Raw genomic sequence first — 72,089 nt, forward strand, 5'->3', positions numbered from 1 at the left:
CTTCCATTGTGTAATCTTACTTTTGATCTTAATTAAACTATGGTGTTTACAAAATTAAAAATAAAAAAAAATAGAAGACCAATAATACTAAGTATTTTTCTAACGTCAAATATATATATATATATATCCTTATATTATATAAGAACGAGTTTAGGACTAGATTTCAACCGCAGAGTGAGGCTATTTTGGGAATGTGAGGGTGTTTGAAAAGTTATTGAAACATTGAGTACAAGTCATTATAACTTTAATTTCACTATAATTACTTATATAACCTTTCAGACATTTAAGGTTAGGGGCAGGTTTGATATGTTACAATGTTTGATACCAAGTTGAGTATCAAGTACAACTGAATAAAACTTGTATTTGATAGAATTACATAAAAGTCCTTTTAATCATTTGTTATACTAACATCCAAGCCTTCCAATTTCCTGAAACCTTTCTCATCCGTTAAGGAATTAATTGGATGTTTACATAATTGGATTTTAATTACAATTAATTAACTTAATTATTATCTGAACAATCAATTATCATATTTATGTCCCCATGTTTAGCCATACCCTTTCTTCTTTTTCGGTTTCACCTCTTTGATTTTATTATGGTTATTAAATATTTGGTGGAATACATAGCTTTTCCTTTAAATTGAGGTGAGTTCTTTGGGTTTGTCTTCTTCGATTGTAGTTTTTTTTTCTGATGATTGGTTTATTCAAGAACTCCATATAGTTTGCCTTTTGATACTTCTAATTCCAAAAACTGACTAATTGTATTGTTTTTCTTAGTAGATCCCAGAGATTCTGTCTCTGATCAAAGTACAATTTGAGATAATGTTGTCACTTTCTAAAATAATCAGAAAAGCAATTTTATCATCTTCTTCTCCTCAGGCAAGGTATTATCTCTTTATTTAAGTCAAATAACCTTATTTCTCATGAACTTTCTCCTATTATTCTTGACTCCAGGGATCTGTTGACTACATTCCAGCAATTATGGTTCAAGTAGTTATTTTTTCATGTAATATGATTTGGAATTCAGCTTGTGTTTATTTTAATTGGGAATTTTATGATTGTAAAATTTATTAACTTAGAATTTTGTACTTCATCGAAACTAAAAAAGAAAATTAATCATGCTACATAGTACTAAGATGTCATTTGCACTCTATTTGCTTTCCATGTTATGATTTCGTTCTTGTATTATACTGTTTATATAGTTTCAATTACAAAAAATTTGCTTTTTTGTGCTATCTAAAAGAATTTGTAGTGGAACTTGATGAATTTAAATGCTTTAGCTACAGCACCATTTTGATTGCATTGTATTAATTCATTTACTCATAATTGTATATTGTACAATGATAAATAATGTTTATTGATTTGATTGAAGCAACTATTATCCATAATTCAAACGAGTCAATTAAGTAGAGATGTTATATTGAATACTTATACAAGTAAACATTGGAAAATATCATTAAGCAGTCTCTACCTATAGTTTGCAATTCGAATTCATATAAGGAATTTCTTTTGATTTTAGTTACCATTTTCTACAATTTCAAATTTAGAAAATATTATTTGCACCAATTTTTTATAATCAAGATAGTTTCAATTCAGATCTTTAACAATTATGCAGATTTGAACTTATTTATGAGATTATAAAGAAATGCCCCTAGCAAAAAACACCAAATCTGAATAGTTTCTACAAAACTTTGAAAAAGACCACTTAAGTTTCTTATCTATCTATCATTTTTGGACATTATTATCTCTGTAAGAAACATGTGATTAAGTCGTATCATACCCACCAAATTATATAAATAGTTAGTCAAAAATAAAATTATTTTAGATTAGATTGGACGCAAAGTGATTGATGGATAAACTTGACTTGATAATTCAGGTTGAGCTTAAGTCGAGGAAGAAATCAGAAGCATTGCTTGAGGGATCTTTCACAAACATATATAGATTCGAGACATGAAAGGTCCAATTGATACTTTAAAATGTTTTATTATCTTGGATAAGTTTCTGAAGAGACCTTTGGATACTTTTCAATTGCACTTCAAACATTCTTACATTTTCAAACTACCTTTATCTTTGCAGTTGAAATTCAAACATAACCTTTGATCACAACGGATTCTTATATAGTATAACGATAAGGATGTCTCATTGCACATTATTTTTATTGACTCACTATGTAACTTATAATTTTTCTATTAAAATCACATGATAAAATCATCATACTTCAGTTCCTATACTACAAAATATTAAACAATAATTATTAATTATCTTGAATCACAAGCACCAAATTCCCGCGCGTCGCGTGGGCTGTCCCTCCCTAGTATATATATATATATATATATATATATATATATATATATATATATATATATACAGTATGATTGGTTTGTACGTCACTTGTATATCATGTGTCATAAGCAAGAATCATATAGGAATATTCTTGTACCATACGTACATTACTCACTGTTTCTTCTTTTACATCATTAAACACCAGTTGGATGACCATTTCATTTTTGAAGATACAGATAAAATCGTTGACTGGGTCTACATGAGGAATTTTTTTTTTAAGAAAAAAATTCCATTCTTGGCCCTTGTTGTCGACTTCTGTCTTGTAAAATGTCTATAAATAATTGTCTTGTGAAGATTTATAGCAGAGCAAACATTGATTCGTTTCGCGCACGATAGAAGATAGGATAGAATAGAAGTGTTTTAGTAGCTAGTAGGATACAAAGAACTAACCAGATCCTGATCTGTCGTAGGAACAGAAGTGTTCTTTAGCTAGCTAAGGAGAACTTCTCGAGAGGAAAGATTCATACCGATCCATTCCACTGATATATATATATGGCTTCTTTCATTGGCAGCTTCGTGCCAAAGAACTTGCTAAGGGTGCTCAGCCCCGCCGGTCCTCAGCGAGTTGGAAGAAGTATAATCATGTAAGGCTTTCTTTGTTTTCAGTTCGCCTGATTGGAAAAGTTCAGATTAATTAGATAATTTATTCATTCTATTTATTTTGTTGCAGTAACTGCATGCATGCATGCATTCATTCACACCTCATCCTTTGTTTCTCTTTGTTCTGCTACTGGTTATAGATGCATATGGACTCTATCTAGATTAGCCATGGATACCCATATGTTCTTTTACATAGTGGCTTGATTTACATACAATATCTACTATATGCTAACTCAGTATCATATTTGTTCTTATTTATCAGAAGGTGTGCCGGCAACAGTACTGCTCGAGATAATAAGCCACCAAGGCAAAAGATCAAGACCAAAGACCCACAGACAAATGCCGTCCCAACTGCAAAAAACAGGACAATTCAGACGGATAAGAGCAGTAAACAGGCAAGCAGCAAGTGATGAATCAGCTATATGAAGTTGAAAGAGTTGCTTTATCAAGATTGTAACTATAATAAGTAGAGTTGTTCTGGCTTGTTATGAATTAGTACGAAAGATAGCTATGTTTTTATTTGGGGGGGAGAGGGGGGGGGGGGGGGTACAATAAAGAAAAGAAAAGAGGAGACAGTTTGGATCGATGAAAGAAAGCTGTGAACTCTTTCCATTTTCTTGTTTTCATTTTCTTTTTTCTTTTTTCTTTTTTATATGGGTGAAGTTTTGTGTGAGATTTTGTAATGTTGGATCAAAAGCTCTTTCAATGCTATAAGTTTACTACCATGCAATTCGCAGAATTTATTTGCTTGGGGCAGTATGAATGGATTCGACCCTTGAAAGTGGAAATGTAACTGGTTTTAGATTACCCTTTCTATTGAATTGTAAATTCCAAAGCAAACAATTAGTTCCATGTTGCAGTAATTAATCTGCTAATTTGATTTAATAGAATGACAAATTGATAATTAAACGTATTGCTGTTAGTGATATTGGGAAGATCAGTGCCAACTCGATCTGAACTCATGCAATTAGTTTTGGTCTCTGAAGTTTTTTTTTTTTCTTCCCTTTCGTACTTTTTATTGCATTTTCTTATTCAATTCATCACTTTATTGACAGATTAAAAAAAAAAATTGAGAATCCAGATGTTCACAGAGTCAACGAACACATGCAATCTCGATAGTTTCATGCTACTGAAGATGAATTTCCATAGCTGCTGATTCTTTTTTCTCAGAAAACTATAAAGAGGCATATAGTTCTTAAGAAATAATTAAGCATAAATTCTATATGCTTGACTGAGGAATTTGATGAAGGATTTTTTTTTTTAGATGCTGGGGATGGTCATAGACCTTTACATTGGATTTTTTTGATGAAAGAATGTGACAAAGGATTCGAAATCCACTCAAATTACTTTACTAGTGTGAATTTTTTAAGAGGCATTCGAGTTTGTAATTCACAAATTATCAAAAAATATTCTCAAAATTAGAATAATTAGTGATTTATAAATTTAAATACCTTCTAAATAATCTAAACAATGAGAGGAATTTGATAAAAGATTCCAAATCCATTCAAAACAGTTTAACAGTACTTTGAATTGCTTAAGAAGCATATGAATTTGTAATTCACCTATTATACCAAAAAATAATTTAAATACTAGAATAATTAGTGATTTTTAAATTTAAATACATTTTAAGTAATCTAAACAACCAATTGGAGGGATTTAAAAGAATTTCAAATCTTTCGTGAAATCTCTCGACGCAACCAGAGATAATCTTCTACCTCATGTTAAATGTTATCCATTGCAACCCTACCAACGTGCAATTCTGCATCTGAACTACTCCGTTGGCTTTTGCTATTTGTTGTTTATGGCTTTTCGGTATCTGCGGGCTCCTTGAGGCCACCCCACTATTCAATGATGTGCTGGTGAAGTGAATGGCCAAAAATATGCTAGTCTCAGCATTTGATCTAGGGATAATTTCAGAAACCTCGCCTGAGGTTTCTAATAATTTCACTTGGCTCTCTTAAGGTTTCAAAAATTACACCTACCTTCCTTGTCTATTAAAAATGACAATACTAACGTTAATATTTCAATAAAACTCTCTTGTTGCCATGTTTATACAAAGAATGTATTTTATAATTTTTTCCCTTTTTCCTTCATATTCATTTCTTTAATATTTCATTAAAATTATCAATGGTATCCCTAATATCTATCTCGATTAAACGTTAAACGAGTAATTTTTTTGACAACTTTTAATATCATCTAATTTTTAGTAGCTCTTTTTTGTATCAAAATCAAGAATAATTAAAAATAAATGGCCCCGAATCACTACCAAACTATGGTAGTTCTATCGCAAAACTAGTTCATAAACTTTTATTAAAAAAAAATAGTCCATAAACTTCTATTTAAAAAAAAAAAGATAGCACTTTTTTCTTTATCTTAAAAAGAATCTATATCCCTAATAAAGCACTATAAACAATAGCCTATTATATCAAAAGATTTATTGTTATATTTGATTATCAATTAATAAATATTGGCATGAAAAACTTGAGACTCTTTTTCTTTTATAATTGTACCAAATTACTTTACAATTGTTTAGAAGAATAAATTAAACTTTATAAGATAAGGGTATTTTAGGGTTTGCACTTAAATTTTTGACTCTATTTTAACGTTTGGTTACCAAAGTGTCAAATCAAGGGAGGTAAGCGTAATTTTTAAAACTTCAAGGAAACTAAGTGAAATAGTCAAAATCCTCAGGCGAGGTTTCCGAAATTATCCCTTTGATCTATGCACTAATACACCTAATTCTCTTCATCATGTCTCTTAGCAATCCAAACCCATGCTATAGTTTTCGAATAATTGCACGTATACATACTACCAAACTTGCCTTTCTATATTTTTTATTACATAACCCCAAAAAAACAAAATAAACAACAGACAATTGGCTGTTACTAAAGTTGAAGAGCGAAAACTACAGAGAAAGAAGTTCCATCAGGCGTCAAAAACTGGTCTGTCGTCTTCATTGAATGATGATGTTCCTCGTCATTATTGATGGTGCAATTATTGTATGTATTTACATTCATTCATTATGATATAATATGCATCAAATCTTGATCGACTCCTCAAACACGTCAAGGTGTTCGTTTCAAGGCAGCAAGATAAGTTTGTTTATTCACTAATTGCTTGCTTTAAGATGTAAGAGTATCACAAAAAGAAGCGTCAAACTATATCCCATATTTACCATTTTCCTTCTCAACTGAAGAAAAAAAAAACAGAAGAAGAAGAAGATATGCAAAATAGATGATCAGGAATTAAAATAAACTTGAAAGCAAGAAGATGAAATTACCGACTTTCTTTAAAGTATACTTTAAAAAATCTTTTTGGGAAAGTTCAATTGAACTTGGTGTTGATTTTCTTGTGTTCACAAAGCCAAAAGCTAGTGCAATTTTTTGCTTGGCAAATGGAGCCAAAATTGTTGCCTTCTTCTGCCTTTCCTCTGAGTTTGGGTCTTCGGTCTTCTCTGGAATCTTGATCAAGTGTCTGTCCAAACCATTGAGGATGACCACGACTACTTATCAGTGGCTAGGGTTCCAGTCATGATACTGATGTTTAAGTCTTTCCGTGATCAAACTTTGCTCTTTAGTGCGCACGATTTTGTTGAACGCAAAAAAGACCTTCGTCGTGGTTCCTTGAGAGTTCATACTCCACGATTATCGAGGTGCCCTATATAGAAAAGGAGGAGCCAGAACCTGTTAGGATAAATTTTTAGATCCAATTTTGGTTCTTGACTTATATATTGGGACTCTTTCGAAGCGTTTCTCTCTGAGTTAACAACCTTTTTTTTAGAAAATTCTTCCTAATTTTTACCACAAAAGATAACAGCAATTGGAGTAAGTGCAGCCTTTGATAATCGATATATTCTCTTGGCTATTCTGATCATGGAAAGGGGTATGTTGCTGATCTTATAAAATTTCTCACTGCGTTAAATTTAATTGTTCACCATTGAAGTTGCCTCACTTTCACTTATGTACTTTTCTTTCAGCTTCAATACCTTATTTCAACTTGCATATATAATTGAGGTGAAATCACCCTCGCTGATTATGTAAGAGCAGATACGTATGGCATATGATGCAAGATACTTGACGTAATATATGACGTAGGATCTACCAATATGATTCTGAGAGATATTGGGAAAAATTTAGCAATAAAACTGGTATAAATTCAACCCAACCCAACCCAACATAGAGAAGTGAACACTTTTCTGGTTATGATATGGTAGAAAAATGGTTTTACCAAAATAGGACTAGTATCATTGTCAGGATTCAAACCTCTTCATCCACAATAAATGAATAAAATCCTAAAGATGTATAGTAGCACCCTTTTGATTTAGAAGTGAGAACCGCTCCATCTAATTCTCTTTGATTCCAGATATTGGTTTTTCTCCCAGATAGGTCACAATGGGAGTAAGAGTAGTATAGGAATTAATTAGAAAAAAAAAAAATCTGATTATGGGTCATTGGTTGCTGGTACAGCAGTGTAAATAGTCTAGTATCGTTGCTAAAAAAAATAAAAAAAGGAAGATAGACTCTTTTTTTTTTTTTTATCGATCAATCATATCTAGACACCCACAGGAATACGAAGCCGCTAGTAAAGTTCTTAGTATTGACCCAAATTAAAAAGTTTCTTACCGTTGAAAGTCAAGTACCACTTCATCTTTTCCCAATTTTAAACGAACTATTTATAAATTTATAATTAAATTTGTCGCCCCTTTTTTTTTTGGGACACGATAGATCTACACTTATTCTATACTAAGGGAAAAGAAGACTTGAAGAGATCCAAGGAGATGGGTGCGTACGACATTTTCAAGAAAGTTTGGATTTTTAAAATGTAGGTAAAGGGATTTTGATCCCTTAACTTACATGCAAATAGAGATTTAAAACTCTTTCGGTGACAGACTACTCTAGGAGTAGTTGGTTGAGAGCAAACACTTACTGAGGGAGGCAAATTTAGTAGTGTTGAAATATGATCAACGAGTAGCATATATCTTGAATAATTCATGACCATAACTAGGCCAATTCACCTATTTAATTACAAGCAAATCATAAGCCATTTTCTTTAATGCGTCGTATGATCACCATTTCAAGGGGAAGGAATAAGGTGCTACCATCGGAATTACATATATATTACTTGAAGAAAGACTTTTAGCTACTTAATTTGAATACATATTTACTCTTGAAGAGTGTTGAAGATACAATTAATCCACTTACAACAAATTCTAACTACTAATGTTGTTAGAATTTTGGCTTCGGAAATATCTTCAACAAATGTTTGGACTGATTAAAAAATTACTATCAACACTGTAACATAAGTGCCATCAATACCAAAGTGGGAGACCAAAACACAAAAGCAATTCTCTTTTGGACCTAATTGTAAATGATTACTTAACCGCGATTATTTCTACCATAATGGGGTTATTTTTAAGTCACGTAGGATCTTCAGTACCACTTTTCTAGTGACAAATCAGTGCCACTTATATATTTATACCAACCGTTCTGTTTATTTAATTTATCATGTGTTGTTTATTTAAGATTCTTCTACTTTCACGTGATAAGTAAAATTGACACTGAATTTAGCACCAATAATGATACAGAGGATTCCAACTATATATAAATCTATCATAATGGGTTTACTATTTAAGGCGCTACAATATATATACATGTCATAGAGGATAGTATGATACTATTTAAGGACCTTTCCGAGTATTGCTTCAACTGCATGCATGCATGCATTCACATTTCTGATTTTCTGTATGTTTGTTGATCCAGCTGCACTTGTCCTAAATTTTATTTTTTCGTTGTACGGTTGAGTAAATATTAATAGTCGGTTCAACCAAGAAGATTCATTTGTCCATAATGACCTGTCTCATGCTTGTATAAATATTCACGGTCGATTCATGATCACTTAGATAATCTGTTATCCAATCCCTTGTATCTTGAAGAAATATAAGCACAGAAAATACATGTTTCAGATTTTAATTCATTTTCCGGGCCAATTCACAATGATTTTTTTTTTCATTTCTGGTCTTTTTAAACTTCAGAAGATCCTACGCTGACGTAGTTGACAGGCCACCGATCGAAACCAACCCTCCACAAACTGAAAATATACCAGCTTCAAGCAACGATAGAACCAACAACAGGACAGAGGCCACCTGTTTGAGCACAAGTGGAGACAACAGGGTTCGAGGAAATAAGAATGTTCTCGCAAGAGAAATCAAGCAGACAATGGCTAACTTGTTCTGAAGTTGAAGGAGAACTTTGTCCACAGTTCATCAGGAATGATTATATTATATGTGTGGCACTTAAAAGCTCTGAGAAGTAGTGGTGTGGCTTGATTATGAATAAGGTTACTCAAATAATAAGGTTACCTATGTTATACTATTACTAGCTTGGATCTGGCCGTGCTACGCACTGGCCTATCCACTGATAATTTTCGCTGTTTATTTAGTCCTCCATTTTTGTCCTATGTAAAATCCAGATAATTTTGTGGATGTTGATAATATATCTGTGGATTTGATATGCTAATTGTGTTTAAAAGACAGAGAGGTAAATAACATTTAAAACAGTGGCAAAGATTATATAAACAAAATCATTCACTTTTGACAGCACATGTGCTTTAAGACTGGATCTTCATACATATTAGCACTTGCAATTAAGTTTCATGATCTATGCAGGTGCAAGATAACAAACTAAACTATTAATAGCTATCTCATGATCCCTTGTTTGTCAAGGACTGAAGCAGTTTCAAAGAAAGTATCAAAGCAATGGACCTAATCATTTAGCTAGCTAACAAAAGATTTAATAAAAGTAACATAATTAAAGCAGTTTAGGCCTACTTGCCCTTAAGCTTCTTTGCTGGACTTATCTTCAATATTCTCAGGCGGATTGCTATCTTCTGGACCTTCTTTGGTACACTGCTCAGAAATATTGGATGGCTCTTTGGATAGTGTTTCTACTAGTGTAGCTTCATTTTCAGGTAGCCCTTTTGGAAAATCAAGGCTCCTATTTACGCCACTGCTCCCATATGCATCATTTTTCGTGGAAAAATTGCCTCCAGCAATTTCTTCAAGCACCAACTTAGTGGTTGGTGTGAACTTTTCTTCCTTTGTTTGTTGTTGTTTTTCTTTTGATATCTTGGTGAGGAAGTGCCCACTGCAGAAGAAACTTCGGTGCGATCTGGAAATGTTACAGTAACAGATCATCTGCAGTATAAGCTTTGGACACAATAGTTTTAATTTGTCCATGGTCTTAAAAGTGAGTCTCATAAGCCTTGAAAAAGTAGACAATTATATATTTCTTCAAGGAACCATTAAGTTCATTGTCTACTTCAAAGTGCTGCAGCAAAAATTATTTTTTGAGTTGTAGTCAGCTGTTGTTATCTTTTTTGTTATGCATGGATATAAAATAGAAAGTTATCACTTACATTTTCTTGTGCCAGTTTATGCTGAAGTGAAGTGAATAGAATCATTTTTTCTGCACCTTCTCTAGATATGGTGCAATTGATTGTTCCCGAATCATCAGTTAAAATGATGGGAATTCGAGCCCTCAAATTCAACAACAGAAATTAACATCAATTTAAATGCAGAAAGAGGATTAAATTGTAATTAAAGAGCATGAATTGGTAACTTTACCTCATATCAACTTCACTTTGTTGTTTGCAAGAAGGACAACAGATAATCCAATTAATGTTTGCATTCACTATTCCTGTATTTAGCGTATCCAAAGGCAAGTTTCCCAGTTGCTTGAAGCCAAGCTGTTTTTCTCTTAATCAAGTAGATATGAAAGATATCTGAAGCAAAAATCACAGTTAACAGTAAAAAAGGCAAGATCATAATCGTACCTAAGTTTTTCATCCTTTGCTCAATATGACGAAAGAAAGAACCAACATCTAAAGGGTTTCTCCTTTCCCTTCTCCCTTTTGTATACATCGTAGGTTTTAGAAACCGTACCATAGATCATTAAAAATTGTTTTCTAAAAGAAAACATCACTTCGTAGCAGGAAAAAAGAAAGAATTCGCTGGTAAATTCAAACCAAGTACAATCCCTAAAAGAAGCTGATTCTTGGGGCAAATGCAATCACGTGCATGTGGAGGGTTTTTGTGGTTCTAACCAAGAGAAAGTACAATGCTTTGTTCAGAAAATTGGTAGAACAGTGGCATCTTTTGCAGGTTCATATTCGGCTATCCGAGCGGAAGAAACGGAGAAGAAGAGACTTTTAGTGAGAGGCCTAAAACTAGGATACCTTTATGGTAGGAACCTTCCTACCATAGGTAGCTCCTCAGAGCATGACACGTGTATTTGTAAAATAGGAGCTCACGGACTGTTATGTTGCAGTAGTAACGCGCATGGAGATAAACCAAACAAGACATGTCCGGATGCAGCTTTTTTTCCCCTCCAATTCCTCCGTTCACTGTGCATTGTTTCCCTACTGCTTTATTACATTTAAAAAATTGTGAAACTATAATTTTCTGCACCTAATATACCAAACAATTTAATAAAATTAATAACAACATACCAACAATATATACTCATGACATAAATATACTAAGCAATTATAAAAATTATTAAGATTATATAGTTACTTTGGAAGTTGCTCACAAACACCGTGCAACTAAATTTTTCATTCAAACTAACGATAGTACGAAAAAAAAAACTAATTAATGAAAATACGATCTCAAAAAATTTTTAATTCACAGTCACAATATGTGAATTCGTGATAAATATAAAAAAGTATGGTACTTTGATCATATAATGAAGGAAGACCATAAAGAGCAGGCTATTTACGGGAAAAGTTTTCATTAATAAAAATACCAGCTCTTCACGGCTTTCTTACCAGTCCTCTATAATAAGGTCATCTAATTAATGGGTCATAACTCGAATTCTATAATTGTGCTAACAAATTTCAGTTTAAATCTGAAATTTCTACTCGACACTTTTAAGACCAATAGTTGAATTACTTGCCTTGTGATTGTGTTAAAATTTGAAAGTGCCAATCACTTATTTCTTTTTGTCATACTTTTCTTTTGTTTACTTTTTCTATCCAAATTTAATTCGATATAAACACTCGATAATATTTAGAATTAAATATTTTCTTTATTTTCAAATTTTAAGTAAAAGAAAATGAATATAAGTGAAAAACTAACAATTTTTTAAACTCATATATATATCTATTTGATTTCACTTGAGCAATATAAATAGTGTGTAATATATCTCTATTTGATTTTATATGCTATTTATACTGTTCACGTGAAATCAAATAAATATATACATGGATTTAAAAAAAATTATTCACATACATGATCAATAAAAGATGAAAAAATTCATTTTGAAAAATGTGAAGGACGAAAAAATTTATTTTATGAAATGTGAGAGATTATGAATCGAATTATATAAAATTTGATTTGACAAATTTGCCCTTAAAATATGATCATGTGCAAGGCACGTGGTGAATTTCGATAAAAAACTAGTCGGAAACCTAAGTAGGGACCAAATTTGATCAATGTGAATTTGTAAGGGATATAAAATTACATTTTTAAAAGCGAGGGACGAAAAAAGTTATTTTGTAAAATGTGATGGATGTTTTGATCGATTTTCCCTTATTTAAAATACCAAATCTGTGAATGTATTTTAACTGTTATCCATTGGTATTCTAAAGTATCATTGTCCCATCAAATATTAGCTCTTTAACACCCATTTTTTCATAAATAAATTTATTTATCGGATAAAATAAAAATATACACGTTTTCCAATAAATAGCTGGTGTTTTATTGAAAAACGGATTTATTTTTATTTTATCCGATAAATAAATTTATTTATGGAAAAATAGGTACTCTGTTCTTATAATAGAGAAAAGCCATAAAAAGCTGGTTTTTTACGAAAAAAATGGGTACTCTGTTCTTATAATAGAGAAAAGCCATAAAGACCTGGTATTTTATTGGAAAACGGATTTATTTTTATTTTATCCAATAAATAAATTTGTTTATGGGAAAATGGGTGTTAAAGAGCTGGTATTGATGAAAAATAATACTTTAGGATATCAATGGATAACAGTTAAAATACATTCACAGATTTGGTATTTTAAATAATGAAGACTGTGATTTAAAATACCAAATCTGTGAATGTGTTTTAACTGTTATCCATTGGTATCTTAAAGTATCATTTTCCCATCAAATACCAGCTCTTTAACCCCCATTTTTCCATAAACAAATTTATTTATCGGATAAAATAAAAATATACTTGTTTTTCAATAAAATATCAGCTCTTTATGGCTTTCCTCTATTATAATAACAGAGTACCCATTTTCCCATAAAACACCAGTTCTTTATGGCTTTCCGTTATTATAAGAACAGAGTACCCATTTTTTCATAAATAAATTTATTTATCGGATAAAATAAAAATAAACTCGTTTTTCAATAAAACACCAGCTATTTCTTGGAAATAGCTACTTATTGAAAAATGAGTATATTTTTATTTTATCCGATAAATAAATTTGTTTATGAAAAAATGGATGTTAAAGAGCTGGTATTTGATGGAAAATGATACTTTAGGATATCAATGGATAACAGTTAAAACACATTCACAGATTTGGTATTTTAAATAATAAAATTTGGTTCCGTTTGAATTAGATGTTTTGGGGGTGTTTTTTAAAAACAGCACTGTAGCATTTCGAACGTAAAATACAAGTACTGTACATATTTGCTATTCCTTTCCCTTTTAGACCAATCAATTTGACTTTTATGCTTTCTAATAAAAAATTTTCATTTGTTTTTTGTGAAAATGCAAAAAAAAAAAATTAATTATGTATAAATCGAAAAAATTACTAATTTAATTATTGGCACTTTGCTCATACGTTGGAGGACTGGTAAGAAAGTCATGAAGAGCTGGTATTTTTATTAATGAAAACTTTTTTCGTAAATGGCCTGCTCTTTATGGCTTTCCTTCATTATATGATCAAAGTACCATACTTTTTTGTATTTATCACGAATTCACATATTGTGACTGTGAATGAAAAATTTTTCGAGATCGTATTTTCGTTAATTAGTCTTTTTTTTGTACTATCGTTAGTTTGAATGAAAAATTTAGTTGCACGGTGTTTGGGAGCAACTTTTAAAGTAACTATATAATCCTAATAATTTTTATAATTGCTTAGTATATTTATGAAATGGGTATATATTGTTGGTATGTTATTATTAATTTTATTAGAAAATTATAGTTTCACAATTTTTTAAATGTAATAAAGTAGCGGCGAAACAATGCACAGTGAACGGAGGAATTGGAGGGGGAAAAAAGCTGCATCCGTATACGTCTTGTTTGGTTTATCTCCACGGGTATTACCACTGTAACATAGCGGTCCGTGAGTTTCTCATTTTACAAATACACATGTCATGCTCTGAACTCTGAAGGGCTGCCTACCGTAGGAATGGTCAAAGGCTTCCTACCATAAAGGTATCCCCTAAAACTGACCCATATGTTTAGATCAATCGACAAACAGTATCAAACTATTTGCATCGAAACAGAAAAATAAGAAGGAAATATTTTCAAACATACAAAAATAGCCCTAAATAGTTAGTAACTATTCAAACAACCACATTTCACAAAAGGGCGCAATTGACTTTTAACACTTATTAAAACACAAACAAAGTTAAAAAATAAATATATTTAATCCATTATTACCAATTGACCCTTAAATAGTAAGCTACTATTGGAATTCTCAATTGTAAGACCAAGTCCCAAATAGACATTTACCATTCTTTAAGATCCAAATGAATAAAACAAAGTTCCTTCCTCCAATAAGAGCTTGACACTTGGCATCAATGGACAACTCAAGTTGTTCTCTTATCTAGTAGGTAGATATAAGTACGTCTTCTTTTTCTCTTTTTTCTAGGTGATGTTTGGTGGTGTATTATTCTGTAACAAGATTATCATATTCATAATGCTAAGAGTGTTCTGTATTGCTAAATTTTATTTCCAAGATGGCTTGACTTTGAGGCTGCTTCAGTTTCCAGTTGGGATCCTCTATGCCACTATTCGGTGCCAAATCCAGTGTCAATCCCACTTATCACGTGATAGTAGAAGAAACTTAAATAAACAACACATGACAAATTAATTAAACAGGACACTTGGCATAAATATAGAGGTGGCACTGAATTGCCACTGAAAAAGTGGCACTGAAGATCCCGTGTGCTTCAGTTTCTATATATGCATGGAACTAAAATTTGGGATTAATCAAAATGAAATTTGATAGTATTCGACTGTGCCAAATAGAAAATGCTTAGCAAAACATACAAATAATATATCTCGTGTGGTTACCAAATATTCACTTTCTTTCCATTGCACTAAATTATCGAACTATATATGGTTTCTCAAATTTATGGACTTTTACTAACTCTTAATTCACAAAACTCCCGAATAAATAACTTGGATTTGCCGTGAACTTTGTCAGTTGTCTAGACTCCAAATTCTAAGGAACAAAATAGCAATTTAAGGGGTTTAGAAGTATCTTTCTTGATACAATGGAGGAAGAACTAGGAGGGTGGAGCATTTGTTTTTCGTTCCTACAAGCCAGACATTATAACTTACCCGTGCCAAGGGGTACCTGCACCCAGAGGTTTCCAAGTACTTTTCCAATGGGGAAATATGTGGTTTATTTCTTTTACCGTTTTCCCTATCCGCAGCAACCCTACCTACTTGCACACCTAATCTTTCATAATCATCTGGTCTCTAGGGTTGCAAGCAAATGAGTTGATTTTCTCTATACTCAACTCGAATTTGATAGCTTAGTTTGGTCGCCTCAAGTTTGAATCGAGCTTTGACTGAAAGTATTTCTGAGTGCTCGCAAATGCCTTGATAAAATAATTATTTTATCATTTTTTATTAAGAAAATGAAATTTTATTCATTTTTAATAATAATATAATAATTTATAAAAAATGATATGATAATTATTATTATTATTGATTAAGAAAAATAAATATTTTATTCATTTTTAAAATTTTAAAATAATTATTTTTTTATGTTTTAAGTTTGAGAAGGCTCGAGTTCAAGATTGATAAAATTAAATGAAGATTCGATTCGATTAGATCAAAATTTGACTTGATTCAGCTCGTTTCCAGCTCCACTAGACTCTCATCCAGGCTGTTACTCATTCCCATGAAATTATGGTTAAGAATTTAAGTGGCCTTTTTAAATGTTTAAAGAAATTTAGATGCCAAAGCAGCAAGGATAATGTTTTAGTCGTCATGTTACACCTTGACCAATTACTTTCTTCTTCTTTATTTTTTCCTTTTCTCATGTTACACCTTAACCAATTCTTTATTTTTTCCTTACTCATCATGTTACACCTTAACCAATTACTTTCTTCTTTTTTTTTTTTCTTCTTATGGCATCAATAATTAACATTCTAGAATCCAGACCCCACGATCCAATAATGCATGATAAAGTGAAAAAAAAAATGCTTGGATTAATATGATGGATTTTTCATTCTTTTTTTTTTCATTGTTACTTCATCAGTTGATTACTGGTCCTATTCGCTTGTGGATCGAGAAGCTGCAGTATTAACAAGATGAAAAGTCTACCTGTTACCAGTTTGATTAGTAGGAAAAGACAAAAAATTGCACGAAGATCATGATTACCATAAATCCTGTCATCTCTGATAGCAAGAAACGGATCCTTAACAAGCCAACTCTAAACTAAAATCAAGAGAGCAGGTTAATTAGAAAAACTGCAGGGGGGATTTCGTCCATACATCTGAAGATGTTTAAAACAGCAGCAATATAATAGCACTAGACAAGCGAATACTTTAACAAGGTATGCTTATGGAAATTGTTTGATGAATCAAATTGTACATATGTTTGTTCGGTAGGGAAAGCCATGGTTGATTGATGACATTGATTCTAGTTTCCCTCCTTATCCAAGAACTGGAACAACATCCACAAATTAATGATTCTTTAGATTTATTTCCCTTTCACTTTCTTGTCTGAAGGCTGATTTCCCCACCACAACCAGTACTGCAAAATGCATCATGTCTTTCACCCCGAACAATCCCTTTTTTTTTTTTGGTAAGCTCCACGAAATTATATTAGTGATTCCACAATCTCCAATATATGAGGGTATGAGGGTACAAATCATTGTGGGTATCCAGTGCATAACAGGAAGACCGTGGCTCTTGTCTTTCTCAACTCTGTTTAATTTGTTCTTTTTTTTTTTTTAAATATATTTGTTCCTCTCTCAAAAAGCGTTCTTTACGAGAAAGTTAGAGTACGTAATAATTTTGCAAAAATTTTCCTCAACGGAAGCAATGTAGCCTTAGAAGAGACTTGGATGATTATAAATGTAGACATCTACCAAGATTTGTTATTCTTTTCTTATTAATGAGTTTCCAAGATAAACTGTTTCTACACAATTAAGAGTTCTCAGTTGCTTGAAAGTGTATAGTTGCTTAGAATTATTCGCGGAGTATATATAGCTCCTTGAATGAGCCTGTATATCCTTGGTACTGTTCAATCTTTAACTAACTAAAAAGACACACAGATGGAGTGAAAGTTGTTCTCTTTTCTTTTTTCCCCCACCTTGGGATACATGTTTCCACTGATTTTATGCCATGCAAAACAATGGAAACGAAACAATTTCCTTGTAGAAATGATACACTATTTACGGTATCCCTTTTTCTTTTCTTTTCTTTTCTTTTTTTGGGGTCAATTTTGGGTTCAGAAGATGTGCAACACCAGGAAAGCCAACAATCAAGACAAAGCCACCACATAGTGACCAAGCGCAGGCTTCAAATACGAAGAGTAGCAAAGAGGAAACTACTACTAGTTTGAAGAGGACTAAGGATGACAGTAAATCTCTTAAGAGATGATGATGATACCGCCATAGAAATAAGAAGGAAACTAATTGTAATGTGGTTTTGCCTTCTTTTGTTGGGATCATGTATCCCTCCTTGTCCAGACGCCCTTGCAAGTAGCTCGACTAAATCATCAGAAACTAGTCGTCCTCCTCTATTCCAAGAAAATTACACCCAAAGAAAAAATGTTATCCTGAGAGTTGTAATTTTGTTGAATGATCATGTTTTCCCATCCTCTATTGTATCTGCTACTCTTGAATGACTTGATTGAATGAAAATGCTTGTTGAAAAAAAAAAAAAAAGTCCTTACCCTCACAAAAGATCTGCCTGTGATAGAATTCTGTCGACATTTATTCATCACGATCTGCCAAGTTCCTAATAAATATTTGGAAGGAGATCGTCCCTTTTCTCAATTTTCCTCTTAGTAGACAACAAAAAAGGGAAAATTAAATCTCCTGTTTAGCCACTTTTGTCTCTCTTGTATACAAGGGATGAGGAGGGCATGGATGCATGACCAAATGCTTGAGTGGTTAAACTGCTTCAGCATTAATATCTGTAATACATAAAGGTAATTATGTGAGGCATATTTCTTCTAAGAGTGACTATACATTGGGTTCAATGGAAATAGAATAAGCTGTATCTGCATTGTATTGACTATTGGCTTTTCAAACACAAATTTTATAAATCTAGGTAGTCTTGCCAAGATACGCACTTGCAAGCCTTATTCAGCATTAGAGAGGAGACACCATCGTAACGATACTGGCTGGATTTGTATTACAACGTGTACATCAAAAAACGGTTGTTAGACTTGAATCGGACAAGCTGATCTGACCATAAACCAGCCTTCTTCTCGAGTTATGATACTTGTTGGATAATTGATGACAAGGGAGGAGGGATGGAAGACGGGAAAGAGGGCGCTAGGGAAAGGAAGAAGGTAGCACCCAGTGACGGAGCCAGGATTTTTTTTTTGGGGGGGCCAAAATTGAAATTCCATTCAAAGATGACTAATTCATATATATATATATATATATATATATATATATATCAACTCTCATAATATAAACTAAAATTGAAAAAATTTAGGGGGGGCCAATTTTATTTTACACACATATTTACATATTATGAATTAAAATTCTCAAAACTTAGGGGGGGCCATGGCCCCCCTCTGCCCCCCCTTGGCTCCGTCATTGGTAGCACCGTAATGAGTTACAATTGACATTAAAGAAGTCTTTCTTTAAAGCAGATATCTGTCCATGAATAGAGAAATTGACTACAAGAATTTGGATAAAAAAACAAAAAAAAAGTCACCCGTAGTATAGCTATCCTGCAAAAAAGCCCATTGTGGTTTCAAATTATATGTGTTACTATCTCACGGTTTGAAGTAATTTAAAACAATGACGGAAATCATTAAAAAAAAGTTCTAAATGAAATGATAGACATACCGTAATAATATAAGCAAAAAATAGTTGAAGAGTTTCATCATTTTAATTCACTAATAATATAAGCAAAAATCGTCGGTTTCTACAAGTTTGAGGCAAAGTTGAAGAAGATCCATGGCAATTTTGTTAAAGTTTGAGAGGCAAAATAGGTATATCAAGTTAAATTTGTCTTAGAAAACTAATTTTCAGAAGAATCACTTGCAGTTCCAGCACGTTTACATCAAACGCGTTAGATTTAACGATTTTCATCAATTTTTCACTTTACTTTAAACCATAAGGGTAGCAGCATGTATGATTTAAAGCTACCGGGGGGTTTTTTGTGTGATAGCTATATCACAGGGGATTGTTTTATTTTTTACCCCAAAAATTTTAATGAGGTAGAAGACTCATCAAGTGCCAAGCTTAATCCCTACCAGTTTGGTTTGCATTATATGTTGTCTTGTTCTATATCTCTTATCCATTCAATTGGAATTGAAGCAAGCATACTCTTGATCGAGATCCTACTCCTCTTACTGCAAGCTCCAATTCAGGAGCTGATGAAATGGCGATCTTGTCTTTAGATTCCATTCCATCTGCATTTGATACCACTGAGGGAAGAATAATTCATACTTTGCCCTATTATCTTACCTCTAGTAGACCCGAACCATTAAAACTTCATCAGAAAATGGCCCTATTAGGTTGGAATTTTTTTGCTCATTAACTTTCTGTCCAAGAAACATGTAGGCACACAAATAAAACGATAATCGATCTAAATTGAAGTTTATGCGTCAAAATTAGCATGGCTCCTTTATAATTGTTATAGATACAGAAGATAATATATTTGTATCACATCGAATAGAAGGTAATGATGATGGTAGGGAGGCCATTGGATCAGTCTAGCAAATCATAGGGGTGGTCAGTGGTAATTCAAAAACTAGAGGAGTAGCTAGAGGTATATGCCGGAAAAGGAGGTCCAAGACCAAAATTTTGTATAGGTTTGATCTGCACGACGTCGTTCCACCATTTGAGTTGAGGATAGAAACGAAAAGAAGAGAAAGGATAAGGCTCTGCTTGGATTGCATTTTCCATCCGAAAATGCTATTTTCTGCAGAATGGGCCCCACAAATTTTCAACGGAAAACATCCAACATTTTTCACAGCGTCGGAAATTACCCACCAAATTACACTTGAACGTTACAACTGTAGCAGACAAGACATATAACTGTGAAAGCCTCACTTTATTTCCTTTCTGCTAAACGGTCAGGAATCTTGCAACATCACCCATTTGGCTTAACTTTTGAATCAAAAGATAGCCTTTGAACCGTATTGCTTCTCCTCATCTAATTACTTTCCTCTTTGGAGATCTTGGCATCATTCACATCCCAAGATTTGCCTATCCAAATGCATCAGACTAGCAACCATTAAGCTTGGTCGGCTGTAGATTGTGCCGGGTGGAGCGTACTGAGCTTGGCGTGCGCTTGCTGCTACTGCTATTCAAACGTTGCTACGCGACGGCGGTGGCTCAAGGCTGTTTCTGCGGCGAAGATACTACATACCAGGTAGGTAGCCCTTTTACTTCCATTAGATCGAAAACCTTCCTTGTTGTTGAAGAGAATTACAACACTGCTGCACAAAGTGCATTCAGTAATTGTGAAAATTGAATGGGGTTGTAATTTGGGGTTAGGTGTACGGAACCACCGAAATTGAAGTCCATGCTTACCTTGGTTGTTTGCCTGCAAAAATTGACGATCCGTTTAACCAATGCAATGAGATGAGATCTTTGTATTTGTGGGTAATTTGGAGTGCACATTGTACTGAATGCACCTACATTTATGCTATTTCCCTATTGGTTCGTGAAACAAAGCTCCCTACCCTGCTTAATCCCCCATAATTTTAGGTTAGTTTGTCGATTGGCTTGGGTGTACATATCAAACTGTGGGAGGGAAATTTGCTGGTTTGCTCTGTAGTAGCGCACGATAATACTGAACCTATGTTTTGTTGTGGCCATGGGCTCTGACATACGAGTACCCCTTACGCGAGTGTGGTTACGGGTTGCAATTTTGTCTATGTTTTTCAGTACGAATCTTTTTATTACAAAACACAGATATGAAGCTTGATACGTAGAGTAGATTTGATGCCTTTGTTTGCCATACTCTTGCTTCTGAACACTCCAGTTAATGAGGTAAATCATGTTTTGTGTATTATGTGTGCCATGGATATCCATTATTACTATCAATGCTTGTTAGCAACTGTAAAGTAATACAACATTTTCATATCCTGAAATGTTAAAAAAAAAAAAATTAGCTTGATATGTTCTGTGCATTCCGTTAGTGGATCCAGTTTAAGGTATTTTACAAAGTTTTTGGTTTATTTATCCAAACCACTGTGTAATGCATATCGAAACAGGCCAGATGGTTGGTTAATACTACCAATGACGTCTTTTGTTTGATGCCTTTCGGCAACAGAAAACTTTTTTGCAACGTCCTTGTTTTGGTTGCATTCCTTCCAGGCATTGGCATACCCTCTGATCTGTGCTGCATCTATTTCGATCGCCTGCACACCGTTTGATGTCTTCGAGTCCTCATAAAATAAAAGGTGAAATACTTACGTTTGCCTTGTATTCATGGGATGGGATAATTAGTTTGCTTGTATATAAGTCACTGCTTTGGGTCATATTTACACGTACTTAGCCTTATTTTTCCTAACAGTACCACCTATAATTTAGGAACCTCCCCTACGCCGTGTTCTAGTACGAGCATTTCTTGTCAATCAGAGAGTGGATCAAACGATCTTGACGGGTGCTTGAAGTACTATCACAATCGTACTTTAGTGCAGGTGTTTCAAAGACTGCCCTATTTGATTTGATTGATTTTTTAATGCCTTTGCATATTGCCACTAATGGTCGACTGATTCAGCTGTATTTGGAAATTACGTGTTAGATGGCCCGAGGCAAGACTAATGATAGTGGGGGTTCTAGTGCCATTGCCAAGTGGGAATACGAAATAGAGTGCTATTATGTTCAGCTGTTGCAGGAACACAAGGAAGTTGGCAACTTATCCAAAAATAACATAAATGCCTGTGTGTTTGAGGATGTCCGGAATAGACTGAACATGAGGTTTTGCCATAAGTCATACGACTGTGACCAAGTCAAAAGAAAGTACTACAGTTTCATGAGGGTTGCACGGCTATTCAAGGAAATTGGTAACCAAACTGGCGTAGGGTGGAATGAAACATTAAAGTGCTTCTCTGCACCAGATTATGTTTGGAGATACTATGGCCAGGTTAGGGACTTGCACTTAGTCAATCCATTTTATCAAATTGGGCAATTCATCGTCTATGTCCTGTCCAGAAGTGTCTTAATTTGATTAATTACCATTTACGCCTAAGTTTCCACTTATATTTTGTTTAGGACAAAGATATAAGTCTTATCAAGAATCGGCCCAGCGACCATTACTGGAATTTGGTTGAACTTTTTGAAGATATTGGCGCCCTAGGAACTTACGGCCAGTCTTCCAATGACCCACCTGTAACTGGGGAAGAGGCCCGATCAAGGCAAATGAACTATGGTAGAAATGTCGGTGACTGCACAATAGGTACTGAGGGGTCTATGCCAGGGTTGGAAATTCCAATTGATGTAGACGCTGAGAACTGCGATGCAGTCTCTGACGAGGAGCCACAACGCCGGGGTGGCAAGAAGGGGAAGCAGAAGAATAGTCGAGGTACCTCTTCTGTGCAAGAGGGTTCAAGGTCTTTGTCTGACAAGAGAAAGCGTGATGAAATATATGATCGTGCTTACGAGGAGTTTGGCCTTGCAGCTAAGGCAAAGCGTGAATACTACTCCAGTAAGTCTGGATCATATAATTCTCCTGACCCCAATTCTCAGGACTCCGCCGCCAACTGTGTAAAAGAAGTGGACAAATTAAAAACTTTCCTTCTTGAAGGCCAGGCCAATAAGGCATACGGTTTCTTTAAGGAAGATGTATGGAGGCAGATGTTTATAGCAATGTCCCCTGACCAGAGGATTTCATGGATTAATAGCCTGTAACGTGATCTTTGAAATCATGTTATTCTCCAGACGGAACCATTTTGGCGTTGTACTTGAGAGCACTTGGTCTAGTTTTTAAATAGTCTGTTGTAAGCTTATATAGAACTGTCCCACGTACTAATTGGTGGTTTAGTCCAAACTTATATGTTGTTCGAAATTGTTGTTCATTGCTTTGTATGTCAAAACAGAAGTTTTAGAATTGGCAATGAAAGAAACAGAAGGATGGTATCTTGTGGTTAACTTAATGGCATGGCATGTTACACAATAAGTACTTCTATTACTAATGCGCAGCTGGCATAATGAACTGGAGATGTAATGAATTTTTTCTTTTTTTGGAGTTGAAAGTCCTTTCAACATTGTAACCAGAATATTATACAACAGTAGGACTTCCTACGTCTTCTCTCTTTTTCTGGTTTTAAAAAAAATCAGATGACTTCTACCTCTCTTGCCTCTAGCTCTCTTGGCGCCGGTACTTTATGCTGTTAAATCACCCAAAACTTTGCTGAAACTGAGGAATAGAAAGTAACTATTGTTACTATGACCATGCTAGTGCTTAAGTAAAGCTCAGAGAGTTAGTAAGGATATATCCCCTGCCGTACAAGACAAACAAGAAAAACTGGTCCTACCATATGAAGTCTGGGCAAATGCTGATATACATCCAGTGATTTTAAAGGCCCAGCATTACAAGCTTAATATAATTTTCAGACTCTGTATACAAACAACTTTAAGGGATATAAAATAGTACTAGTTTACATGAGCTTGGTTGGTACCTCAATTTGCTCGCTTCCATGATTTCCAGGTTAGATTCAGTAGTCAAAACATTGTTAGATTGCATAAGAATTAGGGACCCCACATAGTTTATTTGGGTACTTAGGTAAAGACTATCAATATGACCAAAAAGAATAAACTTAGGATGCAAAATCTGTGTTCACAAATGGGTCGAGGCAATAGGACAAAACAAACTGAATAAAGGACTATATAACCGAGTAAGGGTTGCAAGTTAACCACAAAATGTAAAGGACCACACCTCCCCTACATTTCACAGTCAGTGGGGAACTGATTTTGATCCGAGCTACAACTATATAACTAAATGTGCAAGCTGTTTTCACATGTTGTTGCCTCTAGCTCTCATGGATTGCAATGTCCACATGTTGTAGGTTTAACTTACATATAAATAAATGTCCCACGAACTTGTAAAAATGGATTTCAGCATTGTCAGCTTGTACACTGGGTTTCCCTTTATGCCTTATTTGTCCACCCAAATACATCTTTAAGTCTCTCTCGGTTGGATATCCTTCATCTGTTGAACCTTCCAACACGCGCTGTTTAACTTTGTAGATGATAACTGGAGACCATATTGTTTGCAGATTAAAGCCACAATGCAGAATATAGTTGGAGAACAACATAGTGATTCATCGTCCGATGATGAAGAACTTGAGTTCTTAGCTTTGTTTGGTGTGAATGCACCTTTGAATGCACGATACAATGTAGCTGGTGTGGGTGGTGAAAAGCGTCGTTTTTATGACGGGGCAAAAAGTGGACAGGACTGGATCGATGACCTTAAAGCAGGACATCATGACAGAATGCTAAATGCCATGAGGATGAATGTTCCTTCTTTCTTAAAGCTATGTGAAATTTTAGTAAACGGAAATTTCATTAAACAAGATTATCGCAAAAGGGTTCAGGCTGAAGAGGCTATAGGCCTGGCTCTACATTGTGTGAGCCATGATGAACGGCATCGAAATCTTGCCGAGAGGTTTCTCCACTCCACTGAAACGATCCACAGGAATATTAAGGAGGCATTGCAAGCTATTGTGCGTTTAGCCCCGATTCTAATACGGCCGAGGAATGAGACTGGTGTGCATCCCAAGATATACAACAGCAATGCCTTTTATCCATGGTTTAAGGTTAACAGCTTCTATTGTCCTTCCAATACCTTTTATCCGTAGTCTTGCAACCTACATACCAGGATACTAGATTGTGTGGTTGTTCCCCGCTTCTAATACTAATATACACTCTTTCACTTGTTTTCACATGGTAGGACTGTGTTGGCGCTATAGACGGAACTCTGATTCCCGCCAGTGCGCCACTAACTCGGCAACGTGCTTTTCGTAGTAGAAAAGGCGAAATTTCACAGAACGTGCTAGCTACTTGTGACCACGACATGCGATTCACTTATATTTATGCTGGTGTTGAAGGGAGTGCTCATGATGCTAGAGTTTTTCAGCATGCTGTGGTGTCCCCTGATTCTTCATTTCCAATGCCACCTGCAGGTTAAGTTATCCTTCCTAATGTTTGTCTTTTCTCAATACGAAACTGGTTTAAGTTCAACTGATTGTGTTAGCTCTCCGGGCCTAAGCAACATGGTTTCCCTTCATCTATGTCCTCAACTAGGTAAATACTATCTTGTTGACTCGGCTTACAAGAATATGCCTGGTTTTTTAGCCCCGCATAAAGGCCACAGATACCAACGAGACCAGTTTGGCGGGGGATCTGGTGGACCAAGAGGCAAGTATGAGCTTTTCAATCACCGTCACTCACAACTCCGCAATGTCATTGAGCGGACCTTCGGAGTGCTAAAGGCTAGATTCCCAATCTTGAAAGGGCCAATGCCAAACTACTTGATGAATACACAAGTAGAATTGGTAATTGCCTGTTGTGTATTACATAACTTTATCAGGGATGAGCATCCGCATGATGAGTTGTTTGCAAGGGAGTCCGGGGAAGATGAAGAAGATTATGCCGATCCGGGTGCACAACCCCAGCAAATTGACTTATCTGCTGCGGCACAGCGCAATTGGAATAGTTTCCGGATGGCCATAACCGATCACATGTTCGACCACAGGAATGGGAGATATGTTCCACATTAGTATGCCTGTGGTGTGCCAGTTTGATGCTCAAACTTAGCTTCAAGTGTTTCTGTACTATATGAAATATTTGTACGTAATGGCTAAAACTGTAACTCTCAACTGATGTGCCTTTTGCATTCCAATTTGCCTTTATTTTGGATATTCTGGACTGATCGCTATGTAACCTTGTGCTATATGACATTAGCGAGTAAAGGAATGTTGGTTATGAGCTGCTGCATATCCTTGCTTTCATTTGTAGCCTTATAAATAGAGTTGCAATTCTACTCCGTACTATGGCCAGGTGTAGAATGTCATGATGCAATGGCTGAACCTGAGGTATGAATAGCAGACATTGTTATTTCAATGTAGGATTTATTTTTATATCTGCTGCATTTATCAATGGATTCCTGTCAATTTTTGTATGCCCCCCTTCATAATGGCCACTCATGTTAATTGACTGGGCCTCTGTTTAGCTGTGCAACCAGCAATCTGCCACTTTTTCGCCAATCCTTTGTTGCACTTCGTAACATTGGGCCTGTTTAGCGCCATTACCCAGGCAAAACTGCACCTTTTAGTTCCACGTTTATAGCAAATGCGAGGAATGTTCATAGCAAGCTTTGAAATGATCATTGCAATCTCAGGTCAGGAAACTACCCTATTCGCTTGGCGTGCCATTGTTTTATGTTCTGGTTTTCATAAAAGGCTCATGCAGGAGAATTTGGATGCTGATTTTAATTTACTGCCCTCCTAGCCTTCACCTTTGCATATTATGGATCCGGATCATAGTCCCAATTCTCCTGACCGTTACAGCCTTTTATGTCTATTTTAAATCACTTGCCGAGACTATGTTTCAGATAAGCCAGCTGATTGCCTAACCAACAATCAAAAGGTTGGCGCCATATTTTCCAGTGAAATTTGCAGCAATCCAAACAACATACTTGAACAAGTGCAATCCAAACAAGTTTCCATGTTTTCCGTCGGAAAACAACAGTGATTTTCCATCGGAAAATCGCAATCCAAACGCCACCTAAGTTATGTGAGAAAAGAAAGAATAAAAAAAAAATTTGTAAGCTTCCATCAGTTTTCCTTCGCTTTCCGCCCGTTTTGGTCAGAAAATTTTTGCACTGTAGCAGCGCTTGGCTTCTCTTCAAGATCCGTTCGTTTCTTTTCTTTTCCGTCTCACTAAACTCTCCCAAACGTGAAAAGTTCACCTTTCCCTTCCTTTCTTTTCTATTCCTTTGAAATCTGAACTCCCAAACTAGCTATAAAACCCTCTCCAACCGCCAGTCACCTTCCCAATCCACAGGACAGGAGGGATTTCTACTGTAACTAGTAAGTGGTGACCATCACCAAAGCTCAAAGTTATTAGCAACTTTTTTTTTGGGAAGCAGAATAGGAAAGCAGAAATTGAGGGAAAACCCTAGTTCATATTTTCGTAGAAGGATTCCGGGGAGAAAATGGCGAAGAAATCTCCGAACAAGAAATCATCTAAGAAGCCGTCTTTGAGAAATCTTCAGAAGCCATCAAAGAAACCCTTCAAATCAAAACCACCTAGAGACGGCGGCAAAGGCACCAAAACCGAATTGGGCGACCCCGTTTTGTCTCATCAACAAAAGCAAGCTTCACTTGCCCTGCAACTCGAAGATGACGTCCCCGACTTCCCCAGAGGTGCCCCATTTAATTTCTCTGTGTAATTTTAACATCAATGCGATTGAACCTTCAACATAGTTCTCCAATTATTGACGAATATATTTACATTTACAAGTTCTTGCGTAATAGCTCTAGGGCATGATTGTCAACGTTTTCCAAGTTTATGCTTTAACCATTAACGAAAGGAAAAGACTATATTATTTTTTGGGTTCTTTGTTAACAAAAAAAGATTGTAATCTAAGTTGGTGGAGTTATTTTAACTGCATTTTAGGAGCTTCTTTTTATTTACCTCTGTATTTGCTCTTCAAGAACATGACCATTTTCTCCTTTTGTGTTTGGTTGTTGATACTTTTGGACGTTTTTTGTGTTTTTGAAGGTGGAGGTAGTTCACTGAGTAAACAGGAGCTGGAGGACGTGAGAGCAGAGGTAGATGCAGAGTTTGAGGCAGAGGAGAGAGTTTCGAAGAAGAAGAACAAAAGGGCAAAGCGGTTCGAATGGAGAAGCCAATCGGCAGAAGATGATATGGGCTCCCTTTTTGGTGATGCATTCACCGGAAAGTTGCCTAGGTTTGCAAATAAGATCACTTTGAAGGTACGAGGTTATTTATTTTGAGTGTTGTTTCTTTCTCCTTTTCTTTTCTAGGTTGAATTTTAATCAGTTTGTTTCTTGTAAAATTGGAATTGCAATCTGAAAACCTTTATCAGCTTACTTGTGTCAAAAAGCTTTACGTATTTTTCAGCTGGTTGAGGAGAATGATCATGTGTGAGCTTAAATGCTGAAAATATGCTAGCTTTCTTTAATATTGTGAAAATGTAGTTTTTTAGGGAAAAAAATAACGATGTTAGTTTAATTGAATCTTCATTTTGACTGTTTCATTGTTATTTTGGGTCTTGATGATTTAGTCGTAAAGTTGTTAGTAAAATTGAATTTTTCTTCTGCGTGTTGTGTTTTTTCAGAATATTTCTCCTGGCATGAAGCTTTGGGGCGTAATTTCAGAGGTAAATCAGAAAGATGTTGTGGTTAGTCTTCCAGGGGGTTTGCGTGGGTTAGTTCGTGCGAGTGAAGCATTTGATCCTCTTCCAAATGATGGAGTAAAAGGGGTATTCTACTTGTTTGCAGAATTATCATTCTTTTGATGCCTTATTGTTTTATTATAGATTCATGCTTAAGTAAATGTATATCTGCAAGACTAATGTATTTTTGGTTCTTTCTAGGGTATATCAGTTAAATTATTTTTATTTTTTTTCCAGGATATGGAAAGTAATTTTCTTTCAAGCATATATCATGTTGGGCAGCTTGTCTCGTGCATTGTGCAACAAGTGGATGATGAGAAGAAAGAAACTGGGAAAAGAAGAATTTGGCTTTCCCTTCGTCTTTCTTTACTGCACAAAGGCTTGACAATGGATATTATTCAAGAAGGAATGGTATGCAGCTTCAAGTTCGGTTCTTTGTTCTTTTCTTTTCTTTTTGATTAATCGCTTAGATTAAATTTCATTAGTCAGGTGAAAAGTGTTTTATTTCCTTTATGGTTTGAAGTTTCTTGCTTGATTTGCTGGAAGAGAGATTTAACAGCTAAAATGTTATAATTGTAATAATTAATTTAATGAGTTATGTATCTTTTTTAAACTCTGGCAATACATTTTTTAAAGGTTGCCAACTCAGACGTAATTAAAAAATGATGTTTCTAACAGTTAATAGCTAATAAACTGAGTGGTGCGTCACTTTGGAGAACTTACACACCACAAACTTGCATATGTGATGATCTGATATGTTTTACTTTTTCTGTTTACTTTTGACCAACCCTGCTGCTATGAACATTGGTAGGAAAACAGTATGCTGCTTTATTTCAGGGATATAGAGATTTTCTTGCCTCAGAGTTAATCATCTTGATATTCTTATGTTTTGAAATTGTAGAGAAGCAATTCCATGTATGGGTGATGATCTCCTTTGGTGCAAGTTAGTATCTTTTCAGCTGATAAAGTACCGGGTTTGCTTTTGGGGAAAGGGGGTCAGGTATAGGAAGTTGTATGCTAGCCTATGAAGAAAGAATGCCATTTCCCATTGAATTGTTTGGTTTGACAGAAAGAAAGTCTGAGTGGTACACTATGTCCAATCACAAGCAGCCTGAGTAGGGACAAACTGTTTTAGTGATTTGAGATGAGAATGTGTTGCACTGAGCTTTAAGAGAGAAACACATCCTTTCCTCCTGCCTGTAAATTTCAGCTTTTAGTTGGTCTTTTATGGTGTTTAGTTTCTACAGTTATCACCAATGTTTTACAGTACTCCCATTTCCATCTTTTCAAATTTTTTTAGCATGCACATGCTTTTGAAAAGTTTGGAAGTTTTTGAGCATGTTACTGGATGTGATTAAAGTAATTTTTGGAGCCAATTTATGCACTATCAGTTAGCTTGACTATAGTAAGCTCAAAATTGTCAGGTTCTTGGACTTCATTTATGGCCTTTTAGTAGAAGATGGTCTTAGAAGTATCATTGTTAATTCATGACATTGTTGGCATTTTATTGAACAAAATTCACGGTGACTAATTTGAATAATGGATTAGGAATTCTGTTACGACTCTTTCTTCGTTATCAGTCTGTCAGCTATACAAGATTTACAGGCATGTGAAGATCTAACCTTTTTCAATTGACAAGATAAGCAGTTGTTTCAGTCCTACTCCATTTCTTTCTTGATCAGTAAATGATTCTTATACTCAGAACTTTTCCCCTTCTACCATGTTTATACAATTATAGAATGAGTTTAGATAAAAAAAAAACCATCCAATAGTGTGTGCAGGTAGGAATCATCCATTTAGGTCTCTTCCAGTCTCTGAAAAGTTATTCTGTTCCTCGTATTCCAAATTGCTCAGAAAATGAACGTTTAGTTTCCAGTATGCTTTCCCTGTATTCACACCTAACTCCCTCGACTTCTCCAATATAGAATAGCATCTAACAGTCTTCTTAGCATAACCTTTATTAGACATCTAACTCCAATGGATCTTTCGTGTGGAAAGCTGGAATTTCATTTGCTAATCCCAACCTTTGAGTGCTTGCTCTGAACTAATATCTTTTTCCATGCATGTTTGTGTTAGAAATTCTCTCTCTGGCGACATTAAAATATCCAGTCTGGTTTATCTTAAGAGGCAGTTTTCACGTTTGATCACTTTGCAAATATTATATCCCTCCCCTGATTCTGTGCCGTAAATGCTGATGATTTAATATTTCTCTTCCTGTGTGATGTGCAGGTTCTTAGTGCATACATAAAAAGCATTGAAGACCATGGTTATACACTTAATTTTGGATTTGGTTCCTTTACTGGATTCATGCCCGAAAGCCACCAATCTGGTAAACTGGAGACCACTAATGTTTGACTAAATCTTTTTTACTTCTGTACCCCCCAATAAAAAAATCTTTTAATGCTGCCCAACTTTGTGTAGAAGTCAGTGGATATGGGCAAGTCAGTCCTGACAAAAAAAAACACAGTTTGCTTTTACAATTTGGCTTGTGTACGCTAGGCCATCATGCAGACATATATCAGTTCTTTCAGCAAGATCTACTTTGTGTCAGAAAATAATGGTATCAATGGTACTTTTGATAGAAAAATAGTGTGATACTTTTCGTTCCAGCATATTAATTCCATATTCAGTTATCAGACTTATATCAGTCCATGGATATTTGAGACGGTGAGATTTGGGGTACACCAGAGGCATATATTTTATCAGCTTTTGCATCAGAAATCCTAATTGACGTTATTGAAGTATTCCCCTTATATTCTTTCTTTGTCATCAAGTTGTTTGCAGAAAACCATATTTAGATTTCTTTGAGTGCTATAAAATTCAAGGTCTTTGTTGCCCTGTAATTGAATAAGTCAAATATGTTTTAACAAGAAAGGAAACCCTTTATTAGTGTTTGGAAACGTACGTGAATAGAGTTTGAAATTGCCTTTTTCTTTTTAATCTTCATGACAGAAAGAAAGGACACAGAAGTGAAAGTTGGGCAGCTTATTCAAGGGGTCGTTAAAAGCATTGACAAAACTCGAAAATTGCTTTACATGAGCTCTGATTCTGATATGGTGTCAAAATGTGTGGTAAGTTTATAGTTGCTGTAAACTGAAATTTCCATGTTTTTGCTGCTCAGATATTTTGTTGTTTAACTTGTAATTTTTCACTCTATACAGACCAAGGACCTTAAAGGTATTTCAATTGATCTTCTCGTTCCAGGCATGATGGTTGATGCTCGTGTTCGGTCATCCCTTGAAAATGGCATCATGTTATCATTCCTCACATACTTCACGGGAACTGTAAGTCTTGCAGGGTAGTTTTGTCTATAAAATCTAATATCTTGATGAGAAGACTTTCTTTATGATTTTCTGATTTGTGACAATCCATATTTGTTCTACAGGTAGATATATTTAACTTAAGTGAGACTTTTCCCTCTGCTAACTGGAAAGATCATTACACCCAAGGCAAGAAGGTAATTAACATAAATTTTGATCTTCATGTTGAGAATACATTTTGTATCTGCTTTCCAATTACGATTTGTTGAAAGATCCTAGAAGTTTCGTATCTTAAAATTTCACTATTGGCCCATCACACATTTAAGTTATTTATCCTTCTTGCTGTTGGCTCTTCGCATCAATGTTAGGTAATAAGTATGGTGCCACTTTATACGTGTACATGTCTATTTCCTCTTTATTTTTTTTAATTTTGCCGTTTACGGCATATGCTGATCTTCTTAGCCAAATAGACAACTTCTTTTGCCGTATGGTGAAATAACCTGAAAACTGTTTCCTCTCATTTTGTGTTTTACTCTGCTGTTATTTTCTATTCTGAAATGCTTACAAACTTCTTCTTGTATTAAGAGCTTCTTCTCTTGGTATAGGTCAACGCTCGGATATTATTTATAGATCCTACAACTAGAGCTGTTGGTTTGACTCTGAATCCTCACCTAGTTCATAATAGAGCTCCACCTACAGTAAGTTGGATGTCTGGTAGTCCTTCATATTCTTTCAATTATTTCAAGCTGCAGAAAGCATTCTTAGCACAATGCTACCTGCGGATGCTTGTACTTTATATAGCCGTTAACTGCTTGTATGTAGTATTTGTAGGTCATTGCATCCATCACTTGGTTTTTTTTTTTTTTTTAATTTTCCTGGAACATTGACCATTTGAAGTTAATATCTGACACTGCTAACAACTGCAAATTTTGTATGTGTAATGGCTTTTAATGTGCTATTGTAGTTTAATTTGCCTTTTAATGTGCTTTTAATGTGTAATGGCTTTTAATGTTTTTATTCCTAGATTCTATAAGTCTGTGCACTTGTGTTACCCTTGTTATCTTTCTGTGAGGCTTCTGCTGTTTGTGCATTATTCTTGGATCAAGATGCCTCACCCTTGTACAGTGCACAAGTGATTGGTAATTTGATTCCTTCCTGAATGTGGTGAATTTATTTGCATGTAGCTGGTCCAAACTGGTGATATCTTTGATCAATCGAAAATAATCAGGATTGACAGGGGTTTGGGCCTTTTGCTCGAAATCCCCTCTTCTCCAGTAGCAACCCCTGCGTATGTTAGTGTAAGTTTGCTTGATATTATGAGATTTATTATATCTTGTATCAATATTGCTATGAATGAAGTTCGTTTCTAAAAATTCATGTTTAAAAATTGTTTTCATGACATAAGTCTATCTCTTATTGTGGTTTTGCATTTTTGAGGATTACAGGTGTCTGATGTTGCTGACAAGGAAATCAAGAAGCTAGAGAAAAATTTCAAAGAGGGAAGTCTTGTGCGAGTTAGAGTGCTTGGACTTAGGCACTTGGAAGGGCTTGCTACTGGGATTCTGAAGGTTGCTGCCACTTCTTCCTTGATATGTATACTGTTATACATTTTTCACTCACCTAATTTTTCATATGGAAATTCCTTCAAGTTAAAATGCCGCTATTAACGTTATACTTGAAACTTTAGACATGGATAACTTATGTTCCAGGATAAGACTCTCCAGGTTTCAATGAAATTTATTTTCTGGTTGAAATTTATGTTGGTATTAATAACCAGCACAGTATTCGGAGTGCGAATTAGGAGAATGTTCACTATTTGACTAGTTGTTTCAGTTGAGGAGTGATAAAAGGAATAATGAATTGGGCTTAAGTAGGGAAATTCCAGCGCTGTGGAACCTTCAGAACCCTAGATTATGAAAACTTGACCAAGTCTTTTTGCATGATGTGTATGTGATTCAGCAGCCTCTGATTCAGTTGAGTGGAAATTTTCAGCGAATTCCAAGTAAGAGCATATAGCTAATTTAAACATCCACTGCAGTTAAGCTGCCTTTCCTCTTTTCCTTGAGCAGGCTAGTGCTTTTGAAGGGACAGTCTTTACTCATTCAGATGTCAAGCCTGGAATGGTTGTTAAGGCTAAAGTAATTGCAGTTGACAGCTTTGGTGCCATTGTGCAACTTGGAAGCGGTGTGAAAGCACTTTGTCCTCTTCGACACATGTCTGAGTTTGAGATAACAAAACCTAGAAAAAAGTTCCAGGTTGTCACCAAGCCATTTTTTAGATACTTGTTCACAAGTAATTGCTGATTGTGCATGACGAGGATTTGTTTTTTGCTCATGCTTACCAACTTCTGAGCTTTTTCCACAGGTTGGAGCTGAACTAGTTTTCCGTGTTCTTGGTTGCAAGTCCAAGAGGATCACTGTTACACACAAGAAAACTCTAGTATGTTTGCTCCTGTATATGAGTATTCTTATTTTCTTATGGAATAAATCCTTGTGTTATTCATTATTGTTTCACATCCTCATATTGAGTGAACACATTTACTTAATTATAATGAATTATTTGAGAGACGACTATTAATTTTTTTACTTGTATTTATGATCTTGTAGTATTATTCCTCCTGTACCTATAGTACTTTGCTGAACCATTGAATTTGTTCCAAGATACTGTTGTATCTTTAAACATGAAGTTGGCTACATTCCACTGCTCATCTTTTGCATTGGCCTCTTTTTTTTTCCCCCTTTTTTCCCCTGTCCAAAGGTGTTGAGACAATGCCATAACGTGCAAGAAATGAGACTTATCTTATCTTTGTTACATTAGATGGCTTCAATCTTTATATGCATGTGCAGTTGAGAACTTTTTCCCCCTCCATTGGCCTCCTCTATGATTTGGTGGGTGACTAGTTAGTTTTTTTTTTTTTAATGTTTTGTGTTTGTTACTGACCTGCAATGTTCAAGTGCCATTTGTTGCTAACTCATGTATATTTTATGGTATATTATGGTTTATTTCATGATATATGGTTTTCTCGAGTCTGTTATGCTGAGAATTTTTCATCTAGATGTATATGTAAGATGCCACTTAACTCAGTGAAATCTTAATCCACTTATACAGGACAATCTTCGTATGCCTTCTATTTGGATATAAGTATGGATTTGTTTTAACTTGGTTCAGATCCACTCTTCCGTGTGGCTAATATCCTCTTCATTTTTGTTGTTATATGCCACCAGGTGAAGTCAAAGCTTGAAATTCTTAGTTCATATGCCGATGCCATTGAAGGACTAATAACCCATGGATGGATAACAAATATTGAGAACCATGGATGCTTTGTTCGCTTTTACAATGGTGTACAAGGATTTGCACCAAGGTCTGTCCATGGTATCTGGAACTTTTCATTGGAAACTTTTGATTGACGGGATTTCTTTTATGTATTATTATTTGTTAGTTATCTTTGTTGCTGGCTTCATACCATTGCTTGTTGGTCTAATTTGCTATTATCTCCTAGGTTGAGAGATCTGTGTTGTGCGCTTGTCTAGCATATTTCTTTTTCTGAAATGTCAAAATTTTTCCTAACTTAGATTTTTGTAGTGTTATATTATCCTTCTATTTGTGCTAAGTTTTGCTTATTATTTTGGATGTCTTCTGTTTATTTTATTCGTGGTTATTTACTCTCCATGTACTTTGGTGAAGCTGTCAGTTCGAATGTCAAGGTTGTATCGTTTTAAGATAGTTGATGAGTTGAAGCAACTGCCTTTTAATAGTTGGTTCTGAATTGATATTGAGAAGTCGTAATAATTTTAAATGCTACATTTACTCAATGATGGGCACCAACTGTTGTTTGGTGCAAAATTCATTGAAATGTGGGAAATTTGGACAGCGCAGTTTGGTGTTTCAGCCGTTGACTTAGTAAGATGTCCTAATATTTCCTGAAGTTGTTATTACAATGCCTTAACGTGATGCATTTCTCTTTCTTTTCTTCTTGTTTAATATGACTTATACTGATGCATGCAGCATGCACGTGTGAGAATGTTGTATAGTTGCCTGTACTCTTGAATCTTTTCTTCTTTATGCATTCGAACTCTGCTTGTCTTCTAACTTGGTAGAAATAAATGGAAGAAAAAGTAATTGTGCGGAAGCACCCATAATATGGTCCTTTTTTTGTTTTAATACCATGATGAGGAACATTAACAATTAGCTTTGTGCTTTGTGCTTTGTGCAGATCTGAACTTGGTTTGGATCTGGGATGTGTCATAAATTCAATGTATCATGTCGAGCAGGTTGTGAAATGTAGAGTGACCAGCTCTATACCTGCCTCAAGGAGAATCAACCTTAGTTTCACTGCAAAAAAAACAAGGTTTGTTAAGTTTGGTCCTAAAGAAAGTTGATGGATTGTTTGTCATTCGCTTACTTCACAGAGAGTCTAATATGGTGTCTGGAACTGATTTATGATGTGTGTTGCAAAATTAACTTATTCATTGCTGGTTTTAAGCTTTTACCACTCTATTAGAAAATAGAGATTTCACAAGAACTTGGAGTTGGACCCTTGAATATAAACTCTTCCAGCCAACCTGCAATTTACATTGTCATCATTATTTGGATGTAGTAGGTTTTGGTAATTTGGTTGGCATTGCTTTCTTTTGATGTTGATCTCATCCTTCAAATATAGTATGTCTGTTGCTTTCTTTTGGTTGGATCTAGTTGTCTGGTAATTTGTCATCCGATATATTGATAGGATTGCTGAAGATGATATGATGAATCTTGGAAGCCTTGTATCTGGAGTTGTTGAGCAAGTAACTCCTCATGCAGTTGTGGTTTGTGTTAACTCCAAAAGTCACATTAAGGGTACCATCTCTCCTGAACATTTATCTGACCACCTAGGTGTGTATTTTCTCTTTCTTGATTTCTTTTCCAGGTGCACTTGTTCTAGTATCTTTTCTTTTCCAGTCACATTTTTTTTTTGGTGGCTGTCATAAATGATAGTTTTCTTGCCTGACAGGGCTTGGTGCATTGCTGAAATCAGTTCTGAAACCTGGACACCAGTTTGACAAACTCTTGGTTCTTGGTACTTTCTATTTCTCCTTCTATGACTCATAATGCATGCTTTATTCATGACTCTCGTTATCTCCTCCTAGTTTTGGATGGTATTTGAGTTAAACAGTTCTCTTTTGCCCATAACTGTATCAAATTTCTGTTAACTGTCAGTGGAATTTTTTTGACGTGTGTGTCCTCTTGAGTTCATAGAGATCCACTCTAGTTTTTATGTTTTTCTGCATGCATTTCTATACAAATATAGAAAAATGTATATACATATAAGCATTCACATCAGTTTTTAAACTCTTCTGTTTGGTAATTACCTTTTCAGTGGCACCCGCACCCTGGGCTTGCGAAAATTCTTTTTCTTCCTCTATGTTTTTTTTCCTCCGCTGTTACTGTTTACGGCCTCTATTAGCAATTACAGCTTGCATTGTAGCACATGGAGATTGATTTTTAACAAATGAAGGTGGCTGCCTTGCCTTTCGCAACATTGGATACCAAAATGCCTACCTGCACATATTGTAGTGATAGTTATTACCTTTCATGCTTAGGCGGAGAATATACAACTATCGTTTTTTGAAACACCGCAAATGGTACAAAATAAAGCATCAATTTGAAGAAAACATACTTGAATTTAAGATTTTCCTTCTGTAGATTGGGGGAATTTGATAAAGCAAAAACTGAATTGGATGAGTACTAAATCCATCAACTTCTACGTGGTGACAGTTCAGGAAATTATATCTTCAATAACATAATTCACAACCTTGGTGTCTGGCGTAAGAACTCATGTGCTTGGCATAAGTCGATCAATTATGTGTTTTTTCACCGTATGACTCAGATGCTAAATGTTACGTTTTCTTGTCGTGGCAGTGATCAACTTCAGCTTTTATTACCGGATTACTTGTTTAAAAACCTGAAAATTGGTTTGATTTGTTGTAGCTGTTGGAGACAGGAAAGTCATACTAACAGCTTTTCATTTGGATTGTGGTAGATATTGAAGGCAGCAATCTCATACTCACTGCTAAGTATTCGCTTGTGAATTCTGCCCGAGACCTTCCTTTGGATATCAAGCAAGTTTGCCCTCATTCAATAGTCCATGTAAGATATTTCTTTCTTTAATGGAGTAATTTATCTGGGCCTTCTGCAAGTGGAATCTATGTTCTGTTGTTTCTATAGCCATTAAACAAATAAGAATAGATACTATGACGTGATGTTCCATGGAAGAGAATGTAAGACTGGGTGCCTTCTCATTGAGTTGTATTATGGCTTTCTGGCTTTTCTTCTGCCTCACCGGGTGATATCTGCTTTCAGGGATATGTGTGTAATCTAATCGAAGCTGGTTGCTTTGTTCGCTTTGTTGGGCGTTTGACTGGTTTTGCCCCAAAACATAAGGTATTAACATCCTCTTATTTGCTCTTCTGAATGTATGTTCTGTTACTATTTTGGTTATGCTGCTTAGAGCTATCATTTATCTTTGGTTGAAGGCAGTAGATGACAGGAGATCTGATGTTTCTGAAGTCTTTAGCATTGGTCAATCTGTTCGCTGTAACGTAGTTGATGTAAGTCAAGATTTTCAAATAATATTTTCCTTCCAAAATTACTTTGAATCTTCTACAAAAATATAGTAACTATGAGTATACCATTTCCTTTGCTTCTCCAGGTTAATAGTGAAACAAATAGAATAACACTTGCATTGAAGCAGTCGTTGTGTTCCTCGACAGATGCATCCTTTATTCGAGAGTACTTTCTTTTGGAAGACAAGGTACCTTCTGACATGTATCACACTAAATAAGATTCAGATTGTCTCCTTACTCTTTAAAATCATAACTATGGGTATTGAAGCCCTGCAAGCGATTCTGAATAAGGGCAAATTTTCAATTGTTGTTATGTTAAATACCTGATTTGTTTAATTTGGTTTGAACGTGGCACAGTAATAAGCTTCCTTCAATTATAAATATTTCGATTTCCTTATTTTGCATGTCTTTTTTCGATACCCAGTATATTAAATTCAAATCTATTAAAACTGTTTGATTCTTAGGCCTCAATTTGCTAATGATTGTGTTCAGAGGTGTGTAAAAATTGTTAATCTAAGACTTGTTTTCGCATCCTCAAAAAATTTGTTCCATTTGAACTGTAAAATAAAAAAATACTTATCTTTTTGGGGTGGGGGGTTGGGGTGGGGAGTTGAGAAACATAATAGTGCATATCGAGAAAGTTCTCAAAACAAAAAACTACAGGAAAACTGAAAAAGTACAGAAGCTGCTATATAGCAGTGAATATATTTTGTGCTCCGTGTTCCAAACAAATACCAGCTGCCTATCCACCTTCTACTCACTCCCCTCCAAATTGCAAAACTTGACATCATTGATAGCACATTGCAGTACCTTTATTGGTATTCTTTTTAGTGCAAATGTCCTTTGTTCCTGTTCCTCCATAGATGAAATACTGTTGCTGCTATGGACATCTGTCGAGCTAAAGGTTGTTGCATACAGTGTATAACTAGCCACTGAAGTTCAATTCTCCAAAGATATGCTGCTCTATAGATAGAGTCCATTGCTTGCACTTGCATTGAAATCTAAGCATGATAACAGCATTCAAAATACAAGATCCAGTTGCTTACAGCTGAGTTCGCATACATGCTCCCCATTTCACCAATCTGTCTTTTGTCGCCAATCTACCTTTACAAGCAACACATAGTATGTCAGCAAGTCTAGGTACTGTTTTCTTGCCCCAGACCAGCTTGTCCCACCAAACTTCCAGATTACCTTGCAAATTTACTGTATACCTACTCCCAGTTTACTTGATCATTCATGTGAACTTTAGGCAAGAAATGATCTGGAGGAACTGCAATTAGGTCGGCAATTTCCCCATACATGTGAACCTTAGGCAAGAAAGAATCTGGAGTAGCTGCAATTGGTCAGCAACTTTCCCATCCATATGAACTTCAGGCAAGACAGGATCTGGAGTATCTGACAGAATGCTTCCAAAAGTTTTGTCCAGTTGAGGATAATATACACCCAGCAGAGTGCCCACTGGGTGCCAAGTATCATACTACATATCATTACTTTTGCCACAATATAGTCAATGGGAGGTTTTTCCAAGGTCTTAATTGCAAAATTCTCCTCCAACACCAGGAAGCATCAGCAGGAATTACCAGTTCCTAGAATATGGGTCTTACCAGATGTCAATAGATGTTAGTTATATATAAGCAAATTGCTCTGCCAAATTATTGTCCCTTTGTCCTTGTCAAGTTGTTGAGAGGCTGAATGTTCTTCTAAAGGAATTTCCTGCTGTTATAGTGCCCCTTGGAACTCTCTTTAACTTTTGAATGGAGGACTTGAAAAGAGGTTTTCTTCAACCTTGCTTGATGATGAAGTAAGAACCTTGACTATGCGAAACAAGTTTTGCCTAAGTGGATGGAGATGAGGGGAATGGTGGTTCACTGGTTGAACTTTTGATCTGATCAGGAGAGCTGTTCAATTTTGGTTGTTCTTAGTTAATAGCCATATATCTTTAAAGATTTTGAACTATGAGTGGAGTATGAGGGGTAAATCCATGTAGTTGTTTGGTTCTGTGCTGTTGTCTGCTGTGTAATTGTGGTCTTCTGTGAATAGCATATTTACTTGAACTGGAGTTGGAAGCCAATTCAAAGTATAATAGCTCATAGTTTGTAGTATGTTGGAGAAGAGGTTCATTGTTCTAGTTCAGCTTTTCTATTTCTTGTCAAATAGTTATGATGTTGAATTAACCGTAGTTGTTAGATTTTCTTACCATTGTGAAGATTAAAGAAAGGCTTTCTTCTTTTGTTTCATTTCTTGTGTGATTCACAGCTTTAGGAGGTGTGTGATTCTACAGCGTATTCTTATTCTGGATTTGCAATCTTACTGGTGTCTGTCTTTCAAAGTTTTTCTATACCATGCTGTGAGATATAAAGAGAGGCAAATCCTATTGACATAATGTTAATTGAAAATGGCTGCAAGCGGATTTTCAAGTTACAATTTTGTATTATTTGCTTTTAACTGAGATGTTGGCTATAAACAAATCCACTTCTTTAGCATGGAAACATGAGTTTTTTCTTATTTATGCACAAAGCGTTCTTGTCTCTTGCCTGATGGTTACTTTTGTATTTCTATGTGTATAAACAATTACTGATCCATCTTACTTCTTATTTTATGACTCAGATATCTAAACTGCAATTGCTGGGCTCTGAGAGCAGTGAATTAAATTGGGTTGACGAATTCCAAGTTGGAAGTATAATTGAGGGAAAAGTTAATGAAAAAAAGGAGTTTGGTGTGGTTATCAGCTTTGAGAAGTACAAAGACATTTTTGGCTTCATTTCCCAGTACCAGTGTAAGTCTGCATTTACCAGTTATAGAAGCTTAGTTAGTTTTTCTTCTAATTTGTTGACTTTTAGCTTTAGTTCTGTCATTCTAATTTAGAGTATTTTCAGTGGATGGAATTGCAGTGGATTTTGGTACAACTGTTCAGGCTGCAGTTCTTGATATATCAAAGAGTGAACGGCTGTTGGATTTGTCATTGAAACCACAGTTTGTTGAAAGGTCAAAACGTGAGGGCTCCAGTGTGCACTCTGTTAAGAAGGTTGTTTAAAATGCCATGCTGTGGGCTAACTTGCTATTGTACTTTTCCAGCTTTGATTCTGTTTGCACATCTTTTCTGAAGAGATGGTCAAAGAAAGGGATTAATTGGGAATCTTATATCTGTTAGTTTGTGTTCACTCTAATTAATTTAGTTTATTTAGTTGATAAGTACTTCCAAGCTATGTTGACTGGACTCAGGCACCGGAGTCCTGCCGACATGGCTACTCTAGTGCAAAATGAAGTGTAACGGGTGCTGCAGGTACGGCAGGGCAAGGTGAAGAGTCTGGGTAACATAGCTTCCAAGATTTGGTCCTGAAGATAAATTTCCTGTTTACATCTTTGTGTGGTTGAAACACCAATATGGGTCCAGTTCTCAAATCCTTCAGGTCTGATCTTAATTTATACATTGCAGAAACGTGGAAGGGAAACACATAAAGGGCTGGATCTGAAACAAACTGTTCATGCGCAAGTTGAGATTGTGAAAGAGGATTACTTGGCAAGTTTTAGAACCTCTTTCCTTTCGTTGTGTACTTTTATTGGTCCAGTTTGTTTTCCTTTTGGCCTTTTGTATTGGGTATCCATTTGGAGAACCATTTTTTGTTCAACAAATTTTTATATTTATGTACTCCAGTGTTGCTAAAGAAATACCTTTGAAGTTTTAATTGGTAAACATATAGTTTGAAGTTTCCAAATAGAAGAATTTGAGTTTTTGAATAGTCAAAGGGGCAGAAATGAATATCTCTTGGTGATTTGCTATCGTTTCTGAGTATTAAAAAAAAAATGGAAAGAGAGAATATCATGCATTCTGCACGTACGTATATATACCAAAATCATTGTGCCTTATGGGGTCTGTTTTATCTAACAGGTTCTGTCAATACCTACACATAATTTTGCTTTGGGTTATGCCTCGCTTGCTGATTACAATACTCAAATGCTTCCTCGGAAACAGTTTGTTAATGGGCAGAGGTAATATTGTGTTCTGTGGCATCACTTCTTTTTATATTGATTCCATGACTATTTTTGCATGTTACATGGTGACAAAAAGAATAGAGCTCGAAAAAATTTGCAGGAGTTATTTTTTGCAGAGTCATTGAATCTGATGTGTAAGTGATGCAGTGAGATTGTTACTGTTTGTTGAGTGTTATATAAATTTGTTTTAATAAGGTGAAAGACCCCAAATGGAATGGAAGGAACCTGGGAACCTCTCATGCAGATGAGTTTGGAGTGAGGCCTAGTTACAAGGAATTTCTTTTGGGAAAAATGTGGTCTACTGCAAAAGTTTTTGAACTCCATTCTGCTCATGCAGCTCTGACATACTGGACATAGAGTTGAATATGGAACAGGAGAGGGAGGGGGAGAGGGAGGGAGGAGCTGAGCTCAAGCATTTTGAGTCATGAAAGGTATTTAGATAGGTTTGCTATATCATGCGTTCACTTAAATCTGGTTTTAAGTACTATCTCAGGCCCAAATAGATGTTTTAGTTTGATTGGGCTCAAGTTCTACGAAGAGTTGAGGTTGTGTAGTAGTTTAAGGAGATAGGAAAATGCTGGTTCCACTGTACTTTCAGTTGAAATTTGATGACATGCTTGGGACCACGTGCTGCCACTGCATATTTTTGTGTATAAAGTTTCATTTAAAGTTCGTAGATATTTGTGTATAAATTATTTGAAGGGAAGAACATTTTTTACTTGAAATTTTCCATTCGGTACTTAATTCTGGCCACTATATCAGTCCCAAATCGATGTACAGCAAAAGTTTTACAAAAAGTTGAGAATTCAAATCTATAGTAGTTTAAGGAGATAGGAATATGCTAGTTCCACTGTATTTTTAGTTGAAATTTGAGGATATAGTTGGACCATGTGCTGGCACTACATATTTTTTGTGTATAAATTTTTATATCAAGTTTATTGATATTTTATTTATAAAGTATTTGAAGGGAAATAATAGTTTTTATGAAGTTTTCTATTCATGGGAAAGGGATATTATTTTCGGATGGATTGAACAGGCAAGGAAGATATGTACATGGGATGAGGGGAGTTTTTATGTCCTTTCTCAAAGTTGCATCCTTCTTAGTGGTACATGATGCGATTTATCCTTTGGTGCAAGGCCTATAGGTTTCTAGGAGCATTCAATGAAGTTGAACTCCTTATTTTCTTTCTATAGAGAGGATTGCGCCATATTTCATAGTTGCATGCTCTACTTGGAACCAGGAAGTAATTTTACCCTAGTTCCATTCAAAGGGTATCTAGGTGTTAACAAAAAAGTCAAATTGTTTTTGGTCTTGGCCAAGGCACTAAATTTGGATGGTAAACATCATGCCAGTATTGCTACTGTTGGTACTTGAGGATTAATTAATTGTTTTTTTATGTTTTTTTTTCCCCCTTTCCACTTGTATTAATAAGAGAATCTTATCAGCCTGATAGCCTATCTGGTTGGTATTCTTAGCTGCAACATACATGTATATCCTAGACAACCTTCTAGTTGTGGGTAATTCTAGTATTCAGTTAAAATACCTATTTCATAGTTAAGGAGTGTCATTTGTCCTATGGAGGAAATATTCATAACTTGTAGTCCTTTAGAATCTTCTACAGCCCTTTTTACAAGTTTTGCCAAAGGAACGTTAGTGCAAACAAATGAGTTGTGATTTCATATGACTTGTGGCTTGTAATTCAAGATGGCTCTGTATCAGCTTCGTCTCAAGGTAAAGAAATATAAACTGAAATGTTTTATTTGTTGAAGAGAGCAAATCTCTTCAATTGAAGTTTCATATGGGTAAATAGATATTTAATTCTAATTTTAGTTACTAACTTATGTAAGGCATCAGAGAACTTCAGAATGAGATAAATAAGATATTTTGAACTCTAATAATCGTACAGTGCTTAAATTGTCTGATGGTAGATTGCTGTTGAGCAGTTAAAAATCCTAGAAATAAACTGTAATAGTTATACTAATGAAAATTACTATTTGATTCATTAAATGTATGTCTATGGTGTCAGTTCAGTTCAGTTTTTATTTTCTAGTGTTTGAAAAGTGGTGTTTGCTTGCTGCAGTGTCGTAGCCACTGTTGCTGATCTTCCAAGTCCATCAACAGGTGGAAGGTTGCTATTACTGCTTAAATCTATGAATGAGGTTATGGATTCATCCACTTCGAAGCGCGCAAAAAGGAAGGCCAACATTGATGTTGGTTCTGTTGTTCAGGCAGAGGTAAGGATGTAATTTGGGGACTTTTGGGACTGAAGAAGCATTTATCCATTCGATCATTAGTACTGACATTTGTCTTGTTGCCTCAGATTACTGAAATCGAGCCTCTTGAACTTCGAGTAAAATTTGGTTCTGGTTTTCATGGGAGGGTACACATTACCGAGGTAAATTCTCTATTGAAAAATTATGCGCAATTGCTTTCAGGATGTGTGGAGTATCATCTAAATTTAGCTGTATAATCTTTTTCTCCCACCTACATAAAATGAACAACTTTGGCCATTTTGTTTACAGGCTACAGATGATAATCTTGCTGAAGATCCCTTCAACAGCCTCAGGGTTGGCCAGACAGTCAACGCAATGATTGTTTCGAAGTGTAATCGTAACAGAAGCTATCAATGGGAATTGTCCCTAAAACACTCGTTGCTTGCAGGTTGCATATTTTGAATTTACCTGATAGGGTCTGTTTTTAACACATTTCAGCTCACAAGTTATTCTACATTTTATGCATCCAAAAAGCTGCTTTTATCTTAAGTTAGACATTTGTTGACAATCAATAGTATGACTTGGGCAATTACTTCCGTATCTTTCTTTACTAATTTGATAATAAGTGAGTGCATGTTAATTACAAATTTTCTGAATATTGATTTAACTTGGTAACAGCCATTCTTTGGTGGACTGCATGTATTTGTTGGTCTTGCAGTAGCATAAATATTTAATCACAGATATCCCACCTTGGTACTTCCTTTGTGGAGTGTTGACTTTCATCAAATATAGATTGAAAAAACTACTACATCTATATTGTTTACCTTCTAAAAGAGGTTGTGACCTATGTGATTAAATGACGTGCTGGTATACAAGCTCTCTCAAAGTCAACATTCAGTATGGACAAATGGAGTATTGCTCATATTCAAAGAATTTGTCATTAGTTTGGCAAAGCACACCTTCTGCAATTTGAGAAATTGAACTTTTAGACTAAAAAGAACATGATGAAAAGTTACTACTTAGTTAGGAGGGGTAGTGGTTACAGTTTTTATCATTAGGTAATATATAGTGGAGCTCATGCTTTATCTAAGTAGTAATATTTGCAGTCATAGGTCATTTAAATGGTATTAGTTTTAATTGCAGTTCCTCCAATATACTTGATCTAACTTCTTTCTAACCCAGGTGCTGGTGAAGTAGAAGATGGGCTTCTTGTAGAAGATTTTGATTACCCTATTGGTGGAAGAGTTTCTGGGTTTGTTTATAAAGTGGACAAGGAATGGGCCTGGGTGACTGTATCTCGAGATGTCAGGGCACAATTGTATATTTTGGACAGTGCATCTGAGCCTACTGAACTTGAAAAGTTCGAGAAGCACTTTTACATAGGCATGGCTCTTTCAGGATATGTCATAAAAGCAGATAAGGAGAAAAAATTGTTACGGATTGTCCTGCACCCAATTCTCACTCATATAGACAGCGCTTGTAGCCTGAGTGACGGTTGTTCAACTAGTCCTTTAAATGGGAATAAAGCATGCCATATTAGTGTAGGTGGTTTTGTGGGTGGCAGAATATCTAAAATCCTTCCTGGTGTTGGCGGTGTACTTGTTCAAATTGATCAGCATCTCTATGGTAAGGTTCATTTTACTGAATTGACCAAGGCATGGGTCTCAGATCCACTTGCTGGATATCATGAGGGTCAATTTGTGAAATGCAAAGTCCTTGAAATTTCCCATTCTTTCAAGGGCACTGTACATGTTGATCTGTCACTACGGCTCACTTCAGATGATATGGATCATGGAAAGTTTGCTGATCTCTACCCTAGCATGTAAGTAACAGGATTTGAGATATTAGCGTATTTCCTTGATAATTTAATAGATCTTAGCTGATTCATGATATTTGACCTTGTCATGTCTTAAATTATAGCAGACTTTCCCAATTATTCTTTTCTTATGTGTTGTCTTTTTGCTTTCCACCTGTTTCATTTAGCAAGAATTATACTTGAAGACATACTGGTTGAAAAGTTACCTTCTGCTATTACTTCTTTCGTTTCCTGTCGTAAAGACCTGCATTATAGACAGGAGTAAAGACCTATTGAAGATCTTCCCAACTGTTGGACCCTTTTTTTTCCTTTTTTTTGGGGGGGGGTGGGGGGTGGGGGGGATGGTTGGGTTATAAGGACAAAGTTGGAAGGGGGGAAGGGGGAGTGGGTAAGGATCAAAACTCTTGTAAGACGACAAAGAAATACCCTTAACCACTGGGCTATACCAGATTCTCTTCATTTGACTTGTCAAATGTAGCCAGATCTTATTATAGTTTTTTTTTAGATTACATTTTGGTTGTAATTAATTCCCTTTTTTAGGTGATTTTCATGACTTCCTGGAGCATGTTTTGTTTGACCTTTCATTTAGAAGGGATCTGATTTTAAATGGATAATTTTATCTCAAATTGTTAGTTTTTTTTTTATGTAGTATACTTCTTTTTGTGTCGCCCATGCATCAAAGCTCATCTGGGAAAGTGAAGTTGTCGGTTAATGAGCATAAATGAAATAAAGATGTGCAGTTTGGGTGGTGTTTGGCCAATTTGGAAGCATTCCTAGGAGATAGTAATGGAAGGGTAATAGTAATGGAACAGACATGGACAAATGCAGTCTTCGATTGGACAGACAGTCTTCAAATACCCAATTTTTTAGCGAGGACAAAACTAAACAAGATAATTTTATTTGCATAAATTAATGGCTTAAAAAAAGAAGGCTAATTACAGTGACCCCCTTTACTTTGTTTTGCATTTTGGTCCTTAATGTTGACACTTTTGTCACTTTACCCTTCCTTTAGTACACATAAGCCGTTAGACCATTAAAAGGTCCAAAAAGAATTTGTTACCCCTGGATGAAATGGGTTATTGATAGTAAACTCTCTTAAAGTTTATTCCATTTTTCACCTTTGTCCTTGCCTTTGTTTTGTGTCAATTAACCGGTTTGATCATTATTCAAGACAATCGAGTTGTTAAAATAACTGAATAGACAAAGATGCCCCCAAATATATTTTTGATATTTTCTGTTGACTTTTTCTCATATCTCATTCCATGTGAAAGCATATTTCATTTTGAAACAAAAGAACACCAGAATGCTGTGTTTATTTTGATTGTGTGAAACCCATAGCCATCTGTTATCCATACATCCTCCACTTCTATCTTTGGTTTTCCTTTTTTTCCCTCTCTGTTTCCTTCTTTCCCTTCCAATGTACAATCTGGTTGTAACCTTTAACTTCCCTGCAAATCATCTTAAACTGCTCGAAATTGGAACTGTTATTCAGCAATACACCTTCAAATTCATTGAAAAATTGAACCGAAATCTTAAGCAAGATTGATATAATTGAATTGTTGCCTCTGTAAAATGTGAATTAAAACTCAATTTTTTATAATTTACATGAGCTGGCTTTAATAATACTATAGCTGGATTTAATAATACTATAGTTAGTTGTTTTACAAATTTTTTGGATAAAAAATGAACAAGGCATAATTTGGGCTTAGAATTTTGATTTTGGACCGTACCTGTCTTTTTGCAAGTATTGATGGCACCAGTGTCAGTCATTGTCAGTGCAAGGTTTTAAAGGACACAAAACTAATGGAGGGACTAATGTGAAAACAAGCTATTTCTTTGGGGGTTTACTGCAATTAACCATCTTGTGCAAAACCCTGAGAAATCTATCACTGAGGACTGAGGTGCAAAACAAACTAAAACTTGTGGTGATTTATTGTAATTAACCTCTAAAAGAAGGACCACAAAGTGATGAAGGTATGGCATTATTTTTTTACCAAAGTGTTCTGTTGATTTGCCTGGTTTACAATTGACTATTAAAACAGTTAAAAAGTGTATAATCTTATCGGGTAAAACTGTAAGTGATATCTTGTGCCAAGACATGATAGTTTTTGTGTAAAACCGAGAAAGCTTATGTACCTTATAAGCTCTTTCTGGAGCTCTTCTGAAATGATGTGCTTGTTTGGACTTTACTTATTGAAATTTTGGATTATCTCAGTATATTTCTCCTGTCTTAAAGTGTATCTGCTTCAACTTTTTATCACTTAGAGTTACAGAGAACTCTGCTGTTTCTCTTTCTGAATTCAGTCTGGATCTTACTTGATTTCTTTTGTTCCATTATTACACTTATTCAAGGAACTCCATCAGTCCACGTGTGGAGAATATTGAAGATCTTAAACCAGACATTGTTGTAAAGGTATTGGACGCTGTTGATGCTCTTTATGAATTAAGTCTGATTTTGGTGACTTGGAGCAATTTATCTGTCCTTAACTTCAACTGATGGAGATGCATTTCAACTTAAACTTCATAAGAAGAGAAACCAGTTCATACACGGTATGAGACCCTAGGGCCAACAAGGGATATTTACAAGCCTGATGCCAATTAGACAGCCAACAAAATTTTGACCCATTAAGGACCATGAGTAGTTTTGTAAATTTGACTGTTTCAAGCTTTAGTTACTAGTGTGCCCTGGACCCCATCACAGCCATTATGTTAAATTGGCAATTTTATGTAACCTAGGAAATGACTTCATAGTGGAGTAACATCAACTAATGTACTGTGCTACATATGCTCTACTGTCAAAGGCTTTGAGCTCACTGTAGATTGAGGATTTTGCAGAACAACGATTTTATAAATAATGCTGGCAGAATTCTTCAGTTATTTTGACAGCTTGTCTTCTCATGGCTGTTATAGGGATATGTTAAGAACGTTAGTTCAAGAGGATGTTTTATTATGATTTCTCGGACGGTTGACGCAAAAATCCTCTTGTCAAACTTGTCGGACGGCTTTGTTGAGAATCCAGAGAAAGAATTTCCAGTTGGGAAACTTGTCATTGGCAGGTATGTGCTCAAGAGTTATATGGTTTCTATGGTTAGTAGTAATGACCAAGTTCTCAGATGCTGATTGACTGCAGGGTGATATCTGTCGAACCTTTGTCCAAGCGAGTTGAAGTTACTCTTAAGACATCCAACAGTGTCAGTGTCTCAAAGTTGGACGTAAATTCTTTGAATAAGCTCACTGTTGGAGAATTTTCTAATGCTTACTTGCCCCGTATATCAGCGAGTACTCGATTATAAAATATCCACCGAATGAGCAAGCTTTTGTTACCAAAGATTCATCCCCTTTCTCAGTGGAATAATCTGCTATTTATAGAGGACAATTTGGAGGGAAGGACAGAGGGCAGCGGACAATGTGTCAGAGGTCACGTCAACTACTGTTCGGTTGTCCGATCCTTGGACAGGACCTCGGTTGTAGTTGATCATAACACTGCCCCGAGGTGACCGCAGGATGGCAGAGACAACTCGGTCATCAAGATGCCGGGTAAGGCCGAGGTGGTCACGACGGATGGGACCAATGTTCCGGAGTAGGATGCGGCCTCGGTTCATCCGAGTCGGAATGACCATCCTCATATCCCTTTCCCTATACCTGTCGTGTTGTGTAGTGTCAAGAAAAAAATAAGATACATTTTTTTAGCCGAGATTAGTCCAAATCGATGTCATTAAAAATTTAGAAGGTTTTATTTTTCCTGTACGGACCCACATCATGTTACTTGCTTCAGCAGTCAATGAGAAATGAATATTCGGGACGAAGACGGAATTGAATACTACGAAGACGGGACGAAGACGGAAATGGACAAGTACTTGTAAACGTCAAGCTCCTTTACTGATCAAAGAAAAGACGAAGCATTTTCAGTCCATTCCCGCACGATAATCGATGAAATACGACCCATTAGCGAAATAGTTTTTTTCTCCCCATACAGTAACAATAGACTTTTTTTTTCCTAAATAATCACTGTAAATTTAAGTAATTAAAAATAAAAAACAGAGGATCATTGCCTGTAGCTGTCATCAGCTTTGTATTGGAGAGGATTACCCGGAGAAGAGTAAAGCTGCTTCTTTCCGTCTCTCATATATCCAAAAAAGGGTCTAAATCTGTATAGGAATAGGAGCGGGTTGGGTACCCGTTTCGTCCATTATTTGGTTAATCCGATCTGCACCTTACGAGTCAATCATTTTCTAATGCTTACTTGCCCCGTATATCAGCGAGTACTCGATTATAAAATATCCACCGAATGAGCAAGCTTTTGTTACCAAAGATTCATCCCCTTTCTCAGTGGAATAATCTGCTATTTATAGAGGACAATTTGGAGGGAAGGACAGAGGGCAGCGGACAATGTGTCAGAGGTCACGTCCACTACTGTTCAGTTGTCAGGTCCTTGGACAGGACCTCGGTTGTAGTTGATCATAACACTGCCCCGAGGTGACCGCAGGATGGCAGAGACACCTCGGTCATCAAGATGCCGGGTAAGGCCGAGGTGGTCATGACGGATGGGACCAATGTTCCGGAGTAGGATGCGGCCTTGGTTCATCCGAGTCGGAATGACCATCCTCATATCCCTTTCCCTACACCTGTCTTGTTGTGTAGTGTCAAGAAAAAAATAAGATACATTTTTTTAGCCGAAATTAGTCCAAATCGATGTCATTAAAAATTTAGAGGGTTTTATTTTTCCTGTACGGACCCACATCATGTTACTTGCTTCAGCAGTCAATGAGAAATGAATATTCGGGACGAAAACGGAATTGAATATTATGAAGACAGGACGAAGACGAAAAAGGACAAGTACCTGTAAACGTAAAGCTCCTTTACTGATCAAAGAAAAGACGAAACATTTTCAGTCCATTCCCGCACAATAATCGATGAAATTGGACCTATTAGCGAAAGAGTTTTTTTCTCCCCTTAAAGTAACAATAGGGTTTTTTTTCCTAAATAATCACTGTAAATTTAAGTAATTAAAAATAAAAAAACAGAGGATCATTGCCTGTAGCTGTCATCAGCTTTGTATTGGAGAGAGTTACCCGGAGAAGAGTAAAGCTGCTTCTTTCCCTCTCTCATATATCCAAAAAAGGGTCTAAATCTGTATAGGAATGGGCGCGGGTCGGGTACCCGTTTCGTCCATTATTTGGTTAATCCGATCTGCACCTTACGAGTCAATAATTTTCTAATGCTTACTTGCCACATATATCAGCAAGTACTCGTTTATAAAATATCCACCGAATGAGCAAGCTTTTGTTACCAAAGATTCATCCCATTTCTCAGTGAAATATTCTGCTATTTGTAGAGGACAATTTGGAGGGAAGGACAGAGGGCAGCGGACAATGTGTCAGAGGTCACGTCAACTACTGTTCGGTTGTCCGATCCTTGGACAGGACCTCGGTTGTAGTTGATCATAACACTGCCCCGAGGTGACCGCAGGATGGCAGAGACAACTCGGTCATCAAGATGCCGGGTAAGGCCGAGGTGGTCGCGACGGATGGGACCAATGTTCCGGAGTAGGATGCGGCCTCGGTTCATCCGAGTCGGAATGACCATCCTCATATCCCTTTCCCTATACCTGTCGTGTTGTGTAGTGTCAAGAAAAAAATAAGATACATTTTTTTAGCCGAGATTAGTCCAAATCGATGTCATTAACTTGCTTCAGCAGTCAATGAGAAATGAATATTCGGGACGAAAACGGAATTGAATATTATGAAGACAGGACGAAGACGAAAAAGGACAAGTACCTGTAAACGTAAAGCTCCTTTACTGATCAAAGAAAAGACGAAACATTTTCAGTCCATTCCCGCACAATAATCGATGAAATTGGACCTATTAGCGAAAGAGTTTTTTTCTCCCCTTAAAGTAACAATAGGCCTTTTTTTCCTAAATAATCACTGTAAATTTAAGTAATTAAAAATAAAAAAACAGAGGATCATTGCCTGTAGCTGTCATCAGCTTTGTATTGGAGAGAGTTACCCGGAGAAGAGTAAAGCTGCTTCTTTCCCTCTCTCATATATCCAAAAAAGGGTCTAAATCTGTATAGGAATGGGCGCGGGTCGGGTACCCGTTTCGTCCATTATTTGGTTAATCCGATCTGCACCTTACGAGTCAATAATTTTCTAATGCTTACTTGCCACATATATCAGCAAGTACTCGTTTATAAAATATCCACCGAATGAGCAAGCTTTTGTTACCAAAGATTCATCCCATTTCTCAGTGAAATATTCTGCTATTTGTAGAGGACAATTTGGAGGGAAGGACAGAGGGCAGCGGACAATGTGTCAGAGGTCACGTCAACTACTGTTCGGTTGTCCGATCCTTGGACAGGACCTCGGTTGTAGTTGATCATAACACTGCCCCGAGGTGACCGCAGGATGGCAGAGACAACTCGGTCATCAAGATGCCGGGTAAGGCCGAGGTGGTCACGACGGATGGGACCAATGTTCCGGAGTAGGATGCGGCCTCGGTTCATCCGAGTCGGAATGACCATCCTCATATCCCTTTCCCTATACCTGTCGTGTTGTGTAGTGTCAAGAAAAAAATAAGATACATTTTTTTAGCCGAGATTAGTCCAAATCGATGTCATTAAAAATTTAGAAGGTTTTATTTTTCCTGTACGGACCCACATCATGTTACTTGCTTCAGCAGTCAATGAGAAATGAATATTCGGGACGAAGACGGAATTGAATACTACGAAGACGGGACGAAGACGGAAATGGACAAGTACTTGTAAACGTCAAGCTCCTTTACTGATCAAAGAAAAGACGAAGCATTTTCAGTCCATTCCCGCACGATAATCGATGAAATACGACCCATTAGCGAAATAGTTTTTTTCTCCCCATACAGTAACAATAGACTTTTTTTTTCCTAAATAATCACTGTAAATTTAAGTAATTAAAAATAAAAAACAGAGGATCATTGCCTGTAGCTGTCATCAGCTTTGTATTGGAGAGGATTACCCGGAGAAGAGTAAAGCTGCTTCTTTCCGTCTCTCATATATCCAAAAAAGGGTCTAAATCTGTATAGGAATAGGAGCGGGTTGGGTACCCGTTTCGTCCATTATTTGGTTAATCCGATCTGCACCTTACGAGTCAATCATTTTCTAATGCTTACTTGCCCCGTATATCAGCGAGTACTCGATTATAAAATATCCACCGAATGAGCAAGCTTTTGTTACCAAAGATTCATCCCCTTTCTCAGTGGAATAATCTGCTATTTATAGAGGACAATTTGGAGGGAAGGACAGAGGGCAGCGGACAATGTGTCAGAGGTCACGTCCACTACTGTTCAGTTGTCAGGTCCTTGGACAGGACCTCGGTTGTAGTTGATCATAACACTGCCCCGAGGTGACCGCAGGATGGCAGAGACACCTCGGTCATCAAGATGCCGGGTAAGGCCGAGGTGGTCATGACGGATGGGACCAATGTTCCGGAGTAGGATGCGGCCTTGGTTCATCCGAGTCGGAATGACCATCCTCATATCCCTTTCCCTACACCTGTCTTGTTGTGTAGTGTCAAGAAAAAAATAAGATACATTTTTTTAGCCGAAATTAGTCCAAATCGATGTCATTAAAAATTTAGAGGGTTTTATTTTTCCTGTACGGACCCACATCATGTTACTTGCTTCAGCAGTCAATGAGAAATGAATATTCGGGACGAAAACGGAATTGAATATTATGAAGACAGGACGAAGACGAAAAAGGACAAGTACCTGTAAACGTAAAGCTCCTTTACTGATCAAAGAAAAGACGAAACATTTTCAGTCCATTCCCGCACAATAATCGATGAAATTGGACCTATTAGCGAAAGAGTTTTTTTCTCCCCTTAAAGTAACAATAGGCCTTTTTTTCCTAAATAATCACTGTAAATTTAAGTAATTAAAAATAAAAAAACAGAGGATCATTGCCTGTAGCTGTCATCAGCTTTGTATTGGAGAGAGTTACCCGGAGAAGAGTAAAGCTGCTTCTTTCCCTCTCTCATATATCCAAAAAAGGGTCTAAATCTGTATAGGAATGGGCGCGGGTCGGGTACCCGTTTCGTCCATTATTTGGTTAATCCGATCTGCACCTTACGAGTCAATAATTTTCTAATGCTTACTTGCCACATATATCAGCAAGTACTCGTTTATAAAATATCCACCGAATGAGCAAGCTTTTGTTACCAAAGATTCATCCCATTTCTCAGTGAAATATTCTGCTATTTGTAGAGGACAATTTGGAGGGAAGGACAGAGGGCAGCGGACAATGTGTCAGAGGTCACGTCAACTACTGTTCGGTTGTCCGATCCTTGGACAGGACCTCGGTTGTAGTTGATCATAACACTGCCCCGAGGTGACCGCAGGATGGCAGAGACAACTCGGTCATCAAGATGCCGGGTAAGGCCGAGGTGGTCGCGACGGATGGGACCAATGTTCCGGAGTAGGATGCGGCCTCGGTTCATCCGAGTCGGAATGACCATCCTCATATCCCTTTCCCTATACCTGTCGTGTTGTGTAGTGTCAAGAAAAAAATAAGATACATTTTTTTAGCCGAGATTAGTCCAAATCGATGTCATTAAAAATTTAGAAGGTTTTATTTTTCCTGTACGGACCCACATCATGTTACTTGCTTCAGCAGTCAATGAGAAATGAATATTCGGGACGAAGACGGAATTGAATACTACGAAGACGGGACGAAGACGGAAATGGACAAGTACTTGTAAACGTCAAGCTCCTTTACTGATCAAAGAAAAGACGAAGCATTTTCAGTCCATTCCCGCACGATAATCGATGAAATACGACCCATTAGCGAAATAGTTTTTTTCTCCCCATACAGTAACAATAGACTTTTTTTTTCCTAAATAATCACTGTAAATTTAAGTAATTAAAAATAAAAAACAGAGGATCATTGCCTGTAGCTGTCATCAGCTTTGTATTGGAGAGGATTACCCGGAGAAGAGTAAAGCTGCTTCTTTCCGTCTCTCATATATCCAAAAAAGGGTCTAAATCTGTATAGGAATAGGAGCGGGTTGGGTACCCGTTTCGTCCATTATTTGGTTAATCCGATCTGCACCTTACGAGTCAATCATTTTCTAATGCTTACTTGCCCCGTATATCAGCGAGTACTCGATTATAAAATATCCACCGAATGAGCAAGCTTTTGTTACCAAAGATTCATCCCCTTTCTCAGTGGAATAATCTGCTATTTATAGAGGACAATTTGGAGGGAAGGACAGAGGGCAGCGGACAATGTGTCAGAGGTCACGTCCACTACTGTTCAGTTGTCAGGTCCTTGGACAGGACCTCGGTTGTAGTTGATCATAACACTGCCCCGAGGTGACCGCAGGATGGCAGAGACACCTCGGTCATCAAGATGCCGGGTAAGGCCGAGGTGGTCATGACGGATGGGACCAATGTTCCGGAGTAGGATGCGGCCTTGGTTCATCCGAGTCGGAATGACCATCCTCATATCCCTTTCCCTACACCTGTCTTGTTGTGTAGTGTCAAGAAAAAAATAAGATACATTTTTTTAGCCGAAATTAGTCCAAATCGATGTCATTAAAAATTTAGAGGGTTTTATTTTTCCTGTACGGACCCACATCATGTTACTTGCTTCAGCAGTCAATGAGAAATGAATATTCGGGACGAAAACGGAATTGAATATTATGAAGACAGGACGAAGACGAAAAAGGACAAGTACCTGTAAACGTAAAGCTCCTTTACTGATCAAAGAAAAGACGAAACATTTTCAGTCCATTCCCGCACAATAATCGATGAAATTGGACCTATTAGCGAAAGAGTTTTTTTCTCCCCTTAAAGTAACAATAGGCCTTTTTTTCCTAAATAATCACTGTAAATTTAAGTAATTAAAAATAAAAAAACAGAGGATCATTGCCTGTAGCTGTCATCAGCTTTGTATTGGAGAGAGTTACCCGGAGAAGAGTAAAGCTGCTTCTTTCCCTCTCTCATATATCCAAAAAAGGGTCTAAATCTGTATAGGAATGGGCGCGGGTCGGGTACCCGTTTCGTCCATTATTTGGTTAATCCGATCTGCACCTTACGAGTCAATAATTTTCTAATGCTTACTTGCCACATATATCAGCAAGTACTCGTTTATAAAATATCCACCGAATGAGCAAGCTTTTGTTACCAAAGATTCATCCCATTTCTCAGTGAAATATTCTGCTATTTGTAGAGGACAATTTGGAGGGAAGGACAGAGGGCAGCGGACAATGTGTCAGAGGTCACGTCAACTACTGTTCGGTTGTCCGATCCTTGGACAGGACCTCGGTTGTAGTTGATCATAACACTGCCCCGAGGTGACCGCAGGATGGCAGAGACAACTCGGTCATCAAGATGCCGGGTAAGGCCGAGGTGGTCACGACGGATGGGACCAATGTTCCGGAGTAGGATGCGGCCTCGGTTCATCCGAGTCGGAATGACCATCCTCATATCCCTTTCCCTATACCTGTCGTGTTGTGTAGTGTCAAGAAAAAAATAAGATACATTTTTTTAGCCGAGATTAGTCCAAATCGATGTCATTAAAAATTTAGAAGGTTTTATTTTTCCTGTACGGACCCACATCATGTTACTTGCTTCAGCAGTCAATGAGAAATGAATATTCGGGACGAAGACGGAATTGAATACTACGAAGACGGGACGAAGACGGAAATGGACAAGTACTTGTAAACGTCAAGCTCCTTTACTGATCAAAGAAAAGACGAAGCATTTTCAGTCCATTCCCGCACGATAATCGATGAAATACGACCCATTAGCGAAATAGTTTTTTTCTCCCCATACAGTAACAATAGACTTTTTTTTTCCTAAATAATCACTGTAAATTTAAGTAATTAAAAATAAAAAACAGAGGATCATTGCCTGTAGCTGTCATCAGCTTTGTATTGGAGAGGATTACCCGGAGAAGAGTAAAGCTGCTTCTTTCCGTCTCTCATATATCCAAAAAAGGGTCTAAATCTGTATAGGAATAGGAGCGGGTTGGGTACCCGTTTCGTCCATTATTTGGTTAATCCGATCTGCACCTTACGAGTCAATCATTTTCTAATGCTTACTTGCCCCGTATATCAGCGAGTACTCGATTATAAAATATCCACCGAATGAGCAAGCTTTTGTTACCAAAGATTCATCCCCTTTCTCAGTGGAATAATCTGCTATTTATAGAGGACAATTTGGAGGGAAGGACAGAGGGCAGCGGACAATGTGTCAGAGGTCACGTCCACTACTGTTCGGTTGTCAGGTCCTTGGACAGGACCTCGGTTGTAGTTGATCATAACACTGCCCCGAGGTGACCGCAGGATGGCAGAGACACCTCGGTCATCAAGATGCCGGGTAAGGCCGAGGTGGTCATGACGGATGGGACCAATGTTCCGGAGTAGGATGCGGCCTTGGTTCATCCGAGTCGGAATGACCATCCTCATATCCCTTTCCCTACACCTGTCTTGTTGTGTAGTGTCAAGAAAAAAATAAGATACATTTTTTTAGCCGAAATTAGTCCAAATCGATGTCATTAAAAATTTAGAGGGTTTTATTTTTCCTGTACGGACCCACATCATGTTACTTGCTTCAGCAGTCAATGAGAAATGAATATTCGGGACGAAAACGGAATTGAATATTATGAAGACAGGACGAAGACGAAAAAGGACAAGTACCTGTAAACGTAAAGCTCCTTTACTGATCAAAGAAAAGACGAAACATTTTCAGTCCATTCCCGCACAATAATCGATGAAATTGGACCTATTAGCGAAAGAGTTTTTTTCTCCCCTTAAAGTAACAATAGGCCTTTTTTTCCTAAATAATCACTGTAAATTTAAGTAATTAAAAATAAAAAAACAGAGGATCATTGCCTGTAGCTGTCATCAGCTTTGTATTGGAGAGAGTTACCCGGAGAAGAGTAAAGCTGCTTCTTTCCCTCTCTCATATATCCAAAAAAGGGTCTAAATCTGTATAGGAATGGGCGCGGGTCGGGTACCCGTTTCGTCCATTATTTGGTTAATCCGATCTGCACCTTACGAGTCAATAATTTTCTAATGCTTACTTGCCACATATATCAGCAAGTACTCGTTTATAAAATATCCACCGAATGAGCAAGCTTTTGTTACCAAAGATTCATCCCATTTCTCAGTGAAATATTCTGCTATTTGTAGAGGACAATTTGGAGGGAAGGACAGAGGGCAGCGGACAATGTGTCAGAGGTCACGTCAACTACTGTTCGGTTGTCCGATCCTTGGACAGGACCTCGGTTGTAGTTGATCATAACACTGCCCCGAGGTGACCGCAGGATGGCAGAGACAACTCGGTCATCAAGATGCCGGGTAAGGCCGAGGTGGTCACGACGGATGGGACCAATGTTCCGGAGTAGGATGCGGCCTCGGTTCATCCGAGTCGGAATGACCATCCTCATATCCCTTTCCCTATACCTGTCGTGTTGTGTAGTGTCAAGAAAAAAATAAGATACATTTTTTTAGCCGAGATTAGTCCAAATCGATGTCATTAAAAATTTAGAAGGTTTTATTTTTCCTGTACGGACCCACATCATGTTACTTGCTTCAGCAGTCAATGAGAAATGAATATTCGGGACGAACACGGAATTGAATACTACGAAGACGGGACGAAGACGGAAATGGACAAGTACTTGTAAACGTCAAGCTCCTTTACTGATCAAAGAAAAGACGAAGCATTTTCAGTCCATTCCCGCACGATAATCGATGAAATACGACCCATTAGCGAAATAGTTTTTTTCTCCCCATACAGTAACAATAGACTTTTTTTTTCCTAAATAATCACTGTAAATTTAAGTAATTAAAAATAAAAAACAGAGGATCATTGCCTGTAGCTGTCATCAGCTTTGTATTGGAGAGGATTACCCGGAGAAGAGTAAAGCTGCTTCTTTCCGTCTCTCATATATCCAAAAAAGGGTCTAAATCTGTATAGGAATAGGAGCGGGTTGGGTACCCGTTTCGTCCATTATTTGGTTAATCCGATCTGCACCTTACGAGTCAATCATTTTCTAATGCTTACTTGCCCCGTATATCAGCGAGTACTCGATTATAAAATATCCACCGAATGAGCAAGCTTTTGTTACCAAAGATTCATCCCCTTTCTCAGTGGAATAATCTGCTATTTATAGAGGACAATTTGGAGGGAAGGACAGAGGGCAGCGGACAATGTGTCAGAGGTCACGTCCACTACTGTTCAGTTGTCAGGTCCTTGGACAGGACCTCGGTTGTAGTTGATCATAACACTGCCCCGAGGTGACCGCAGGATGGCAGAGACACCTCGGTCATCAAGATGCCGGGTAAGGCCGAGGTGGTCATGACGGATGGGACCAATGTTCCGGAGTAGGATGCGGCCTTGGTTCATCCGAGTCGGAATGACCATCCTCATATCCCTTTCCCTACACCTGTCTTGTTGTGTAGTGTCAAGAAAAAAATAAGATACATTTTTTTAGCCGAAATTAGTCCAAATCGATGTCATTAAAAATTTAGAGGGTTTTATTTTTCCTGTACGGACCCACATCATGTTACTTGCTTCAGCAGTCAATGAGAAATGAATATTCGGGACGAAAACGGAATTGAATATTATGAAGACAGGACGAAGACGAAAAAGGACAAGTACCTGTAAACGTAAAGCTCCTTTACTGATCAAAGAAAAGACGAAACATTTTCAGTCCATTCCCGCACAATAATCGATGAAATTGGACCTATTAGCGAAAGAGTTTTTTTCTCCCCTTAAAGTAACAATAGGCCTTTTTTTCCTAAATAATCACTGTAAATTTAAGTAATTAAAAATAAAAAAACAGAGGATCATTGCCTGTAGCTGTCATCAGCTTTGTATTGGAGAGAGTTACCCGGAGAAGAGTAAAGCTGCTTCTTTCCCTCTCTCATATATCCAAAAAAGGGTCTAAATCTGTATAGGAATGGGCGCGGGTCGGGTACCCGTTTCGTCCATTATTTGGTTAATCCGATCTGCACCTTACGAGTCAATAATTTTCTAATGCTTACTTGCCACATATATCAGCAAGTACTCGTTTATAAAATATCCACCGAATGAGCAAGCTTTTGTTACCAAAGATTCATCCCATTTCTCAGTGAAATATTCTGCTATTTGTAGAGGACAATTTGGAGGGAAGGACAGAGGGCAGCGGACAATGTGTCAGAGGTCACGTCAACTACTGTTCGGTTGTCCGATCCTTGGACAGGACCTCGGTTGTAGTTGATCATAACACTGCCCTGAGGTGACCGCAGGATGGCAGAGACAACTCGGTCATCAAGATGCCGGGTAAGGCCGAGGTGGTCACGACGGATGGGACCAATGTTCCGGAGTAGGATGCGGCCTCGGTTCATCCGAGTCGGAATGACCATCCTCATATCCCTTTCTCTATACCTGTCGTGTTGTGTAGTGTCAAGAAAAAAATAAGATACATTTTTTTAGCCGAGATTAGTCCAAATCGATGTCATTAAAAATTTAGAAGGTTTTATTTTTCCTGTACAGACCCACATCATGTTACTTGCTTCAGCAGTCAATGAGAAATGAATATTCGGGACGAAGACGGAATTGAATACTACGAAGACGGGACGAAGACGGAAATGGACAAGTACTTGTAAACGTCAAGCTCCTTTACTGATCAAAGAAAAGACGAAGCATTTTCAGTCCATTCCCGCACGATAATCGATGAAATACGACCCATTAGCGAAATAGTTTTTTTCTCCCCATACAGTAACAATAGACTTTTTTTTTCCTAAATAATCACTGTAAATTTAAGTAATTAAAAATAAAAAACAGAGGATCATTGCCTGTAGCTGTCATCAGCTTTGTATTGGAGAGGATTACCCGGAGAAGAGTAAAGCTGCTTCTTTCCGTCTCTCATATATCCAAAAAAGGGTCTAAATCTGTATAGGAATAGGAGCGGGTTGGGTACCCGTTTCGTCCATTATTTGATTAATCCGATCTGCACCTTACGAGTCAATCATTTTCTAATGCTTACTTGCCCCGTATATCAGCGAGTACTCGATTATAAAATATCCACCGAATGAGCAAGCTTTTGTTACCAAAGATTCATCCCCTTTCTCAGTGGAATAATCTGCTATTTGTAGAGGACAATTTGGAGGGAAGGACAGAGGGCAGCGGACAATGTGTCAGAGGTCACGTCAACTACTGTTCGGTTGTCAGGTCCTTGGACAGGACCTCGGTTGTAGTTGATCATAACACTGCCCCGAGGTGACCGCAGGATGGCAGAGACACCTCGGTCATCAAGATGCCGGGTAAGGCCGAGGTGGTCATGACGGATGGGACCAATGTTCCGGAGTAGGATGCGGCCTTGGTTCATCCGAGTCGGAATGACCATCCTCATATCCCTTTCCCTACACCTGTCTTGTTGTGTAGTGTCAAGAAAAAAATAAGATACATTTTTTTAGCCGAAATTAGTCCAAATCGATGTCATTAAAAATTTAGAGGGTTTTATTTTTCCTGTACGGACCCACATCATGTTACTTGCTTCAGCAGTCAATGAGAAATGAATATTCGGGACGAAAACGGAATTGAATATTATGAAGACAGGACGAAGACGAAAAAGGACAAGTACCTGTAAACGTAAAGCTCCTTTACTGATCAAAGAAAGGACGAAACATTTTCAGTCCATTCCCGCACAATAATCGATGAAATTGGACCTATTAGCGAAAGAGTTTTTTTCTCCCCTTAAAGTAACAATAGGCCTTTTTTTCCTAAATAATCACTGTAAATTTAAGTAATTAAAAATAAAAAAACAGAGGATCATTGCCTGTAGCTGTCATCAGCTTTGTATTGGAGAGAGTTACCCGGAGAAGAGTAAAGCTGCTTCTTTCCCTCTCTCATATATCCAAAAAAGGGTCTAAATCTGTATAGGAATGGGCGCGGGTCGGGTACCCGTTTCGTCCATTATTTGGTTAATCCGATCTGCACCTTACGAGTCAATAATTTTCTAATGCTTACTTGCCACATATATCAGCAAGTACTCGTTTATAAAATATCCACCGAATGAGCAAGCTTTTGTTACCAAAGATTCATCCCATTTCTCAGTGAAATATTCTGCTATTTGTAGAGGACAATTTGGAGGGAAGGACAGAGGGCAGCGGACAATGTGTCAGAGGTCACGTCAACTACTGTTCGGTTGTCCGATCCTTGGACAGGACCTCAGTTGTAGTTGATCATAACACTGCCCCGAGGTGACCGCAGGATGGCAGAGACAACTCGGTCATCAAGATGCCAGGTAAGGCCAAGGTGGTCACGACGGATGGGACCAATGTTCCGGAGTAGGATGCGGCCTCGGTTCATCCGAGTCGGAATGACCATCCTCATATCCCTTTCCCTATACCTGTCGTGTTGTGTAGTGTCAAGAAAAAAATAAGATACATTTTTTTAGCCGAGATTAGTCCAAATCGATGTCATTAAAAATTTAGAAGGTTTTATTTTTCCTGTACGGACCCACATCATGTTACTTGCTTCAGCAGTCAATGAGAAATGAATATTCGGGACGAAGACGGAATTGAATACTACGAAGACGGGACGAAGACGGAAATGGACAAGTACTTGTAAACGGATAATCGATGAAATACGACCCATTAGCGAAATAGTTTTTTTCTCCCCATACAGTAACAATAGACTTTTTTTTTCCTAAATAATCACTGTAAATTTAAGTAATTAAAAATAAAAAACAGAGGATCATTGCCTGTAACTGTCATCAGCTTTGTATTGGAGAGGATTACCCAGAGAAGAGTAAAGCTGCTTCTTTCCGTCTCTCATATATCCAAAAAAGGGTCTAAATCTGTATAGGAATAGGAGCGGGTTGGGTACCCGTTTCGTCCATTATTTGGTTAATCCGATCTGCACCTTACGAGTCAATCATTTTCTAATGCTTACTTGCCCCGTATATCAGCGAGTACTCGATTATAAAATATCCACCGAATGAGCAAGCTTTTGTTACCAAAGATTCATCCCCTTTCTCAGGGGAATATTCTGCTATTTATAGAGGACAATTTGGAGGGAAGGACAGAGGGCAGCGGACAATGTGTCAGAGGTCACGTCCACTATTGTTCGGTTGTCAGGTCCTTGAACAGGACCTCGGTTGTAGTTGATCATAACACTGCTCCGAGGTGACCACAGGATGGCAGAAACACCTCGGTAATCAAGATGCCGGGTAAGGCTGAGGTGGTCACGACGGATGGGACCAATGTTCCGGAGTAGGATGCGGCCTCGGTTCATCCGAGCCGGAATGACCATCCTCATATCCCTTTCCCTATACCTGTCGTGTTGTGTAGTGTCAAGAAAAAAATAAGATACATTTTTTTAGCCGAAATTAGTCCAAATCGATGTCATTAAAAATTTAGAGGGTTTTATTTTTCCTGTACGGACCCACATCATGTTACTTGCTTCAGCAATCAATGAGAAATGAATATTCGGGACGAAAACGGAATTGAATATTATAAAGACGGGACGAAGGCGAAAAAGGACAAGTACCTGTAAACGTAAAGCTCCTTTACTGATCAAAGAAAAGACGAAACATTTTCAGTCCATTCCCGCGATAATCGATGAAATTGGACCTATTAGCGAAAGATTTTTTTTCTCACCGTAAATTAACAATAGGCTTTTTTTTCCTAAATAATCACTGTAAATTTAAGTAATTAAAAATAAAAAAACGGAGGATCATTGCCTGTAGCTGTCATCAGCTTTGTATTGGAGAGGGTTACCCGGAGAAGAGTAAAGCTGCTTCTTTCCGTCTCTCATATATCCAAAAAAGGGTCTAAATCTGTATAGGAATAGGCGCGGGTTGGGTACCCGTTTCGTCCATTATTTGGTTAATCCGATCTGCACCTTACGAGTCAATCATTTTCTAATGCTTACTTGCCCCGTATATCAGCGAGTACTCGATTATAAAATATCCACCGAATGAGCAAGCTTTTGTTACCAAAGATTCATCCCCTTTCTCAGTGAAATATTCTGCTATTTATAGAGGACAATTTGGAGGGAATGACAGAGGGCAGCGAACAATGTGTCAGAGTTCACGTCCAATACTGTTCAGTTGTCAGGTCCTTGGACAGGACCTCGGTTGTAGTTGATCATAACACTGGCCCGAGGTGACCGCAGGTTGGCAGAGACACCTCGGTAATCAAGATGCCGGGTAAGGCCGAGGTGGTCACGACGGATGGGACCAATGTTCCGGAGTAAGATGCGGCCTCGGTTCATCCGAGTCGGAATGACCATCCTCATATCCCTTTCCCTATACCTGTCGTGTTGTGTAGTGTCAAGAAAAAAATAAGATACATTTTTTTAGCCGAGATTAGTCCAAATCGATGTCATTAAAAATTTAGAAGGTTTTATTTTTCCTGTACGGACCCACATCATGTTACTTGCTTCAGCAGTCAATGAGAAATGAATATTCGGGACGAAGACGGAATTGAATACTACGAAGACGGGACGAAGACGGAAATGGACAAGTACTTGTAAACATCAAGCTCCTTTACTGATCAAAGAAAAGACGAAATATTTTCAGTCCATTCCCGCACGATAATCGATGAAATACGACCCATTAGCGAAATAGTTTTTTTCTCCCCATACAGTAACAATAGACTTTTTTTTTCCTAAATAATCACTGTATATTTAAGTAATTAAAAATAAAAAACAGGGGATCATTGCCTGTAGCTGTCATCAGCTTTGTATTGGAGAGGATTACCCGGAGAAGAGTAAAGCTGCTTCTTTCCGTCTCTCATATATCCAAAAAAGGGTCTAAATCTGTATAGGAATAGGAGCGGGTTGGGTACCCGTTTCGTCCATTATTTGGTTAATCCGATCTGCACCTTACGAGTCAATCATTTTCTAATGCTTACTTGCCCCATATATCAGCGAGTACTCGATTATAAAATATCCACCGAATGAGCAAGCTTTTGTTACCAAAGATTCATCCCCTTTCTCAGTGGAATAATCTGCTATTTATAGAGGACAATTTGGAGGGAAGGACAGAGGGCAGCGGACAATGTGTCAGAGGTCACGTCCACTACTGTTCAGTTGTCAGGTCCTTGGACAGGACCTCGGTTGTAGTTGATCATAACACTGCCCCGAGGTGACCGCAGGATGGCAGAGACACCTCGGTCATCAAGATGCCGGGTAAGGCCGAGGTGGTCACGACGGATGGGACCAATGTTCCGGAGTAGGATGCGGCCTCGGTTCATCCGAGTCGGAATGACCATCCTCATATCCCTTTCCCTATACCTGTCGTGTTGTGTAGTGTCAAGAAAAAAATAAGATACATTTTTTTAGCCGAAATTAGTCCAAATCGATGTCATTAAAAATTTAGAGGGTTTTATTTTTCCTGTACGGACACACATCATGTTACTTGCTTCAGCAGTCAATGAGAAATGAATATTCGGGACGAAAACGGAATTGAATATTATGAAGACGGGACGAAGGCGAAAAAGGACAAGTACCTGTAAACGTAAAGCTCCTTTACTGATCAAAGAAAAGACGAAACATTTTCAGTCCATTCCCGCGATAATCGATGAAATTGGACCTATTAGCGAAAGAGTTTTTTTCTCCCCTTAAAGTAACAATAGGATTTTTTTTCCTAAATAATCACTGTAAATTTAAATAATTAAAAATATAAAAACAGAGGATCATTGCCTGTAGCTGTCATCAGCTTTGTATTGGAGAGAGTTACCCGGAGAAGAGTAAAGCTGCTTCTTTCCCTCTCTCATATATCAAAAAAAGGGTCTAAATCTGTATAGGAATGGGCGCGGGTCGGGTACCCGTTTCGTCCATTATTTGGTTAATCCGATCTGCACCTTACGAGTCAATAATTTTCTAATGCTTACTTGCCACGTATATCAGCGAGTACTCGTTTATAAAATATCCACCGAATGAGCAAGCTTTTGTTACCAAAGATTCATCCCATTTCTCAGTGAAATATTCTGCTATTTGTAGAGGACAATTTGGAGGGAAGGACAGAGGGCAGCGGACAATGTGTCAGAGGTCACGTCTACTACTGTTCGGTTGTCAGGTCCTTGGACAGGACCTCGGTTGTAGTTGATCATAACACTGCCCCGAGGTGACCGCAGGATGGCAGAGACACCTCGGTCATCAAGATGCCGGGTAAGGCCGAGGTGGTCACGACGGATGGGACCAATGTTCCGGAGTAGGATGCGGCCTCGGTTCATCCGAGTCGGAATGACCATCCTCATATCCCTTTCCCTATACCTGTCGTGTTGTGTAGTGTCAAGAAAAAAATAAGATACATTTTTTTAGCCGAAATTAGTCCAAATCGATGTCATTAAAAATTTAGAGGGTTTTATTTTTCCTGTACGGACACACATCATGTTACTTGCTTCAGCAGTCAATGAGAAATGAATATTCGGGACGAAAACGGAATTGAATATTATGAAGACAGGACGAAGACGAATAAGAACAAGTACCTGTAAACGTAAAGCTCCTTTACTGATCAAAGAAAAGACGAAACATTTTCAGTCCATTCCCGCACAATAATTGATGAAATTGGACCTATTAGCGAAAGAGTTTTTTTCTCCCCTTAAAGTAACAATAGGCTTTTTTTTCCTAAATAATCACTGTAAATTTAAGTAATTAAAAATAAAAAAATATAGGATCATTGCCTGTAGCTGTCATCAGCTTTGTATTGGAGAGAGTTACCAGGAGAAGAGTAAAGCTGCTTCTTTCCCTCTCTCATATATCCAAAAAAGGGTCTAAATCTGTATAGGAATAGGCGCGGGTTGGGTACCCGTTTCGTCCATTATTTGGTTAATCCGATCTGCACCTTACGAGTCAATCATTTTCTAATGCTTACTTGCCCCGTATATCAGCGAGTACTCGATTATAAAATATCCACCGAATGAGCAAGCTTTTGTTACCAAAGATTCATCCCCTTTCTCAGTGGAATAATCTGCTATTTGTAGAGGACAATTTGGAGGGAAGGACAGAGGGCAGCGGACAATGTGTCAGAGGTCACGTCAACTACTGTTCGGTTGTCAGGTCCTTGGACAGGACCTCGGTTGTAGTTGATCATAACACTGCCCCGAGGTGACCGCAGGATGGCAGAGACACCTCGGTCATCAAGATGCCGGGTAAGGCCGAGGTGGTCATGACGGATGGGACCAATGTTCCGGAGTAGGATGCGGCCTTGGTTCATCCGAGTCGGAATGACCATCCTCATATCCCTTTCCCTACACCTGTCTTGTTGTGTAGTGTCAAGAAAAAAATAAGATACATTTTTTTAGCCGAAATTAGTCCAAATCGATGTCATTAAAAATTTAGAGGGTTTTATTTTTCCTGTACGGACCCACATCATGTTACTTGCTTCAGCAGTCAATGAGAAATGAATATTCGGGACGAAAACGGAATTGAATATTATGAAGACAGGACGAAGACGAAAAAGGACAAGTACCTGTAAACGTAAAGCTCCTTTACTGATCAAAGAAAAGACGAAACATTTTCAGTCCATTCCCGCACAATAATCGATGAAATTGGACCTATTAGCGAAAGAGTTTTTTTCTCCCCTTAAAGTAACAATAGGCCTTTTTTTCCTAAATAATCACTGTAAATTTAAGTAATTAAAAATAAAAAAACAGAGGATCATTGCCTGTAGCTGTCATCAGCTTTGTATTGGAGAGAGTTACCCGGAGAAGAGTAAAGCTGCTTCTTTCCCTCTCTCATATATCCAAAAAAGGGTCTAAATCTGTATAGGAATGGGCGCGGGTCGGGTACCCGTTTCGTCCATTATTTGGTTAATCCGATCTGCACCTTACGAGTCAATAATTTTCTAATGCTTACTTGCCACATATATCAGCAAGTACTCGTTTATAAAATATCCACCGAATGAGCAAGCTTTTGTTACCAAAGATTCATCCCATTTCTCAGTGAAATATTCTGCTATTTGTAGAGGACAATTTGGAGGGAAGGACAGAGGGCAGCGGACAATGTGTCAGAGGTCACGTCAACTACTGTTCGGTTGTCCGATCCTTGGACAGGACCTCGGTTGTAGTTGATCATAACACTGCCCCGAGGTGACCGCAGGATGGCAGAGACAACTCGGTCATCAAGATGCCGGGTAAGGCCGAGGTGGTCACGACGGATGGGACCAATGTTCCGGAGTAGGATGCGGCCTCGGTTCATCCGAGTCGGAATGACCATCCTCATATCCCTTTCCCTATACCTGTCGTGTTGTGTAGTGTCAAGAAAAAAATAAGATACATTTTTTTAGCCGAGATTAGTCCAAATCGATGTCATTAAAAATTTAGAAGGTTTTATTTTTCCTGTACGGACCCACATCATGTTACTTGCTTCAGCAGTCAATGAGAAATGAATATTCGGGACGAAGACGGAATTGAATACTACGAAGACGGGACGAAGACGGAAATGGACAAGTACTTGTAAACGTCAAGCTCCTTTACTGATCAAAGAAAAGACGAAGCATTTTCAGTCCATTCCCGCACGATAATCGATGAAATACGACCCATTAGCGAAATAGTTTTTTTCTCCCCATACAGTAACAATAGACTTTTTTTTTCCTAAATAATCACTGTAAATTTAAGTAATTAAAAATAAAAAACAGAGGATCATTGCCTGTAGCTGTCATCAGCTTTGTATTGGAGAGGATTACCCGGAGAAGAGTAAAGCTGCTTCTTTCCGTCTCTCATATATCCAAAAAAGGGTCTAAATCTGTATAGGAATAGGAGCGGGTTGGGTACCCGTTTCGTCCATTATTTGGTTAATCCGATCTGCACCTTACGAGTCAATCATTTTCTAATGCTTACTTGCCCCGTATATCAGCGAGTACTCGATTATAAAATATCCACCGAATGAGCAAGCTTTTGTTACCAAAGATTCATCCCCTTTCTCAGTGGAATAATCTGCTATTTATAGAGGACAATTTGGAGGGAAGGACAGAGGGCAGCGGACAATGTGTCAGAGGTCACGTCCACTACTGTTCAGTTGTCAGGTCCTTGGACAGGACCTCGGTTGTAGTTGATCATAACACTGCCCCGAGGTGACCGCAGGATGGCAGAGACACCTCGGTCATCAAGATGCCGGGTAAGGCCGAGGTGGTCATGACGGATGGGACCAATGTTCCGGAGTAGGATGCGGCCTTGGTTCATCCGAGTCGGAATGACCATCCTCATATCCCTTTCCCTACACCTGTCTTGTTGTGTAGTGTCAAGAAAAAAATAAGATACATTTTTTTAGCCGAAATTAGTCCAAATCGATGTCATTAAAAATTTAGAGGGTTTTATTTTTCCTGTACGGACCCACATCATGTTACTTGCTTCAGCAGTCAATGAGAAATGAATATTCGGGACGAAAACGGAATTGAATATTATGAAGACAGGACGAAGACGAAAAAGGACAAGTACCTGTAAACGTAAAGCTCCTTTACTGATCAAAGAAAAGACGAAACATTTTCAGTCCATTCCCGCACAATAATCGATGAAATTGGACCTATTAGCGAAAGAGTTTTTTTCTCCCCTTAAAGTAACAATAGGCCTTTTTTTCCTAAATAATCACTGTAAATTTAAGTAATTAAAAATAAAAAAACAGAGGATCATTGCCTGTAGCTGTCATTAGCTTTGTATTGGAGAGAGTTACCCGGAGAAGAGTAAAGCTGCTTCTTTCCCTCTCTCATATATCCAAAAAAGGGTCTAAATCTGTATAGGAATGGGCGCGGGTCGGGTACCCGTTTCGTCCATTATTTGGTTAATCCGATCTGCACCTTACGAGTCAATAATTTTCTAATGCTTACTTGCCACATATATCAGCAAGTACTCGTTTATAAAATATCCACCGAATGAGCAAGCTTTTGTTACCAAAGATTCATCCCATTTCTCAGTGAAATATTCTGCTATTTGTAGAGGACAATTTGGAGGGAAGGACAGAGGGCAGCGGACAATGTGTCAGAGGTCACGTCAACTACTGTTCGGTTGTCCGATCCTTGGACAGGACCTCGGTTGTAGTTGATCATAACACTGCCCCGAGGTGACCGCAGGATGGCAGAGACAACTCGGTCATCAAGATGCCGGGTAAGGCCGAGGTGGTCGCGACGGATGGGACCAATGTTCCGGAGTAGGATGCGGCCTCGGTTCATCCGAGTCGGAATGACCATCCTCATATCCCTTTCCCTATACCTGTCGTGTTGTGTAGTGTCAAGAAAAAAATAAGATACATTTTTTTAGCCGAGATTAGTCCAAATCGATGTCATTAAAAATTTAGAAGGTTTTATTTTTCCTGTACGGACCCACATCATGTTACTTGCTTCAGCAGTCAATGAGAAATGAATATTCGGGACGAAGACGGAATTGAATACTACGAAGACGGGATGAAAACGGAAATGGACAAGTACTTGTAAACGTCAAGCTCCTTTACTGATCAAAGAAAAGACGAAGCATTTTCAGTCCATTCCCGCACGATAATCGATGAAATACGACCCATTAGCGAAATAGTTTTTTTCTCCCCATACAGTAACAATAGACTTTTTTTTTCCTAAATAATCACTGTAAATTTAAGTAATTAAAAATAAAAAACAGAGGATCATTGCCTGTAGCTGTCATTAGCTTTGTATTGGAGAGGATTACCCGGAGAAGAGTAAAGCTGCTTCTTTCCGTCTCTCATATATCCAAAAAAGGGTCTAAATCTGTATAGGAATAGGAGCGGGTTGGGTACCCGTTTCGTCCATTATTTGGTTAATCCGATCTGCACCTTACGAGTCAATCATTTTCTAATGCTTACTTGCCCCGTATATCAGCGAGTACTCGATTATAAAATATCCACCGAATGAGCAAGCTTTTGTTACCAAAGATTCATCCCCTTTCTCAGTGGAATAATCTGCTATTTATAGAGGACAATTTGGAGGGAAGGACAGAGGGCAGCGGACAATGTGTCAGAGGTCACGTCCACTACTGTTCAGTTGTCAGGTCCTTGGACAGGACCTCGGTTGTAGTTGATCATAACACTGCCCCGAGGTGACCGCAGGATGGCAGAGACACCTCGGTCATCAAGATGCCGGGTAAGGCCGAGGTGGTCATGACGGATGGGACCAATGTTCCGGAGTAGGATGCGGCCTTGGTTCATCCGAGTCGGAATGACCATCCTCATATCCCTTTCCCTACACCTGTCTTGTTGTGTAGTGTCAAGAAAAAAATAAGATACATTTTTTTAGCCGAAATTAGTCCAAATCGATGTCATTAAAAATTTAGAGGGTTTTATTTTTCCTGTACGGACCCACATCATGTTACTTGCTTCAGCAGTCAATGAGAAATGAATATTCGGGACGAAAACGGAATTGAATATTATGAAGACAGGACGAAGACGAAAAAGGACAAGTACCTGTAAACGTAAAGCTCCTTTACTGATCAAAGAAAGGACGAAACATTTTCAGTCCATTCCCGCACAATAATCGATGAAATT

At 37.3% G+C, this 72,089-nt stretch overlaps 3 protein-coding genes and 1 long non-coding RNA gene across 4 annotated transcripts; all 4 read left to right on the top strand.

Moving 5' to 3' along the window:
• Positions 1-2,531: 2,531 nt before the first annotated feature.
• Positions 2,532-3,685, top strand: LOC113697557 (uncharacterized). The gene is made up of 2 exons (XR_003449894.2): positions 2,532-2,926; positions 3,205-3,685. It is a non-coding gene; the product is annotated as an uncharacterized lncRNA (long non-coding RNA).
• An 18,443-nt stretch (positions 3,686-22,128) lies between these two features.
• On the top strand, positions 22,129-23,234 carry LOC140010000 (uncharacterized). Its single transcript, XM_072056365.1, has 2 exons — positions 22,129-22,470; positions 22,599-23,234. The coding sequence occupies exons 1-2, from the start codon at positions 22,129-22,131 to the stop codon at positions 23,232-23,234; spliced, it is 978 nt and encodes a 325-aa protein (XP_071912466.1).
• A 1,199-nt stretch (positions 23,235-24,433) lies between these two features.
• LOC140010001 (uncharacterized) lies at positions 24,434-26,104 on the top strand. Its single transcript, XM_072056366.1, has 4 exons — positions 24,434-24,448; positions 24,602-25,141; positions 25,276-25,507; positions 25,629-26,104. The coding sequence occupies exons 1-4, from the start codon at positions 24,434-24,436 to the stop codon at positions 26,102-26,104; spliced, it is 1,263 nt and encodes a 420-aa protein (XP_071912467.1).
• Positions 26,105-26,920: 816 nt separating this feature from the next.
• On the top strand, positions 26,921-49,910 carry LOC113697588 (rRNA biogenesis protein RRP5; the record flags this gene model as incomplete). The annotated part of the gene is made up of 32 exons (XM_072056367.1): positions 26,921-27,751; positions 28,110-28,324; positions 28,690-28,833; positions 28,984-29,157; positions 30,976-31,075; positions 31,699-31,817; positions 31,908-32,030; positions 32,132-32,203; positions 32,612-32,704; positions 33,191-33,304; positions 33,452-33,574; positions 34,076-34,261; positions 34,371-34,445; positions 35,231-35,367; positions 36,220-36,354; positions 36,733-36,878; positions 36,997-37,062; positions 38,026-38,132; positions 38,346-38,426; positions 38,519-38,593; positions 38,695-38,796; positions 41,216-41,384; positions 41,485-41,633; positions 42,045-42,128; positions 42,498-42,598; positions 44,683-44,836; positions 44,923-44,997; positions 45,125-45,263; positions 45,998-46,637; positions 48,984-49,044; positions 49,542-49,687; positions 49,762-49,910. Coding segments are annotated over exons 1-32 (4,465 nt in total), but the record flags the coding sequence as incomplete, so codon positions are not given.
• Between the last annotated feature and the right edge of the window lie 22,179 nt (positions 49,911-72,089).

This window comes from Coffea arabica, chromosome 6e, assembly GCF_036785885.1.
Source record: "Coffea arabica cultivar ET-39 chromosome 6e, Coffea Arabica ET-39 HiFi, whole genome shotgun sequence".
NCBI classification, from domain to species: Eukaryota; Viridiplantae; Streptophyta; class Magnoliopsida; order Gentianales; family Rubiaceae; genus Coffea; species Coffea arabica.

Coding starts and splice junctions, on each gene's coding strand:
- LOC140010000 (XM_072056365.1), top strand. CDS start 22,129: ATGGCCCGAGGCAAGACTAATGATAGTGGGGGTTCTAGTGCCATTGCC. Junction 22,471..22,598: donor TTTGGAGATACTATGGCCAG/GTTAGGGACTTG, acceptor TATTTTGTTTAG/GACAAAGATATAAGTCTTAT.
- LOC140010001 (XM_072056366.1), top strand. Junction 25,142..25,275: donor CCTTTTATCCATGGTTTAAG/GTTAACAGCTTC, acceptor TTCACATGGTAG/GACTGTGTTGGCGCTATAGA. Junction 25,508..25,628: donor ATTTCCAATGCCACCTGCAG/GTTAAGTTATCC, acceptor GTCCTCAACTAG/GTAAATACTATCTTGTTGAC.